The sequence below is a fragment of the Gossypium hirsutum genome, chromosome D11 (assembly GCF_007990345.1).
Source record: "Gossypium hirsutum isolate 1008001.06 chromosome D11, Gossypium_hirsutum_v2.1, whole genome shotgun sequence".
Lineage (NCBI taxonomy): Eukaryota > Viridiplantae > Streptophyta > Magnoliopsida > Malvales > Malvaceae > Gossypium > Gossypium hirsutum.
This window is the reverse complement of record NC_053447.1, coordinates 65,126,912-65,187,538: the sequence shown is the minus strand read 5'-3', so window position 1 is coordinate 65,187,538 and position 60,627 is coordinate 65,126,912. Positions and strand designations below refer to the sequence as shown.

General features: G+C 33.5%; 2 protein-coding genes and 1 pseudogene across 2 annotated transcripts; 1 reads left to right on the top strand and 2 right to left on the bottom strand.

The window, feature by feature from the left end:
• Positions 1-9,362: 9,362 nt before the first annotated feature.
• LOC121223245 (uncharacterized) lies at positions 9,363-13,114 on the top strand. The gene is made up of 2 exons (XM_041104378.1): positions 9,363-9,564; positions 11,879-13,114. The coding sequence occupies exon 2, from the start codon at positions 12,467-12,469 to the stop codon at positions 13,112-13,114; it is 648 nt and encodes a 215-aa protein (XP_040960312.1). The 5' UTR covers positions 9,363-9,564; positions 11,879-12,466.
• Positions 13,115-22,869: 9,755 nt separating this feature from the next.
• On the bottom strand, positions 22,870-29,061 carry LOC107935635 (probable disease resistance protein RF45; annotated as a pseudogene).
• Positions 29,062-45,062: 16,001 nt separating this feature from the next.
• On the bottom strand, positions 45,063-50,000 carry LOC107935632 (probable disease resistance protein At1g58602). The gene is made up of 2 exons (XM_016868254.2): positions 48,903-50,000; positions 45,063-47,053 (listed from the first exon to the last, which is right to left on the bottom strand). Exons 1-2 carry the CDS (start codon positions 49,927-49,929, stop codon positions 45,210-45,212), a joined length of 2,871 nt encoding a protein of 956 aa, XP_016723743.2. The 5' UTR covers positions 49,930-50,000; the 3' UTR covers positions 45,063-45,209.
• Positions 50,001-60,627: the final 10,627 nt, after the last annotated feature.

The following is a 60,627-nucleotide window of genomic DNA, read 5'->3' as shown; positions in this document are numbered from 1 at the left end:
AGATGCAACAAAAAACTAAAGTAGATATGCAAATACATTAATTTACATTGTCTTTACTCGTCACAAAATCAATAATCACATAATTTCTAAACTTTCTCATTTAATATTTATTTCAATATTTCATAATTTCATATAATGATATACTCAATTTTTCAGATGCGTCAGTTCTTTTTTATTATGAGGGATTTATAAATTTGAGGTTTCTTTTCATTTTAATTAAATTGTTTGGTGCTATCTTAAGTACTATTAAATTGAACGAAATTTACATTGTTAAAAAGAAAAAAAGAAAAGAAAGCATAAGCCTATAGTGCTCAACAAAGCAATCATGGATATACTAAAAAAATATTAATAAATTTTTCTCCTGTACATTCATCTTTCTTATAACAATTTAACAGATATAATATCATATTGTATATATTGTTTTTGGTACATTCATGCAACCCCTTTTAGGATGCTTACCATAAAAGAAAAAATCATATTAGTGGCTTTAGAATTTTGTTATATTATTAAATAGCTTTATAATCTTTTAGGTTCTTAATATAATACCGTTGGCTCACAAAAACAAGAGAGAACATTTTTGATAATTTAACTACAATGATGTCAGAAAAATGTAAGAAATATTGGTACAAGGAAAAAAAAAAGATTCCTTGAATTAGAGATTAATTAATTTCAATAATCCAAGCCTGAATAACTTGAATGTTAAGTGAATTGAACCCAAAATTATTCAAATTTGAAATTTTTTTGATTACTGATGCATTGACTACTGAAGGCATTTGAAGCCCTAAATCTTTGTGGATTGGTTCAAGATGAAGTAAAAATGGGCATCAAATTGATTTCCAGGTTGCTTTGGAGTCTCTTTAGCTACTTAGAAATTCCTCTTCATCTGTTTTCGGGTGTTCCGCTGCAAAAATCTTGGTGTATGTTTCGGAGTTCCTTCTCGTTGAAATATTTTGGTGCATCACAGTCTTTCTAATTCAACATGAATTTGGTTCTTGGTGGTGTCTCAATGATGATGTTTTTGAGTTCAGCTTGGTTTCTATTGCAGCAAAGGTTTGGTTTTTTGAGCGCTCACTTGTTTCAAATCAATTTTTTTCTCTTAAAGTATTCATTGAAACGAACTCGGTAACTAATCATCTGTATTATACGAATTCAGTAACTAATAATCTATATTCTATCAATTTATTAAAAAGTGGATGCTAGCCCAATATCAATCTCCTTTTTATGTGTGTTTTTCAAGAATTTCTATAATGTGCTCGACAATACTTGAAGCCATGATTTTTTTTATTAGAAAGGAGCAGTTTCATGAAGAGAATATAGAGTCAATGCTTGATTAAGGGATGTGCTTCAGACCTGCTTCTATAGGCATTACAACAAATTTTCTTATCAATGGCATCTAAAATATTGTGACTAAAAATTATTATGTTACTATTTGTTATTGGTGACACAAATTTCATTGTCATGACGATTATCACATTAGGTGTATTACTGAAAATCATATGTTTCAGGTGAAATTTCACTCGGTAGAGAAAACATGACTGATGTTTGATTAACTGCAGCTTGATGTTTGATCTGTGTAGAGACCTAGTGTGTAGCTTGATGTTCTGTTTGATCTTATTATACTGCAGCCTTATGTTTCTAGTTTTTCTATTAAGTGTGGTTCCTATCAATTTGTGGGTTTTTTTTTTCTTTTTTGTTGATCCTCTGGTATCGATTCTACTTACTTTCTTTTTAAATTTTATTAATGAATTTTATTTTTCAACCATAAAACAAATTACTAAAAGAAGTGACAATTGTCATTTACAAAATTATCTAAGAAATAACATTAGATATATCGTCGATGTATAAGTCTTAAGCACCAACAATAAATAATAATATGATACATTATCATTGAATTAAATGAAAAAATATAGAGGACCTATAAACAAATGTTAGTAATTTTATTTAAACATAATTATTATAAATAAATATTAATAACATCTCGAATTTAGGATATTGAATTTAAGTGTTTAAAGTATGGGAATTAGGGGTAGGATCTCGAATTTAGGATTTAGGGTTTTTAATATTTACTTATAATTAATTATGTTTAAATAAAGTTATTAGTATTTATTTATAAGTCCTCCACTATTTTTTATTTTATTTAATGATAAGGTGCCATATTATTATTCACCAATAATACATGAGACTTATGTACTACCAATATATCAAATATTCTTCCATTAGGTAATACGAATAATTGATAAATGTTTTAACTTTGTTTGAAAAATTCTAGGGCTATGACATGTAAATTTTGATTTAGGCTACTATAGCATGTAAATGCTCCACTTTGTTAGTGTTTTTCTACTCCATGCAATGGCTTTTAACTTGGACTTCAATGCTTCTACCAACAGCCAACTTTGTTTTTTTAAGGTTTATGTTTAAAGTTGGTAATTGCTGTTGTTAATAATATTGTCTTCAAAATTTAAATTTGTGTTTATCCTATATACATAATCACTATATCAACACTTATGTAATTCATTTAGTTATATACTTAATTGATTAAAATAATCATTACCCAATTTATCATTCAGAAAAAGAGATTGAATACAAACAAGTCTATGCTTTTATCATAGAATAGTCAGCTGCATCTTTTATTTGCAAGGATGATCCTCCCTAAATTTTTATTTTTCTAATTTAAAAATAAACAAAAATACTCAATTTGAATATAAAATAAAAACTAATTCTGAATTTATTTAACTAATTTGAAATAAGATTATTATATTTACGTGAATTTGAAATAAGATTATTATATTTACGAAAAAATTACTTGAATTAAATCAAAGTAACTCTTTTGCGAAATTGTAATATATTCAGTTACAATTTCTGAAATTAGTACTGAAAATCTCCCTACCCCCCCACTACACTCGACCCTTGCCCAGAAAGTTAGCGCGCCCCAGCGCACGGAATTCACACGCTCCCGCGCGTTTTGGCGCTCCAGCACTCACATCTTGCCCCCATGCCGCATTCCATCAGTACTGCAGCGCTCTTGTCAAGCCCTGGCGCGCACGGAGACAATCCCCGCTCAAGTTTTTTCTATGTTTTTGTGGAGTGAATATCCAAACTCAGGCTTAAAGGTATTTTGAATATTTATACTTAATATTATAACCTTAAATCTGACCTCCTAAAAGCCATTTTATTAGCCTTAGTTGTTGTTTTTTTTTCTATTTTTCTTTGAAATCAAGAGAAAGAATAGAAAAGTTGCAACAGTAGATCAAGTGAGCAACTTCAAAAATTTGTTATTTGGTTTTTATTTTCGTTAAATCCTTGTTGTTGTTGTTGTTGGACTTACTTATTGAACATACAGAAAGGAAGATGGATGCGATAATTATATTAATTCTTGGACTACACTTGGTTGAGTTTTTTTTTTTAGTTTTTTTTTGTGTCTTTTATTTTTTTTTTATCGTAGTTACTATCTCACTTAATAGAACGAATTTGGGATAAATGATATTTTTTTTAGCATTTAAATAGGGAAGTGTCCTAAGTCTTTGCTTACTTTTGGAACAATGAGTACAATGTAAGGATCCGTTTGGATTTACAACTATCATCAGTGACATAGAATCTTAGAGCATATGCCTTTTCACTAGTCTTTTTAACAATTTCTTAATATAAATACAATTTTAATAATTTTAATTTATAATATATTATTTAATATAAATATAATTCCAATCATTTTGAATTTTTATTAAAAGTATACTTATTTTAATCCAATGTTTTTAATGATTATTTTATACTTTCACTTTATTTTTATCACTACGATTGAATTAAAAAACTTCTATAATATATTATTTTTAATCTAATGTCCTTAATAGTTATTTTTTATTTTTACCTCACTACTACGATTGGGTTTGAATCCTAACACACACCCCACATTTGTTTATAACTTTCCGCTATAGTATCCAATCTCATCGCTACAGTAATTAATTTCACTACCACCATTATTTTTAACCTTAACAAAGGTAAATACACCACCCATCCAAACTAAACCTAAGTGTGGGAGAGTCATTTAGTTTGCATTATTTTTAGGTCATTATTTTATTTTATTGCTGCATGTTTTATTTCATTTTTTTTCAATTTTTGCATGATGTATAATAGTTACATTGAATTCTTAACTTTGTGGGATATTAAAATATTTTATATATGCTCGAGAAATTTGTGAATTTATTATAATGAATATTTTCAAGATCTATATTGATTCATGATATAGTTATGCACATTGATTTATGCCATTCGGTTGATTGTTTGAATAATGAATTTTTCATATGGTTTCATTGATACATATTTTTTAATTTACGTAGTCCTGCTTAATGATGTGCTTTATATAATCAGTTTTGAAATTTTCAAGAAAACAATCTTGTTTGGTACATGCTTATAATGGATAAATTAGGCAAATTTTTTTCATTATTTGAACTGTTGAGCCTATTTGTTGAGCTAATATATCATTCTGTTTCTTTAACTTAATTCATGTGCCTAATTGCTTAAATTTTAACATTTACCCTTGAAAGTGTGTACCATTGTTTTGATGCTTTTTTAAGTATTTAGTACTTATAGATTTAATTTTGAGCTTATAGTATTGAATTAAAAGGATTCATGTTTGTGCTTCATTGAATACCTTTGGTAATAAAAGCATGAGTATGATTATTCTGATAGCCAATTTAAAAAGAATTAGTAGTTAAATTGTGTAATTAGAGGTAGGTCTTGGGTTGTCATTTATTTTCAAGTTAAAAGGTTTGGTGCTTGTCTGTATGTCCACTAATGTAGTTATGATTAAAGCTAAAAGCTATTTAAGTGTAATTAATTAAGTAATTCGAGGTAGGTGCTTGGATTGTCATCTACAGTTACATTCAAAAGTAATTGTCCTAAATTTAAAGAAGTGAATAACTATTAAGTAATGAAAGAAAAAAATATAAATGCTTAATCGTGTAGATTCTTAAATATTGTGAGCTTCACTTTTATCTCATGCTTGTTTAAGGGTATTGAGTGAAGAGTTGTTGAAAAAGGATTTTGCTATTTAATGCTCAATTGAATCCAAAGATAACTAGGTGCTTAGGGTATGAGCCTAATTTTTCTTTAATATTTGACCTTAACCTTTAAAGTCCTAAGTAACCCAGGAAGCATGTTAAAATTTGATTATGTTTTCTTGATTATTCTAGTATTTCTTATACATCGTACATTGTTAGGAAGGATAATCACACACAAGCACAAAGATTTATTGATTCAAATCCTTCTATAAATTATTGATACTCTTATATTTTTTTTATTAGAATATAGAATTTCAATTGTGTTCATGGAAACATATTTGCTTGTTCCATTGGAATATAATAATATTGTTAATTGTTTATTTGAGTTATAAATATTTCTTTAGGTTGCATATGCATATGCATATGCATTTTCATTAGTTTCATACTTCTAAGTATAGGAGAATTTGATAAGCGTATAATTTTTCAATTATTTATGATATTTTTTTATTGAATTATGCTATTTAAATCATTGATTATATTATTAAGAATTATGTTTTATTTATTATGGATTTAGAGAATAATTGAATAAAAATAGAACTAAATTTATCTTTGACAAGTTTTTATAAATTGGACTTTCAATACAACAGTGCTTCAGAATTTTGATCATAACTTCACCTACATAACTTTGTCTTGAGCCCTTAATATACTGGTTCAAAGGGAATCAAAATATCTAACAAAAGTTATCTCAACTCAAGCCCAAAAAACGTTGGGAAGGTGTCTAAAATTGGCCTGAAATTTTGACACAAAAATTGTCAATAAACCTAGAAAATTTCTACTTTAATTAATTAATGACACTGTTTTTTTCATTATGTGATTTTGCTCTATAAATAGACATTATTAGGTTAGACCGACATACCTAGACATAGCCACCTTAACATTATTTTTATTTGTGTTTTATTTTCTCCATGAATTGCTAAATTTTTCACATCTAAAATGTTCTTCATCTTTCTTTGTTCTTTAGTATTCGCATGTCTTATAATTTAATTGTAAATATTTAGGTTTGTTGAATATATGACATGTATTCAATTGCTTAGAATATTTTTCTTGTCAATTAGAATTGTTAAATTAGTAATTGAATACTAAGCAACATAGGGGGTATGACAAAAATATGCATTCTATGTTGTGTGGACATCGATCTAACTTAAATAAACTATGATTGTATGTTTGTTTATTAGAATTGGATCTCTTTCATTCTTAATGCAATTGATAGATTAAATCCAAAGTGGTCCTTATGTCATTGTTTATCGATAAGGGAATTAATTAATTGCGATTGTCTTAATTATCGAGAATGTGAGAATAAATTGGTTGTTAGGCGATCATCGGGAACTATAATCAATTTATTAAAGCACACTGAAAATCATCTTTTTTTTCAATGATCAAACTCATGAATCGAACGGAAATTTTACATTTTGACCAAAGTTTCACGTTATTGATTTTCCCTCAACTTTATTGTTTTTCTATTTAGTTTGAAATTTAATTTTCTTTAGTTCTAGTTTAAATTTTAGTTTTATAAAAATCCCCCATCATCTTTATTTTTTTTATTGAAGAAATAGAATCACCAAAATGTGAATTCAACCTTTATCATTGTTGTTTGCAAATTTGCATTTGAGTAGGAATTTATTTTTTGCGGTCTCAAAAATCCTACAATATATCATTTTATTATTTTCAAAAATTTTAAAAAAAAATCAAAACTAAATTAAAAAACTTAATCACGGTGTGCTTGGCTAATGCTAGATGTATGGACCATTGAAGCAATCAGAGTTTCATCAATTCAGTTGGGGCTAAGTCTTGCATTTTTTTGGTTGTGCCGTTTGTGTATTCCTTACTCAAATTACTAGTCACAGTATTTATGTTGTGCTTGAAACCTTAGAATCTAAGTATTCTGACGGTCGGATTTTGAGATCCGGCAAGGAGAAGTTCGAACGTTCATGCACATATTTATGTAATTCAGGGCAATTTTTGGAGAACCTGACTCCTGACCACTGCTGGTGGCAATGGCGCGACGATCCGAAACAAGTTTTTGTGACTGCTGTTTCTGGGTCGCTTCAGAACAAAGAAAAATATGAAGGGAAAGAGAAGGGAGAAGAAAAAAAAAACAAGTTTTGGTTGTATTTAATTAGAACATTAATGAAAATTAAAGAAAGTTACAATTAAAAGAAAAAAAAAGGAAGTTTTGATGGTGGTACTATGGTTCAAAAACTGAAAAACAATATAAATTAATTTTAAAAAACATTTATTTTTTTCTTAATTATTTTTGAATTTTTAATTGTTTTGCTGCTATGACATATAAGATAAAATAGCGACACATCAGTAAACAACATATGTGATCACCATGTGATAATACTCTGGAATGACATTTTTATGTATTAATTACATATTTATTTTGAGTATGATCCTACTAATTTGAGCTATTTATGATTTTTTATCTTGTAGGGACTAAATTGAAGGCAAAAGGGAATTTAGGGGGAAAAAACATGAATTTGAAGATAAAATGGGCCAGCATGTGAAATAGGAAAGAAGTGGTGCCAAAAATACAAAGTGTGGAAGACTTGGGGTAAAAGTTCAAAGAAGAGATTTTATAAACACAAGACTCTATTTAAATTTTAATTATATTAGGATTATTGTTAAAATTATTATTTAGATTTAATTTCAGCTTTTATCTTTATTTATCTTTTAGAATTTAGATAGTAATAAACTAAGTTTTCTAAGTACTATAAATAGGGGATGGAGTGACACAAATTTGACTCATCTTTTCTGTAAAAGCTACCTCTCCTAAAAAGTTCTAGCTTTTGTTCCTTTCATTTATTCAATAAAATTCCATTTTTATTAAGTTTATTTCTTTTTCCCCAAAAAGCATAAGCCACTAAATTCATCTAGCCAAAGGTCGTCGAGATTCCCCAAAAAGGGTTCATGAGGCTTAGAATCCGTACTTAGTCTTCTCAACAAATATTCATGGTTTCCCCGTACTACGGGATTGACGCTTCCGTCCATGTCCCTTCAAAAGTGATCTTTTCATCTTGTGCAAAGGCGGCCGCTTTGTATGTTTTGGAAAGGTTGCACAGTCGGTTGGATAGCTTACTGTGTCAGTAGTTGTCGAGCCCAAGAGACAAAATGGCGTGGCATTCGCCATTGAGAGGTGATGATCTAGTGTAAGACAATCCCACAAAAACGACGGTTGGCTAGAGTCAGGTTCTTCTAAATCGTAAGTCTAAAATCTAAGTGGAGTTGGTGGTCATAGGTGTCCTCTTCTACTATAACTGGCTTATCTGTTTGAGAATGATCATCTAAAAGCCAAGGATTGAACCCAATGAGGATCGAGATAACCAGAGGCTGAAATCTTTACATAAAAAACTCTATTTTCTTAACTCTGTTTATTTTTACAATTTTAATTTCAATTTACGTAATCTCAATTCAACCAAACTTTTAATTTTATTTTTTTATTTTTTATTTTTTTTCCAGGTACGTTGTTTTTCTTGGGCACGACTCTGCCCAAGATCTCAAGAAACAAGAACTTGTGCAAATCCAGTCCCTGAGGGTTTGACTCTACTTTCCTTATACTATTCTTTTCATTATTTTATAGGGATAGAATATTTTTTGTGCTCTCGACGACGCATCATCATGTCAACCTTTAATCAACTAACAACCACGTCAGCAATTTTGTTAAAAAAATTATCAGTTTGACCAAAATTGAAAGAATGAGAGTTTGACCAAAATTGAAAGAATGAGAGTTTGACCAAAATTGAAAGAATGAGAGTTAAAATGTTTAAAAAAAAAGAACTAAAGTGATTAATGATGTAAACATTAGGGGATATTTTTGGCATCATGCCAAATTAAAATTGATTGAAAATTTTAAATCCAAACAAGAATATAAACTTTTTTAATCAAAATCCAAACATAAAAATTCATAGCATCATCTAACACAATTTGGTGAATGACATTCGGATGGTTTAAACCAAAAAAAAAAAAAATCCTCCCGAAAAGACCAATAGGCAAGCATGTGTACTATCCCATTGGCTGACCTATGAATGTATCGAAAACAAACCACTTTGTAATACCCAATTTCTTTCTGCCCGGGCCCATACAAAATAAAAACACAGCAGGCCCAATTACCATTTACAACCTAAACCCAAAATTCAGCCCAATACCTTTCAATAGACCCAACCCATTAGCCTAAAACACACACACACACACAAAAAAAACCCTAGTAGCCTCCAGCCTTAGCCGCACATCCCAACAGCAGCCTCACCCTCGCCGCCGCGAATGTCGCAGCATGACTCTCCCCTGCGCACGTCGCGCACACATCTGCAGCAACAAACATCAACTAAACAACAACGAGAAAGAAGGAAATAGCAAAAATAACAGCGCAACAATAATAGGAAATAATGATTTTGTTTGGATTTTATTTTTTCTTTATTTCGGTTATATAAACCGGTCGAAAATCTGTAAATGGGGGGGCGAAATATTGTATAGAGGGATATTTGAAAGAAGAAAAAGAAAAAGAATTTTGAAGGTAATCAGTGGGTTCCGTTTTTCTTTTTACTGTCTTGTTTTTTTTTCTTCTTGTTCTTAAAACAAAAACGAAACAAAGAAGAAGGGGAAAAGCTCTTACCGGCGGCAGCGCGCCGTCGAGGCGCCATCGTTGTTATGGCCGATTGGAGGTGGAGTTGAAACGGCAGAGAGGGGGAGAAAGCAGTCCTTGTGGTGGCTGCTGTTGCTGAAAAGGGAAATGATTTTAGGGTTTTAAAATGGGATTTTATAGGGTTTAAAATGGGCCATTTACACAATTGGTCCCCTTGTTTTTACAGTTTTTTTAAAATCATTTTTTTATTTCTTTTAAATTTCGCAATATGTTTTATTTCTGTTTCAAATTGATCCAAATGATGTGCAGCGTTTTGGGCAGTTTGCGTAAATTTCCCTTTCGGTCCTCTTCCTATTGCGCGTGTCTGGAATTGCTCCCTTTCTCGTTTTCTATTTTTAAATTTAACCTTTAAACTCTATTTATTTTCAAATTAATCCTTAACTTATCATTTTTTTTATATATATATTTTTGTGAAATACTGTTAAATTGTGTTATTATTACTGTATTATTGTTAGCATTTATTATTATCACGATTATTTCCATACAAATATATATGCATATATGTATCTTATTATATATATATATGAATATATATTTTAAATGGTTTTAAATACATATACATATCTTATATATTTTATTATTACTTTATTCTTCTTAGTTTTATATACATATATATACGTACCTATATTTATACTTTATAATATTCATATAGTTTTTTTTCATATTTAATAATTCAAATATATATACATTTTTTATAATATATAAATACACACTATTCAAAGTTGTTATAAATATATTTTTTGCATTTTTCTTATATATATATACACACATTTTCATAATTTATTAATATAATTTACTTATATGTTTTTATACCTATCCATATTTTATAATTTATTTTCATAACTTTCATATACATGTTTTCATATATGCATATACATATCTTTAAAATTTACTTATATATCATATTTTATTTTGTGAATACGTGTACATATAATTTAAATTAAGGTAATGGTTTCATGTTATGCATTAACATTTTAGCATATTTTTTTAGAATATATATATTTTGGTCGCGTCAAAGCATTAAAATCATCACATTTTATAAATTTTCAAAATATATGATTCTCGAGAAAGATCGTATCCTAACTTACTGGATTGCGATTTTTTTCGGTGAATTTAGAAAGCCAAATATTTGTTTTGCAATAAATTCGCAAATTTTAAATAAAAAACTTATTCTCGGGAATTCAAAATGTTGGGTCCTAACTTACTGGTCATGACATTTTCTTCTCGAAATAAGAATTTTCAAAAGCAAAAGGCAATATTCGGGTATTTTGAAGATTTAAAAACATTGTGCCCTAACTCACTGGGTGTGGTGTTTTATTTCTTTGAAATGTGAATGTCTTATTTTTTTTATTCATGAAATAAAGAGTTTTTCTTTTAAAATCTTTTCAAAATTTCGACATCAAGACATTAACAAAAATCAATTTGGTACCAATTTTAGGCGTTATGAGGGTGCTAATCCTTCCTCGTGCGTAACTGACTCCCGAACATGTTTTCTCAAATTTCGCAGACCAAATTTATTTTTAAGGTGGGCCGATCACACCTTAATAAAGGATCGGTGGCGACTCCAGTTTTTGTTTTTAAAAGTCGACGACCAAAAGATTTGTTTTCAAAAAACGGTTTCGACAGCTTGGCGACTCCGCTGGGGACATTAGAGAGTCGAGCCATAAAATTGATTATGTTTGTCTTTGTGTCAAAAATCAAAGTTTTAAAAATTCATGAGTTCCCTTCGCATTCATTGATTTTTCATCTTGGAAAGTTGACAACTTTGCATTTGCATTTTGCATTTCACCCTTAAGTGGGAGCGAGAAACTAGTCCTTCGTGAGGTTTTCACCTCCGTGCAGGGTAGTGGACCGCTTCCGGGATACATCTGTACCTATGTCTTCGTGAGATTTTCATCTCCGTGCAGCCATAGGGAAATGTATCCCCCTGAACTGAACTCGATCCACATGAGCCTATAATGGGTGAAGATCGAGGAATTTGCTGGTTCGGGTACCCTTACTCTAGAAACTAAACCGCATATAGTGAACCTCAGGAACTTACCCTAGGTAGAATTACTCTAAACCTTAGTAGATACCTGACTAGGAGTTTTTATTATTTCTTGATTGTATTGGATTTAATGTTTATACCCGATACTAACCCGTTTTGTTTTGTTTTGGTTATGATTGCATTGCATTTGCATTGTAGAAAAGAGATGTTGATTCAAGTTTGATTACTAATTTAGAAAGCCTATCATAAGAAAACGGGTTTCTTGATAAAATGGAAAATAGTACGGCAGCCTGAATATATTCCAACAAATACAAGAAGGGCGTTGGAAGAATTCGTGACTTTACTTTGGGGCCCAAGGATTCAAGATGATTGTCTAAGAGCTTTCAACATTCCAAATTTATTAAAGAAGCTAATGAGCATTACGAGGATAGGCAGACAACGGATTGCGACCAGAATCAAGCAGAAGGAGCTAGCAGTGACATCCTTTGGAAGTTCGCGAGGTTTATCTTAACATCCGGATGAAGAAGAAGAAGATGTCTTTGCTTGGAGTATGAGGGCAAAGCTGTATATATATCCGCTTCATGTAAAGAAATTTGTCCTCTATTAAAGTTTTCTAAATGGAATTGAATCAGAATTAACGTCTCTTTATGCATTCATCTCATGCATCGCATCATATGCATTAAAAACCTTTAATCGATCCTAATTAATTAAAATTATTGCTCAGTTAACCTGGAAACCAACCAACCAACCCGACACCGATACGGCACTCGAGCAAAGACAAAAGATATGGATCAGAGATTAGAGAAGCTCGAACAGTACCAGAAAGAGATGCAAGACCGACTTCAGCTACAAATGCAGGAGCGGTTAGACAAAATGAAACAAGAGATGTCTGAGAAGATGCGGGAATCTCAAGAGGATATAGTGGCAAAGTTAACCCGACTGATAACTAAGGGAAATGACAAAGGAAAGGGCCCCATGGCGGATGTCGATGAGGGAAATGATGATGAACTTTTCTATCCTCCAGGTTTCACCCCTCCACATGAGCAAACTCAAGCTGAATACCCGCGCAAATCTACTGTCACTATCATGCCTCAGCAATTTCGAGCTGGTATTTCGAACCCCCAAACTGGGCCGGGTTTTAATCTTGAAAATAATCCTATTAACTCTGCCATTCCTGACTTTGATGAAGTGGTTGAAAATGAAAGAATGAAGGAAGAGTTACCGAAACAGTTGGAAGAAAAATGTAGGTGGCTCGAAGAGAAGTTCAAGGCAATGGAAGTTACTGAAAGTTATCGAGGCATTGACGCAAAAGAGCTAAGTTTAGTGCCAGATCTAATTCTCCCTCATAAGTTTAAGATGCCTGAATTCGAGAAGTACAATGGGACAACTTGCCCAGAAGCTCATACCACCATGTTCTGCAGGCAAATGGCTTGATACGTTAACAATGACCAGCTATTGATACATTGTTTCCAGGATAGCCTTTCAGGGGCAGCATCTAAATGGTACAATCAGCTGAGCCGTACCACAATTGGTTCATAGAGGGACTTGGCACAAGCGTTCATGAAATAGTATAGTCAAGTGACAGACATGGTTCTTGACAGAATCACCCTTCAAAATATGGAGAAGAAGTCGAACGAAAGTTTCAGGCAGTATGCACAAAGGTGGAGGGAGGTCGCAGTCCAAGTTCAACCACCGCTCTTAGAGAGAGAAACAACAATGCTCTTTGTCAATACGCTGAAATCTCCATTCATTACACATATGTTAGGAAGTGCTACAAAAAGCTTTTCTGACATAGTCATGAATGGTGAAATGATCAAAAATGCTATAAGAAGTGGGAAAATTGATACAAAGGAGAGTAACAAGAGGTCAGTCTCAAATAGAAGAGAAAATGAGGTGAACAACACAGGTTACTCTAAATTAGTTACCGTGAGTCAGCCAAGAAAGGTGGTTGGTAATCAACAGAATTCATCGAGGCAAGATTCCGGCATGAAGACTGAGAAGTTTCAGTTTACACCAATCCCAGTACCGTATAAGGAACTGTATCAAAATTTGTTTGATGCACATGTTGTTTCCCCTTTTCATGTGAAGCCTCTACAACCTCCGTATCCCGAATGGTATAATGCGAACACACAATGTGAATACCATGCTGGGGTTACGGGACACTCGATTGAGAATTGCACTACCTTCAAGAAGCAAGTTGAAAGACTTATCAACATGGGTATTGTCAAGTTTGGTGACTCGTCTAGCGCAGGAAATCCGCTACCCAATCATGATTGAGGATGGAGGGACTGCAATGTATGAAGAAGTGGTGAGAAATTTGCACATCGATGCCATATATGCAGACACAATTTAAAGGGTCCTTGTTAGATATTTGCCTTAGAGGTGTTCTAAATAATGAGACTGCGGAGGAAACCCCTGAAGTATTTAGAGTCTGTTAGAGTAATGTTCAGAACACACTTGTTACTTTCAGCCTAGAAGCAATAAGGTTTTCTTTGTGAAATAGGCTCACGTCTGAACATTATTATTTTAATGAAATACATTATTGCAATCATCTTTGAGCAAATGTTCTTTCATTCTTTACGTTTTTTTCATTTTTTTTTGGATTTTTTTATACTGCCAGACCATTCATTCATATTATTCGTACATTCTTTTGTATATTCTCAGATACCTACTATGGGTCCCCAGATATCAATGTCATGAGTGACGCTGCTAGAGACTCAAAATTTCCTTTTGAGTGAGACATGTGTTTAGAGGGATCTCATGACTTTGAAGATGACATAGATTGTAGCTTATCTCCAGACTTGAGGAGGGTGATAGAATAAGAGGATAGACAGATCCTACATCACGATGAATTATTAGAAATTGTGAGCTTGGTGAATTGACATGATCACAAAGACGAGGTAGGACCTTATAGAGCTACCCCAAGAATTCAATGATGTCTTCACATGGTCATACCCAGATATGCTCGGGTTAAGCACTAGCTTATAATCTAAATAACAGCATGATGTCATAAATGGGCAGTAGGTTCAACATCGATGCTATGAACGATGCAGTAAACTTTCTTTACTGGGGCAATATCCTCCTCTTTGGCTTATCATAGCTTTACTCATTGAAGTCGAATTGTCATTTCTCTACATTTTATCCTAAGAGGAAGACCCGAAGGTTCGTCTCAAAGAATTTCACAAGAGGGAACTAGTGTTGAAAAAGATCATTCCTATACAAAAGGATTTTAGAGGAAGATAGAGGCCAAATTAGAAGGGTCCATATGTTATAAAGAAAGCCTTTTCTGGAGAAGCTTTGATCTTGAGTGAGATGGATGGTAAAAATTTACAAAGTCCTGTAAACTCAGATTCAGTTAGGAAATACTCTGCTTAAAAAAGGTGGGACCAAGGTGAAAGCCTACAAAGGGCGCTTTGAGTAAAAAAAAAAGAGACTAGGGTGAAACCCTACAAAGGGAGCCTTGAGGTAAAAAAAAGAGAGGCTAAAGTGAAAACTCGCAAAGGGCGCCTTAGACCAAAGCGGATTTGAGTTGAAAACCCGAAAAAGGGCGGCTCAAATGTTGATCAGAATGGGGTATGAAGTAATCAGAGCAGCTCAAATACTGATCAGAATGGGATATACAGTGGTCTTGCTATACCAGAATCAGCAGGAAAGGGTATGCGACATCTTGGGGCATCGATAGAGTATGATAGATCTCCTAAACACATGTTAAGCTCAAAATTGTCTTCAGAAAGTTTGTACAGAGTAGTTCAAGCTGCGATGTCTGGGGCACCTAATCCTTATACCACTTTTGCTATTCTTGGAACACTTCATTCATTGCCAAGACACGCATTCCTAAATCAATTTCTTTGTTATCCATTTTTATTATCCTTGATAATTTATTCATTTCGAGCTATGCTCAGAGCCAACTCTATTCTTATCCATGATCTTTTTGCAAGTATGTGGCATTAGAATAATGATTAATAGACTAATAAAATTTTCACAATGGAAGTTTTGCATATTACTCTAAAAGCTTCTAAATAATATAGGAACCTCAAACAGGACTATTGTTTAGAACGCACCAGGTTGGAAATCTGATAAGGAAAAGTCTAAATTCAGACTATCCCTTTGAGTTTTTGCTGTCTAAAACATCGATTGAACAATACGGCAAGATGTCCTGTTGGTGACAAAGCTTCAATGAACAAGCAAGCAATGATCACCGAATAATAAGAAGAAGTTGTTCTTGGAGAAGATTTCTTCATTTATGCATGAGCATTTGGTGCATCACCCTGGGAATGGTGTAAAAGACCAAAAAGTTTCATATCATGTATCCTTGAATTGTGATAATAGAGGATTGAGAAAAGGCCAAATCTTTTACTCTTGGGTTACAACGGGAAAAGATGGTACAAATTTTGCATCCTAGTGGATCAAACTTGGAGGTTTACAGTGGGGGGCAATCTGATCAAGTGCTTATTAGGTTCGCCAACTGAGCATAAAGGCGTTATAGTGCATTAAGCGATAGGACATTAATAAACTTGGAGTAATAATAACTCAAGCGTTAAAATATCATTTTCATGACATTCTGCATTCATTCAAATGTCATTCATACATGTCTAGTTAGGAGCATTGGATTTATTATGATCATGACATCCTAATAACTAGGCATAATTAGGTTCATAAAGTGAATTATACAGGTCATGTTTCCCAGAGAACAAATCGGTGAAATCATAAAGCCTTATCTCCTTGAGCAACAACGGAGCAGGCTGAAAAGAAAAGCAGATCTTGTCTTCATGTACTGGCGTAAAGTAGATCAAAGATACCAGATCTTGTCTTCCCATACTGGTGGCGAAGTAGATCGAAAAAACAGATCTTGTCTTCATGTACTGGCGTGAAGTAGATCAAAGATAGAAGATTTTGTCTTCCCATACTGGTGGCGAAGTAGATCAAAGAAAACAGATCTTGTCTTCATGTACTGGCGTGAAGTAGATCAAAGATAGCAGATCTTGCCTTCCCATACTGGCGGCGAAGCAGATCGAAGAAAGCAGATCTTGTCTTCATGTACTGGCGTGAAGTAGATCAAAGATACCAGATCTTGTCTTCCCATATTGGTGGCGAAGCAGATCGAAGAAAACAAATCTTGTCTTCATGTATCAGCGTGAAGTAGATCAAATACAACAGATATTGCCTCCCCATACTGGTGGTGGAGTAGATTGAAGAAAGCAGATCTTGTCTTCCCATACTAGTGGCGAAGTAGATTGAAGTTATAAGTCTTATCTCCTTGAAGTTGCAGTGGAGCAGACAGAAGCAACCAATCTTATTTCCTTGAAGTTGCAATGGAGTGGATTAAAATCAGATCTCGTCTCTCTAAAGTTGCAGTAGAGCAAATCGCGTTAAGATTTATCTTTTGGTTGTAGCAGAATAAGTTGAAGCTATAAGTCTTATCTCCCTGAAGTTACAGTGGAGTAGATTAAAGATGGCAAATTTTGTTCTTTTGAGAAGCCACAAGGTACGAATCCTATCTCTCTGACGTTGCAGTAGAGTGGATCAAAGCACTGTTTCCTGTACCTCTGAAGATGCAGTAGGAAGGAATGATGCTACTTGAATAAAAGAAGCCCTGAAGAAGTCGAGGCTTAGTAAAACCAGGCATAATTGGGTATTTTAGTCTTTGCTGTGTTCCCGTTACACGACAACGAGCAAAGAGGGGCAGCTGTAATACCCAATTTCTTTCTGCTCGAGCCCATACAAAATAAAAACACAGCAGGCCCAATTACCATTTACAACCTAAACCCAAAATTCAGCCCAATACCTTTCAATAGACCCAACCCATTAGCCTAAAACACACACACACACACAAAAAAAACCCTAGTAGCCTCCAGCCTTAGCCGCACATCCCAACAGCAGCCTCACCCTCGCCGCCGCGAATGTCGCAGCATGACTCTCCCCTGCGCACGTCGCGCACACATCTGCAGCAACAAACATCAACTAAACAACAACGAGAAAGAAGGAAATAGCAAAAATAACAGCGCAACAATAATAGGAAATAATGATTTTGTTTGGATTTTATTTTTTCTTTATTTCGGTTATATAAACCGGTCGAAAATCTGTAAATGGGGGGGCGAAATATTGTATAGAGGGATATTTGAAAGAAGAAAAAGAAAAAGAATTTTGAAGGTAATCAGTGGGTTCCGTTTTTCTTTTTACTGTCTTGTTTTTTTTTCTTCTTGTTCTTAAAACAAAAACGAAACAAAGAAGAAGGGGAAAAGCTCTTACCGGCGGCAGCGCGCCGTCGAGGCGCCATCGTTGTTATGGCCGATTGGAGGTGGAGTTGAAACGGCAGAGAGGGGGAGAAAGCAGTCCTTGTGGTGGCTGCTGTTGCTGAAAAGGGAAATGATTTTAGGGTTTTAAAATGGGATTTTATAGGGTTTAAAATGGGCCATTTACACAATTGGTCCCCTTGTTTTTACAGTTTTTTTAAAATCATTTTTTTATTTCTTTTAAATTTCGCAATATGTTTTATTTCTGTTTCAAATTGATCCAAATGATGTGCAGCGTTTTGGGCAGTTTGCGTAAATTTCCCTTTCGGTCCTCTTCCTATTGCGCGTGTCTGGAATTGCTCCCTTTCTCGTTTTCTATTTTTAAATTTAACCTTTAAACTCTATTTATTTTCAAATTAATCCTTAACTTATCATTTTTTTATATATATATTTTTGTGAAATACTGTTAAATTGTGTTATTATTACTGTATTATTGTTAGCATTTATTATTATCACGATTATTTCCATACAAATATATATGCATATATGTATTTTATTATATATATATGTGAATATATATTTTAAATGGTTTTAAATACATATACATATCTTATATATTTTATTATTACTTTATTCTTCTTAGTTTTATATACATATATATACGTACCTATATTTATACTTTATAATATTCATATAGTTTTTTTCATATTTTATAATTCAAATATATATACATTTTTTTGTTAATATATAAATACACACTATTCAAAGTTGTTATAAATATATTTTTTGCATTTTTCTTATATATATACACATTTTCATAATTTATTAATATAATTTACTTATATGTTTTTATACCTATCCATATTTTATAATTTATTTTCATAACTTTCATATACATGTTTTCATATATGCATATACATATCTTTAAAATTTACTTATATATCATATTTTATTTTGTGAATACTTGTACATATAATTTAAATTAAGGTAATGGTTTCATGTTATGCATTAACATTTTAGCATATTTTTGTAGAATATATATATTTTGGTTGCGTCAAAGCATTAAAATCATCACATTTTTTAAATTTTCAAAATATTTGGTACTCATGATTCTCGAGAAAGATCGTATCCTAACTTACTGGATTGCGATTTTTTTTCGGTGAATTTAGAAAGCCAAATATTTGTTTTGCAATAAATTCGCAAATTTTAAATAAAAAACTTATTCTCGGGAATTCAAAATGTTGGGTCCTAACTTACTGGTCATGACATTTTCTTCTCGAAATAAGAATTTTCAAAAGCAAAAGGCAATATTCGGGTATTTTGAAGATTTAAAAACATTGTGCCCTAACTCACTGGGTGTGGTGTTTTATTTCTTTGAAATGTGAATGTCTTATTTTTTTATTCATGAAATAAAGAGTTTTCTTTTAAAATCTTTTCAAATTTTCGACATCAAGACATTAACAAAAATCAATTTGGTACCAATTTTGGGCGTTATGAGGGTGCTAATCCTTCCTCGTGCGTAACTGACTCCCGAACCTGTTTTCTCAAATTTCGCAGACCAAATTTATTTTTAAGGTGGGCCGATCACACCTTAATAAAGGATCGGTGGCGACTCCAGTTTTTGTTTTTAAAAGTCGACAACCAAAAGATTTGTTTTCAAAAAACGGTTTCGACACACTTAAAAAGAAAGAGTAAAGTCCATGGGCCTTTTCATCGATTCAACCATACAAAAACAAGTCCAAAGTCTACTATTGTGTCTAGTCACAAAAGCATAACAATCACTTTCAATAACAATACAACAAAAACCATGATCTCACATAAGGGAGAGTGCTTCTATGATAGCATATGTCTCGACCAAAAGAACATAAAAGGCCCTAGTTGTGCTCACCATACAGCCCATGCGCATATTTGAGCCACGTACCACAACCACACACAGTTCCTTGTACTCCACTAGCCTCCAAGCAGCATCTGTGTTAAATTTGAGCTCATTTCTTCTAGATGCTTCCCTTTTCTCTTGGATGAGGTGAACAAGCAACACTGACGTATACAACAATGTGTGCATCCTAAGGTCCTTTTAAAGTGTCATCACACGAATCATTGCATTTTGTGGAACCATCACCTTTAAGAACTTGGTCCTTTTTCCATGATCCCCCAACTCTATTACATCATACATCTTTAGTTGTTGAGTCAATACTTTGATCTTGGTTATGATTTTTTTATCTCTAACTTCATTTAGCAGAGCAAGCAATCTTCCTTTGAAAAAATAAGCAGATCATTTGATACAATATCACATCCCAAAAATTGAGTTAGTAGAAATTGGGCTGGTGAGCCAATGGTGGCCACGTTTTGTTTTTGGGATAACATTGTGAAATTGTGACAAGTAATTTGATTTGGTGTAGTGGTTAAGTGTTTTGGTCATATGCTTGAGGTCCTATGTCTAAACCATTTCTCTTAGGTTTTATATGCTTTACCCCTATATCTAGCTAATCGCATCTAGCTTACCTTTATTTTTTGTTAGATTGTTAGAAGAATGAGTCACTAGTTCAATGGTAAAGCTTTAGTTTAACTTGTGGTCTCGTGTTTGAATCTTGTGGTGTGCAAAAAAGAAGTTATTTTTGCTTCTTATTGTTGCGTTGTCCAAGTTGTTAGAATTTCAGTTAAAGTCAAACTTGGAGGAATTCTCATGTCTCTCTCTTCCTCTCAATTGCCGTCCACTGTTTTCCTCTCCCTAGTTTTTCTCTTTTTGTTTTTTTCAGTTTCCACTTTCTTTCTTTTGAGCCAGACTATTGTTTTCTCAACAATTCTTCGTGAGATTTCAACCTTTAGTCCTTATGTTGTCGTACCTAATTTTTTATTTAATCTTTGGGAGCATTTTTGGGGTTCCTGATTTGTGGTAAGTATGGTGTTTGATTCATTATTATTGCTTGTAAGGAGGATATTTGTAAGTATGTTATTTAGAAATTGTTTAGTAAGGATTGACTGTGTTGTGACGCTCTCTTTTGTGTGGAAATCTATAAGGTGAGGTTCGTAAGTCACATGACACCCTTCCGACAGATTAGGAGTTTTCTTTTGGGGTTTGCCATTGCTATTTTGGGTAAGTAATCATTGCCTAAAGCTAATTTTCGCTTGTTGAGGTCTTTGGATGGCAGTGGTGGTAGAATTTAATGGTTTAAAATTTGATTTATTGTTGCTAAATTTTCAATTTTGATCATCATTTAGGTTCTAAGATCCTCGTTATGGAGTCTGCATCGAAAAACAATCAGGTGTGTAATGAAAAACTCAAAAAATCGCGAATGGCGCGATGCCAAAAAGTGGATTATCGACGTCACATGACCGTGTGCCAGGCCGTGTGGCAAACCATATGGCTCACACAGTCTAGGTTAATTAGGTTGTGTAGGCCACATGGGCTGGGCACGTTAGGATTTGTGGGCCACACGGGCATATGGACCCATTTTTTTGAAAATTTTTCTTAGGGCAATAAACGAAATGTGACTCAATGTTAACCACTTCGCAAGGTTTATAATGTGATACATATGGCTTTTAAATACAAAATCTGATATTTTGTCTTTGTTTGTACTACTTTTGAAACCATGATAGCATGATCTGATGTGTAAGCTTGTTGAGTTTTGTAATGGCATGTTTCTATTTTGCTATGTTCATATATGAGCATGTGAAATCTAATCATGTTATCCTGTTTATTTCTGAAACTGCTATATGACTATGCATGGAACTCCATGCCTTCTAATTTCTGTGAATTGTAGGACTGCATGTCTTACATGGTTTTCATTTAGATTTTGTATTTGCATGCCATGTCACATTGCATGGGGATGGGATGATATGATAACAAGGAAGTTCTGGTTGTTTAATGATCTACACTATCTGGTGGTTTAACCACATATCTATTCTAGCATGCTAGGCTGCAAATATAGTGGCTTGATCACATATATCTGATATGGCAATTTAACTGCATCTTTGGTGGCTTTGACCATAATTTTTCTTATGGTGATATTTGAGGTAAACGAGTTCTAGGGAACTCTAATCGGTGTGTAGCGGAGCTGGGTAGGATGTTTTTGAAAAAATCTGCATTATGTTTTTTGAAAATATTGCATTGACATTTCTTGCATGCTCAATTTTGCTTATTTGAACTTGATAGAATTCTCTATGTTATTCTGAACTGTTTGATATGTTATCTATGATACTGTTTGAGATAAGTTGCAAACTGAGCTTTATAGCTCACCCTTTTTTCTTAAATCTTTTCAAGAAAGTAGCAAACCTAAGATCGAACGGCATGTGGGAGCTCAGATTGATTCTCAGTAAATTAAATGAGAGTTCATGTTTTTAATTATTTTTTTGGACTTTTTGGACTATGCTTTATGGTTTTGTTAATTCTGTCGGATTTTGGTATTTTAATGTAAAACAACAAAATTATTCGGTCGATCAAATTAGAACTCGATTTTCAGAATTAAAATTCTGAAAATTTCCACTGTCAAACTAAATAAGTGATTAGGTGACTTTATTGTAAAGTAAGTTCTTTTGAACATAAGATTTTCTAAAAATATATGTGAGAGTTTTGTCAAAATTTTATGCTTTCGTAACAATATTGTGTTACTAAATAAAATTTTTTTAAAGGAGTTGATGTAATTCCTCAAGATCCAATCATAATGTCTAGGTCGGATTTAGGGTGCTACATATTTGGATGCAATTTTGAGCACAAAAGTCTCAATCATCAATTTATCATAAGCTAAATAACAACTAAAACTCCATAAAGATCTTGACTTTTGTTTTCTCAACCATCCTTGCAGAAAGTTTAAGCAAAGAATAAATTTAGTCCTAAGTCAGGTACAAATCTATTTTCTGAAAGTTCAACCATCCCACGGTATAATTAATATTTATGAAATTGGTGTTGTTTTTGTATTTCCTTTTATTTTGTACAAAGTACAAACTCTTTCTGTCCTCTCGATGATTGTTCTATATGTAATAGAAAATTACTTAAAAATCTTTAGATAATTGGGAACATTACAAATTTGAGAATAATTAAAAAAAAACAATAAACAAATCTGATGGGAACAACAATAGTATCCACAACATACATAGAAAATACAAGACAAATTCAAATCTCCAATTTTACACCACGTACACAATTCCACACAATATTGTCACAACTCCTTTAAATATGTTGGGTCCCATAAAGAACAGCAAAATGCATCTGTCGACCATCACCAGCGTGCTTAATAGCCTATTGAAAACATTTTCTAGGACTTTTAATTCAAATGACAAATCCTGTGGGAATATGAGACATTACCAAAAACAGAGGATAAGAACCGAAGCTAGGATCTTGCCTAAATTATTATCTGCTTTAGAAAGATTCTAAACATGCAAAATAATTGTGGATTTTTATATATAAACAAAAAGATTAAATATTTCTTAAAACAAATCTTATGAATTACCTGGCATTAATCATAATTACTAGCACTTGCAGTGCCTGCAGTGGTGGAATGTGATAGAAGGAACATGTTGGAATTTGCAGAAATCTTCTCCCCCTTCCTTCACTTTATCTTCAAATGTCTTTGGCATTGATCCAATCTTCAATTCTTGGAGGGTTGCAATGAAGCTCAATCCATCTGGAAGCTTTTTTAGCTGTCTGCATTTTTGTATCTCCAATTGCCGAAGAGAAGGCATGGCTCTTTCATCCACCTTCCAGTCCTCCAAATTTTCAAGACACGCAAGGCTTAGAGACTCAAGTTTGGGAAAACCTTCTGTAGCGCAAAACATTTCCTTTCCTATGAAAGCTCTTACATGTAGTTTAAGAGCTCTTAAGTTAGGCAGCTTCTCAAGTGTTGGAATTGGATCTTCCTCAAGCTTGCAACCTCTCAAGTGTACATAAGCAAGATTTGAAGATGAGTAGTCGTACTCTGGTAACCTTCTTATCTCCACATTTAAGTTCAACTTAGAAATGTTTTGGCAACTCGAAAGGAGGCGCACCAAATGTCTTGGATCTATTCTTCCTTCATAATAGAAAATAGACAAGGAATGAAGATATTTGCTTTGGATGATAGGTGGATTCTTGTCCAACTCTTCGGTGTTAAAATCTTCAATATTGAAGGGCCCTCGAATCTCCAACTCTGTAAGGTTTGTCATGTTGATAAGATGCTTTACATAACAATTCTTGGTGTTGAAGTTGACAAGTGTTTGGAGGTTTCCTAATGTACCCAACTTCAACTTTGTTTCAGGACTACATCTATAAGGGAGATATAGATGTCTTAGTTGCTGCATCCTCCATAACACATTAGGTACATGAATAGATTCCCAAGATCTTCTTTTAGAGATGATTCTTAAATCCAAGGTCTGCAAGCAGCTTAAGTTGCCTAGAGATGATGGCAACTTTGAAATTCGGAAGTTCAAATTCCTTAGTCTCAAGAACCTTAAATGGATGGGTTTCCCAATATCATTGGGTAACTTCCATCCTGCATCTCCTCGTCTTTCGTAATCTAAGACTCTAAGAAAATTAAAATTATTGAACATATATTTCCAAACTCCCCTAAATTTAGTAATTAGCACACAATTAACGAAAGCCACCACAAAACAAAAACGTAGATTGAAATCTTCATTGCTGTGGTTGTTGACGTAGTTTGTCACTGTCAATGGCAAAACCTTTTCCTGTTCCTTGCACGGAAAAAACTCATCGAAGAACAAAAGTGATCGAAGATGTGAACTTTTAATGCCCTGCATCGGGAAATATTTGTGTACAGAAACTCTGTGAACCCTCTCAATTGTGGATAACTGGCACGCATTTGACTGATCAGCAATATAGAGGAAATTTTCTTCTTTTGCCTTTGACAAGCAAACATCTCTCATTAGATCATGCATCTGAAAACTTCTCATCTTTAAGGTTGCAATGTCTCTTTCTCGTACTTGAATCATACATCTTTCTGCAAGCTCCATTAAATAACCTTCAGCCACATCTTCTTCTATTTGCCCTTCATCTCCTTGCTTTGATAAAACAATACTTCGGCAACCCATAATTGAATTAATCTATCCGCAGGTATCGAATTAATCTATCCACAGGTATCTCATAATCCTCCGGAAAGTGGCTTAAATAAAGAAAACATGGTCTTAAATAGGGAGGCAAATCATCATAACTTAATGACAACACATCTCTCAGTACTTCACCTTTATTGTTGTTCAAGTATGATCACATCTGCCGATACCTTCAGCCATTCAGTTAATGAAGGATACTTTGTAGCCAAAATTCCTCCCAATACAACGATGGCTAATGGAAGCCCTGCACAGTTTTTAACCATGTCCTCTCCTAACTTCTTCATTTTCAATCAATTTTATGGCCTGTATAATACCAAAACAAAGTATCAAAAAAATCAGTGATAACTTCAACACCAGAGTACGGTTTAGTAATTAATCACAACATTGAAATCTTAAACAATTTCAAATAATTAGTGAAGCAGGAAGCCATGCAAGTTACCCACAACATTACACTTTAGTAATTAGCCACAATATTATCAATAATATGTTTTATACTTAAATTTTTATTTTAAAATTAGTATTACTTTTTTAACTAATAAATTTAAATCAAATTATAATAATTTAATCTAAAATTAGTGTATTCTTTTTTACTACAAACATATTATGATTGCTCCTCGTAATATGTATTTAAAGATTTTAATATTAATGAAAGTTAATTTAGTAAATCCCATTTATGACATTGAAACAAGTAGTTTTGTAGCATTTTTATTTGTTCAAATTAGGGGTGAGCATTCGATCGAATCGAATCGAATCGAAAATTTTCGAGTTAATCGAGTTTTCGAATCTCATTTTATCATCCTAACTTTATTTAAAGTTTTTTCGAATCGAGTCGAGTGAGATGGAATTCGAATCGAATCGAATCGAATATATTTGTTCGAGTTAAATTTTAAAAAATAATTTTGGGTCCTTGTAACCACTGTCACCCATCATAATAAAATTTGTCCACCTTAATGAAATTTTTTATTAACTTTCATCACCTCATAATTTATTTATTAATTTTTTATATATTGGTTAGCTTTTTTGCTTGCTTAGTTGTTTCAATTATCTTCAGATTCTTCTCACTATGTATTTTAGAATTAAAAAATATATTAAATGTAAAAATATGATTTTTTTTAATAAAAGTTATTTTAAAAATAATATGTGAAATTGATACCAATATAAAATTTTAACACGAATATTTTATGGCATAATTAATAATTCAATTTTAATATAAATATTCAATATGACTAAACAATTCAATAATATAAATAATATAAATAATATAAAATGTGAAATTTAATTTAATAATATAAATAGTAGATATAAATAAAATTATTACTATTTATGTTTAGTGAATTTTTTTTGGATAATTTTGATTTTTTATTTGAGGGTAAAGGGTGAGAAGTAAAAGTTTAGGGGGAAAATAAAAAGTTTTGGCAAATAAAAGTTTGAGGGAAAGTAAATAGGGGGAGTAAAATTTTGGAGGAAAAATATTAAAAAAAAATTGGAGGGGGGAGGGTTTGGGGTAGATGGGAGGTGGGATGGGAAGGGAATAAAAGTTTTAGGGGAAAAGTGGGAGGGAGTAAAAATTTTGGGAGAAAATAAAAGGTTTTGAGGGGTTTTGGGAGTAAAATTTTGAGAAAAAATAAATGGGAGAGTAAAATTTTGGCGGGAAATGAATTTTGGGTAGATTGGGGGGTTTGGAGGAGAGGGGAGTAAAAGTTTTGGGGGGAAAGTGGGAAGGAGTAAAAGTTTTGAGGGAAAAGTAAAAAGGTTTAGGAGTTTGGGGTAAAAATATAAAATATTATAGTTTGATATTTGAATTATTTGAATTATTTGAGTTATTCGAATTTGAAACTCAATTCGATTCGAACTCGAAATTCGAAAAAAAATTCGAGTTGATTCGAATAACTCGATTAACTAGAATAACTCGATTCGTTTAACTCGAAATTCGAATTTTTTTCGATTTTTTCGAGTCGAATCGAGTTTTGCTCACCCCTAGTTCAAATATCAAATTTTAATCAACTTCATGAAAATTCAATAATTATACTAAAAGTTCATAATTTTTATTATATTAAATCTTATTGTTATATATGTTGCATGTGATTTTACATATTTAATATTTAATCAAAATTTTAAATTTTTTTATTTTTTATTATAGTCATTAACGTGAAATAATATTTCTTATTTGAATTATTGAATATAATTAAAATATATTAACTTATCAATTCAAATATTATAATATAAAATTTTCAAATCATAATTAAAATATCTTTAACATATTCAACATATAATATAGTTTTACTTTATGTAGTTAATGCAAAGAAATATTATTCAAAACATAACTAATTAATATAATTAACTCTAGATTAATTAAGTGATAATTAAAATACTTAAAATTGTAATGGCTCTATTTTACATTAATAAGATTAACACAATTTTTTTACATCAAAACTTTTAACTAATAATTATTATTTAAATATAATTATAACTTTGGCCTATATTTTATACTTAGATTTACATTCAAGTAATAACTTTACTTTAAAATTTGCACAACCTTTAAACTAATAATTAAAAATTAAATTATAATTATTTGTAAATATATAATTATTATAACTTCTAGTTTACTTCAACTTTTTTTTTAAATGTGAATTTAGTAATATAATAAAAGTAAAAGATATTCTCATTAATGTAAAAAATTTTATGCTTAAAGTTTCATTTAAGTAGTAACTTTATTTTAAAATTAACACAATTTTTTAACTAATAATTTTAAATTAAATTATAATTATTTTTAAAGTTATTTAGTAATATGATAGAAAATAAACAGTGTTCTCATCTTCAAATTAATTAATTGCTAACGTATGTGAACTACCATGTAGATGTCATATCAACAAAATTAACAAATATTAACTTTTCTATATATCCATTTGGGGGTAATTTGACAAAGTTCAATAACTAAAAGAGATGAAAAATTAAATGAAGGACTAAAATGACTTTTTTATAAAGTTGGTGTGTTAAATAAATCATTATGCCAATTTAGAATATACAATTTTTTTCGTCCAAAAATAGAATGTAGAGTAAATATTGCAATATATATTAAGATAGATTAATTTCACCATTATGAAATCAATAAACATATTACCTGGTGAATTTGTTGGGGGAATGGCAATCTTTTGGAATAGTTCCCAACTCTGTTCCTAGTTTAGGCACTGCAATTCATATAGGAAACCATTTTTGTCAGCATGTGAAATTATCTCCTTGTTCCGAGAGGTGAGTAAGATCTTGCTTTCCGTCTCTCTTGCCGAAAATGCTGGTTTTAAGCTATCCCAAGCCTTGGTGTCCCAAATATCATCGAGTATCACCAAACATTTGTTTTTCTCCAAGAAATCAGATAACTTCTCTGTCAACTTTTCGACCTTCTCCTTATCGGCTTCACCTAAGATGTTAAGATCTGATAGAATATCTTTCCAAACTTTTCTTTTTTGAAAATTTTTAGAAACATATGCCCAAGCCAAGTGCGTGAAATGACCAACAACTTGGCTGTGATGATATATTTTCTTGGCAAGAGTGGTCTTGCCCAGACCACCCATTCCGCATATGGAGACAACCCTACTTTCACTTTGCTCATCGAGAAGAACTGTGACCAGTTTCTTGATATGTTTATCCAATCCAACAATGTTATCATCCATAACATGAGGATAAGGCCGCCTTGACTCCAGCCTTTCAGTTGAAGAACTTGGTCCTTCTCCATCAACCCCGAACTGTGATACTTGATCTGGTGGAGCAGGCATCCCTCTTTGAGGAAACAAGCGGATCTTTTGATGCAATTTGAAAATCCACCTTTCCTTTTGGAAGCAACTTTGAGGGAAAACGTCTCGATCACATCTTCAGCATCGTAGGTCAACTCTCTGATCTTAACAACGCTGGTACGTATCACCTCATGATCAACTTTTCTTGCGTCTGCCACTTTCAAGTAGCTTTGCATCCATCTCAGTTCACTTGCTAGGTCCTCAACTTGTTCATCGACGCCCCACAAGGATGTGACTTCTTGTGTTAGCTCGCCGATTGCTTTGAGAGCAGAAGAAACAGCAGAGAAATCCATGGGAGAGCATTTTTTTTTTTGTGACCAAAGACGGTTGATATTTTGGATTTTTTGGTTTCTGGTACAATTGACTATATGGTTCAAAGTTAAAGTAAACCATACAATTCTTGCTTGTGGACAAAGGTTCAGGTGATTCCCATGGAAGGATAAGAGTACTACACAAGGGAAATTAGATTCTTATCCAATTGCTTTAGCAAGTATCCTCATTAATGGAAGCTAAAACAAGAACAACTAAATTTATTGAAACCAATCTTTTATTTTTGTTTTTATCTTTACCAATTCCTTGAAGCATGTTTAAGTAAAGCACCAAAAAACGATTATATTGCCAAAAGACAGCATTGTGCAATGTTTCGACTATAAATTCTTGCTTGTGCAATAGGTTTAAGTGATTCTCATGATGTAGCAAAGTACTATGCAATGAAAATTGGATTCTCAACCCAATGCTTAGGCGACTGATTCTGAATAAAAAGCAAAAGCTTGAGCAAAGAATAAAAGGGGAGCCAATAATATTTGATAACCAATTAAATCAGATTGCACTAATTGCCAAAATAGAGTTATTCTTTTCTCATGAAAGATACGAATAATGTACTCATTTTTTAAAAAAATTTATTTTATATTCATGTCCAAATATATGTAAAATATAAATATTAAAATAATTTAAATTTCAAAGATTAAAACTTTTTGTTTTTCCATTTGCTATTGCATGCTTGTTTGCTTAACGTTTCTGAAGTTATAATTGGTTTTGATTGCAGCATTCAAGTAAAAAGATAAACCTTTTAACTTCGGTAGAGAATGAAGTTATAATTTTAAAAGTTGTAATGAGAAGTGAAATTTAAGTAAATTGCATATATTTTATTCAAATTTGACGAGAAATATATTTGCATCTTGGAAGCAGTAATTTTATGGGCAGAATATCTGCTCTGTTCTTGTAGGATTCTTTGGACTTCACCATGTTTCATGTCTGCTTTATAGAAGAGAACAAGGTCATCGGTGACAAACAAATGCGAAATTTGTGGCCCATCTCTATACAGTTTGATGGGCTTTCATTTGTCACCTTTAATCACTTCGTCGATGAGATGTCTTAAATGCTCTATGGCAATGGCAAAAAGAAAAGGTGAAAGGGGTCGTATTTTCGAACACTTGAAATGGTTTGAACTTATTTGTAAGCACCCCATTTCAAATGGCTGGTATAGAAGTAATAAAGTTCATAATTATCCGAATGAGCACCACGTACACAATTTCACACAGTACTGTTACAACTTTTTTACATATATTTGGTCCCATAAAGAGCAGCAACAGAATAAAAAAAATGGCATGCCTTCAATACCTTAAGAGGAAATATTAAAAAATGTCAATATGATGTATAAACAAATCGGGTAAGTATTTCCTAAAACAAAGATTATGAATTACCGGCATTAATCATGAGTACTATCACTCGCAATTTTGGAATATGATAGTGTTGAAACATTTTCAAATATTTATAGTATCCCAATAACTATAAATGAATGAGTGTAATTAATCAAAAGACAAATCTTTTGGTCATTGGTCAAAAGTTATATTATTTGATTTTTTTTAAAGAATTATAATTATTCAAAAAATATTATTTGAATAGTTACAAAATTAAATGAATAATTATTATTTATTTATTCATAAAGACACCTATTGAAAGGTGTCTCTATGAAGAGACATGAAAATTCCTATAAATAGGAATGAGATTTCATTTGGAAATAGATCAACAAATTCTAATATTCTTTTTTTTTCCTTCTTTCATTTTCTAATATTATTAGATTATTCTATAAAGTATTACTGCAGAAATCTTTTGTAGAAATTGAGTTTTTTGTTATACATTGCTCAGTGCATAGTGGACTATTCTCGTCAGTGCAAAACACAAATAGTCATTGACTTCATTGTATCCTCGAGGTTAATTTGCTTGGAACTCATTTGCACACCGAAGGTAGGTGAGGGCGAATATAACCTTAAAGATAGTGGCTTGATACACGCCTTGGAGCCTGTCCTATTTCTTCTTTTACTGTTCGAGTTTCGATCGTGTGTTCGAGATTTTCCTTACCGGAGTTTTGAACTAACAGGTAGAAGGAACATGTTGGACTTTGCAGAAATCTTATCCCCCTTCCTCCACTTTATCTTAGAATGTCTTTGGCATTGATCTTCAGTTCTTGAAGGGTTGCAATGAACCTCTGTCCACCTGGAAGCTTTTTTAGTTGTCTGCAATTCTCTATCTCCCATTGCCAAAGAGAAGGCATGGCTTCTTCACTCATCTTCCACTCCTCCAGAAAGTTAAGCTCCTTAAGGCTTAGAGACTCAAGGTGGAATTTGCAGAAATCTTCTCCCCCTTCCTCCACTTTATCTTTGAATGTCTTCGGTATTAGTTTAATCTTCAGTTCTTGAAGGGTTGCAATGAACCTCCCATCTGAAAGCTTTTTTAGTTGTCTACAGTTCTCTATCTCTGATCACCGAAGACAAAGCATGGCTCCTTCACTCACTTTCCACTCCTCTAGAAAGTTCAACTCCTTAAGGCTTAGAGACTCAAGTTTAGCAAAAGTTTGTCCATAGCAAAACATTTCCTTTCCTATGAAAGCCTCTTCATGTAATTCAAGCATACTTAGGTAAGGCAGTTTCACAAGTGTTGGCATTGGATCTTCCTCAAGCTTGCACCTTCTCAACTTTATGTAAGCGAGATTTGAAGACAAGTAGTGGTACTCTGGTAACCTTCTTATCTCCTCATCTAACCTCAACTTAGAAATGTTTTTGCAACTCAAAAGGAGGTGTGCCAAATGTCTTGGATCTATTCTTCCTTCATAATTGATGATAGACAAGGAATGAAGATATGTTAAAATTTGGCCTGCAATGTAACATGGAACCAACAGCAAGCTCACAACAAGACCAGCAACAGCAAAGCAGCTTGAAGTGCGGCATTGGAGCTGAACCGAATGTAACAGTTGCTTTGTGCTTTTTGTTTCAATGTAATTTTGTTTAGTTTACTTGTGACTTATGCAAGTAAATTAGTAAGATTAGTTTATGATGTAATGGCTGATATGTCAGCCCATTTTGTGTGTTATTTAAGTTACCAATTAGTCAAATTATAGTGGGAGCAGTTAAGTGTTTAGGTAACTGTCCAATTAACTTTGTAACCTCAACATATTTCAAATTTTGAATGAAAATCAGATGATTTCCTTCAGTTACATTTTGGCCATTGTTTTATTCTGTTTTGCTTCGATTTTCTTTATTTTATTTTGCTATTTTTGTCTTTATTTTGCTGCCAATGTCAAACAAATGGTAATTAGAGCCTGTCACACCACATGGCAGCTGATGAGAAGCTGTTTAAGGATCTTGACAGAACTTTTGTCTCAAATATCAGGATTGGAGATGGAAACTTGATTAAAGCCAAAGGTAAAGGCAATGTGGTGATCAGCACTTGTTCAGGTAACAAAGTAATTTCTAATGTACTTTTTGTACCTGATATAGATCAGAACCTACTTAGTGTTGGTCAATTAGTTGAAAAATGTTACTGTTTGATCTTTAAATATGGTTCCTGCATTGTTAAAGATTCTTTTGGCCAGAAGCTATTCATACTAGCTATGACTGATAGGTGTTTTATGCTTGATGAGAATCAAATTGAAAGAAAGGCTTACACCAGTCTTACTGATAACACTGGTCTTTGGCATAGAAGACTAGGACATGCCAATTTTAGGTCACTTGATCTATTGCACAGGCTGAACTTAGTTGAAGACATGTCCAAGGTTGATGTTAGTGATACTGTTTGTGAAGTTTGTCAGCTTGGTAAGCAGACTAGATTGTTTTTCCAGCTAATAGTGTATGGAGAGCTCGAGAAAAGATTAAATTGGTCCATTCTGATATTTGTGGACCAATGAAAACTCCTTAATTGAATGACAGCAAGTATTTTATCTTGTTTATAGATGACTTGACTAGGTTCTGTTGGGTTTATTTCTTGAGGTAGAAGTTTGAAGTGTTTGAAGTATTTAACAAGTTCAAAGCTTTGGTTGAAAACCAGACTGGTTGTAAGATCAAAGCCTTAAGAACTGATAATGGCTCTGAGTATGTGTCTGACAGGTTTCAGAAGCTATGTGAGCAAACTGGAATTCATCATCAACTAACCACAGTTTATACTCCTCAACAAAATGGGGTATGTGAGAGGAAGAATAGAATTGTGCTTGATATGGCCAGATGTTTGTTGTTCCAAAGTAAGCTACCAAGTAAATTTTGGGATGAGGCAATCAATACCTCAGTGTATTTGTTCAACAAGTTGCCAACTCGTGCTGTCAAGGACAAGACTCATTTTGAAGCATCTCAAGCCAATTGTGTCACACTTGAAAGTGTTTGGTTGTGTGTGTTATGCTCACATTCTAGTTGAAAAAAGGACCAAGCTTGAAAGTAGGGCTGTTCTAGGAATATTTGTTGGCTATAACAATACTAAAAAGGGCTATATAGTGTTTAATCCCTCAACAAAGAAGATTTTGGTGAGTAGGGATGTTAGATTCGATGAGCAGAAGGTTTGGAGCTGGAATGGGAATGGTGCTGAAGCAAGCCTGATTGAAGAGGATCAGCCAGATTCTATTCTTGAACCTGCAAAAGAAGGACCAAACAATGAAGCTGTTGATGATGTTCCCGTGAGAGGCACCAGAACAATTGCTAACATTTACCAAAGGTGTAATATGGCAATAGTTGAGCCCTCTAACTATGAAGAAGCTACCAAGGACAAGCAGTAGAAGAAAGCCATGGAAGCAGAATTGGAGATGATCCATAAGAATGACACATGGGAATTGGTGAACAGACCTGATCACAAGAAGGTCATTGGTGTCAAGTGGGTGTTTAGAGCCAAATACAAAGCTGATGGCTCATTGAACAAGCACAAGGCAAGACTTGTGGTGAAAGGCTACAGTCAGCAATATGGCATTGACTTTATGGAGACATTTTCTCCGAAAGTAAGGCTAGACACGATCAAGCTTCTGTTTGCCTTGGTTGCTTTAAAAAATTAGAAGGTTCATGATGCAATCGAGCCCCATGAGTTATCAAGTGTGAACGATGTTTCCCTCGAGCTGTCTAAAGGACCTATTACCAGAGCTAGGGCTAAAAAGTTTAAAGACACAATTTCAGCTTTGGTTGATCGGGTTTGGGGTGAATCCGTGGCCAGTCTACTTGAAAACTCATGAACCAGCAAGATGAGCAAACCGTGCACTTTACTTCAAGCTCTTCCAGCTTAATTTTTAGTTCAACAAGCTCGTTTTCTTTTTTTTTAGCTCATTCATTTTGTTGAAATAATTAATTAAATTGTCTTAGTTGCTGTTGAGTTTAATTTGAGTCTTAGTTAAATATTTCTTGGTTCAGCCGAATTAATGTGTGTGATTTAAGCTAAGTAAATTTGTTGAATTTGCTAGGACAACGTACATGGACGGCAAAGAAGAAGTGGACTACAACATGCATAAAAGCCGAATTGATGTGGAGGTGAACGGCATGAAATTAAGGAATTTGTGGCTGCCGAAATTAAGGCCTTTGTGCCTTGAATTCATGGAAGAATTTAAGGAAGCATTTGACCAACATCATGCATAATTCATGGAAGAATTTAAGGAAGCATTTGGCCAACATCATGCATAATTCATGGAAGAATTTAAGGAAGCACCATGGCCAAATTTGGCTTCCAATTTTGCCCATTCGGCTACCTTTTTTTGTTTTGCCTATAAATATGTGTTAAATTTCATTGTAAAAAAATCAAGAACCTTGAATTAATGTTTTTACATTTTGTGAGTTTGTTTACAACTCTCATTGTTCTCCAAAGACTCGTTTGACTTATCAAGTAACCCTTGTGGCGTCAACCCATCTTTCTTATCCGAACTTATCACTTTGCACCAAAAGTGTGGCGTTCAAGTTATACCGAAGTTCCTATCATACTTGATAGTGGGTCGAGGTTCCATTCTATACTTCCGCAAATCCACCTTAACCAAATAGAAATCGGGGTGACACTCTCTAGTGTTGAATCATTTCTGGAGTTAAGTCCATTTTCTCCATTCCCACAAATTATCCCAAAATTAACTATCCATTTTATTCGTTTTTTTATCCCTTACTCCTATTCACGATCGGGCAATACGTGCGGCTCGACTCATCCGTAATCGGGTTAGTATCATCTGGTATCAGAGCTAGCCGAATCGGAGTAAGAATCATCATCTTTGATATTACGGTTTTGTAAAAAAAAAGTCTGGAAACCTTTCAACAAAAATTTTTTTAGAATCATATTCTACACTCTTTTATACCCCTTTGAGTGAATTTTCACGCTATCAAAAAAAAATTCGGGATTTAAAAAAAATTGTATCCAATTTATTTTTTTTTCTTTCTTTCTTCTTTTGTATTCGGTATTGAAAAAAAAAGAGTTTCAAAAAAAAGAGTTTCAAAAAAAATCGAAATTAAAAAAAAAAGTGATTGAAATTCATTTTAAGTTTTGTTTGATAGCCTACCATTTCCGACATCATTACCCACAAAGCCAAATCAATTTTGTAAGCCGACGCCAAACGGTATTGATTCGTCTATCTAGTTGGCGGAGAACTTCGAGAGGCGAAAATCGAGTGGTAAAAGGCAAGAGCGATTGGTGAGACCATTAGAGAGGAGTAAAAGCCAAATTGTGTGAATTTTCTTTGTGAGGGATTGGTGAGAATTTTGTGGTGAGGTATTTAATTTTCTGTTATTATTATTATTTTTTTAACATTTCTTCTATTAGTGTATAATCATGTCTCAAGATACCGAGCAAAACGTGGTGGGAAGACCTGAAAGGCAACCGGTAAGAAATGTCGTACCGGGAGGAGGAGGAGTTCCCGATTTAGGCCAACAAGCCCTCTTAAGAGAATTTCAACGAATGCTCCGAAACGAGCTTGAATCCATCAATGAGAGGCTAGATCGAGTGGAAGGAGGGCCAACACGAGAAGGAACCCCTCAAGGACCGAGAAGGGAGCGGGGGCGAGCAAGACTTTTTGTGGATGATCCCTTCGAGCCAAGCGAGGAGGAAAGTGACCAAGCATCGGATCAAAGCGAAAGACGCGAGGTCAAAGGAATAGGGGTCCTAGAGATTGAGGCCAAGTTGATGATGATTTAAAAAGTATTAAACTATCCATTCCTCCCTTTCATGGGAAATCTGATCCGAAAGACTATCTAGAATGGGAGAGAAAAATCGAGGTGATCTTCGAGTGTCACAACTACTCGGAGAGTAAAAAGGTGAAATTGGCGGCAATCGAGTTCTCCGATTACGCAATGGTATGGTGGGATCAACTCACAACGAGTCAAAGAAGGAACGGGGGATGGCCAATCTCATCTTGGACCGAAATGAAAGCCGTAATGCGTAAGCGATTTATACCCTCTTACTATTATCGTGAACTTTATCAAAAATTGTAGAATCTTACGCAAGGAAATCGAAGTGTGGAAGACTACTTCAAAGAAATGGAAATTGCCATGATTCGAGCAAATGTGGATGAAGATCATGAAGCAACCATGGCTCGATTCTTAGCTGATCTTAATCGTGACATAGCTAACGTGGTGGAACTTCAACACTACGTCGAAGTTGTTGATATGGTACATGTTGCCATCAAAGTCGAAAAACAATTGAAGAGAAAAGGAACTAGCCGAACTTTTCCTAGCACTAAAAATTTTCAAAGGTGGAACCAAGGCACGGGTAAGAAAGACTTCTCTAATCGCACTAAAGATCACCCTTTGTCTTCTAAGGTGAGCAAACCCGTTGGTGAAACAAGCAAAGGTAAAGAAGTTGTCATGCCGAATCGATCACGAGAAATAAAGTGTTTCAAGTGTTTAGGGAGGGGCCATATTGCAAGTCAATGCCCTAACCGAACTAACATGATATTGCGGGCTAATGGAGAGATCGAATCGGAGGAAGACGATGATGAAGAACCCGATGAAGCCGCCGAAGAAGAAGACGAACTTGAATATGCTGTTGATGGTGAAATCCTCGTCATTAAACGAAGTCTTAGTCTTCAAAGCGTTGAAAACGAACAGCAAAGGGAGAACATTTTCCATACACGTTGCCATGTCCAAGGCAAGGTGTGCAGCTTGATCGTTGTTGGCGGGAGTTGTACAAATGTGGCCAGCACCTTAATGGTTGAAAAACTCGGCTTGCCAACAACTAAGCACCCTCAACCTTACAAACTTCAATGGCTTAATGATGGAGGGGAGTTGAAGGTAACTAAGCAAGTTTTGGTGCCGTTCACTATCAGAAAATATTCCGACAAAGTTTTATGCGACGTAGTACCTATGCATGCTGGTCATATGTTATTGGGTCGTCCATGGCAATTCGACCGTAAAGCTACTCATGATGGTTTTACAAACCGCTACACTTTCAAGTTTGAAGGCAAGAATGTCACCTTAGTTTCGATGACACCGAGGCAGGTTTATGAAGACCAATTGAAGTTAAGAGAGTCTTTTGAAAAATTTCGAGAGAATGAAAAAGAGAGCGAAAAACACATTGAGAAGAAAAAAGAAAAACTTTTGAAAAGTGTGAGAGAAAATAATAAATCGATTGAACAAAACAATAGAAAAGAAAAAGAGCAAAAGAAAATGAGTGTTTATGCGAAAGAGAGTGATTTTAGAAAGTCTTATTTGATGTAGCAATCGGTTCTTGTACTTATGTACAAGGAAACTCTTTTGAATACTAACGAGTTGGATCCAAATTTGCCCTCTTCGATTGTTTCTCTTTTGCAGGAATTTGAGGACGTGTTTCCGGAAGACATTCCTAATGGGTTACCGCCCATTTGAGGAATAGAACATCAAATTGATTTCATTCCCGGAGCTTCCATTCCCAATCGTCCAGCTTATCGTACAAATCCCGAAGAGACCAAAGAATTGCAAAAACAAGTCAATGAACTTATGGAGAAGAGATATATACGAGAAAGTCTTAGTCCATGCGCAGTACCGGTTTTATTGGTGCCAAAGAAGGATGGAACATGGCGTATGTGCGTAGATTGTCGCGCGGTAAATAAGATCACTATTAAGTATCGACATCCGATACTGCGACTCGATGATATGTTGGATGAATTGAGTGGTGCTCGATTATTTTCTAAAATTGATCTAAAGAGCGGATACCACCAAATTCGGATGCGTGAGGGGGACGAGTGGAAAACCGCTTTTAAGACGAAGCATGGACTCTACGAGTGGTTGGTTATGCCATTCGGGCTTACCAATGCGCCCAGCACTTTCATGCGGTTGATGAACCATGTTCTTCGTTCTTTTATCGGAAAATTCTGCGTTGTCTATTTTGATGATATACTTATCTATAGCAAATCCTTAGATGATCATTTGTTGCATTTAAAATCTGTTTTGGATGTGCTTAGAAAAGAATCTTTGTTTGCTAATCTTAAGAAATGTACTTTTTGTACTAACAAGGTTATTTTCTTAGGCTTCATGGTCAGCTCGGAAGGACTGGAGGTCGATCAAGAAAAGGTGAAAGCCATTCGAGAATGGCCTAGACCCACGAGCATTAGCCAAGTGAGGAGCTTCCACGGATTGGCAAGCTTCTATCGACGATTTGTTCCAAATTTTAGCACCTTGGCAGCACCTTTAACTAGTGTGATCAAGAAGTCTTCTGCCTTCTATTGGAATGAGGAACAAGAAAAATCTTTCATTGCTCTTAAATCTTGTTTAACTAATGCTCCATTACTTGTGTTGCCTGATTTTGCTAAAATATATGAAGTTGAATGTGATGCATCAGGTGTCGGAATTGGAGCCGTTCTAATGCAAGATGGAAGGCCCGTGGCATACTTTAGTGAGAAGTTAAATGGAGCCGTTCTCAACTATCCGACATACGACAAAGAAATGTATGCTCTAATTCGAGCTCTCGAGACTTGGCAGCACTACTTATGGACAAAAGAGTTTGTCATACACTCGGATCATGAGGCATTGAAGCATATCAAGGGACAAGCAAAATTGAATAAACGACATGCCAAATGGGTAGAGTATTTAGAATCTTTTCCTTACATCATCAAATACAAAAAGGGTAAGGAAAACATTGTGGCTGACGCGTTATCTCGACGATATACTTTGCTATCATATTTAGATTCAAAATTGCTCGGATTTGCCTTTTTGAAGGAATTGTATAATGATGATGTTGATTTTGGTGATATTTATAAATCTTGTGAAAATAAAACTGTTGATAAGTTTTACAGGTTTGATGGATTTCTTTTTCGCGAAGGCAAGCTTTGTATTCCGCAAAGTTCAATACGGAAATTGTTGGTGATCGAGGCACATGGTGGTGGACTCATGGGCCATTTTGGGGTGGCTAAGACATTTTCAACCCTCCAAGAACATTTCTTTTGGCCTGGAATGAGAAAAAAAGTTGAACAAATTTGTAGTCACTGCATAACTTGCAAGAAGGCCAAGTTCAAGATTAATCCACATGGGCTCTACAAACCGTTGCCCATACCTGACGCACCATGGGTCGATCTTTCTATGGATTTTATCCTAGGACTTCCAAGGACTAAAACGGGGAAGGATTCTATTTTTGTTGTTGTAGATAGATTTTCCAAAATGTCACATTTTATAGCTTGTTCTAAAACTGATGATGCTGTCCATATTGCTAATTTGTTCTTTAGGGAGGTTGTACGACTTCACGGAATTTCGAAAACCATCGTATCCGATCGAGACGCAAAGTTCCTAAGTCATTTTTGGAGGTCTCTATGGGGAAAGCTAGGAACGAAACTGTTGTTTTCAACAACCTGTCATCCCCAAACGGATGGACAAACGGAGGTTGTGAATCGCGTGCTATCAACCTTATTACGAGCAATTATTCAAAAAAATCTCAAAGCGTGGGAGGAATGTTTACCGCATGTGGAATTCGCTTACAATAGATCCGTCCATTCTGCTACTAAACATTCACCATTTGAGGTTGTGTATGGATTCAATCCTCTAACTCCATTAGATTTGCTTCCTTTGCCCAGTGATCAGCTTGTTCATACCGATGCAAAGCGAAAAGCCGATTATGTGAAGCAACTTCATCAAAAGGTGAGAACCAATATTGAAGTGCGAACCGAACAATATATGCGAGCTGCAAACAAAGGAAGGAAGCAAATAGTGTTTGAACCCGGAGATTGGGTTTGGGTTCACATGAGGAAGGAAAGGTTCCCGGCCCAACGAAGGTCAAAGCTGTTGCCAAGAGGAGACGGACCCTTTCAAGTGTTGGAACGAATTAATGAGAACTCTTACAAGCTTGATCTCCCAGGTGATTACAATATTAGCGCAAGCTTTAATGTGGCTGATTTATCTCCCTTTGATGCAGGTAGCGATTTGGGGACAAATAGCCTCGAAGAGGGAGGGAATGATGCAATCGAGCCCCATGAGTTATCAAGTGCGAATGATGTTTCCCTCGAGCTGCCTAAAGGACCTATTACCAGAGCTAGGGCTAAAAAGTTTAAAGACACAATTTCAGCTTTGGTTGATCGGGTTTGGGGTGAATCCGTGGCCAGTCTACTTGAAAACTCATGGACCAGCAAGATGAGTAAACCGTGCACTTTACTTCAAGCTCTTCCAGCTTAACTTTTAGTTCAACAAGCTCGTTTTCTTTTTTTTAGCTCATTCATTTTGTTGAAATAATTAATTAAATTGTCTTAGTTGCTGTTGAGTTTAATTTGAGTCTTAGTTAAATATTTCTTGGTTCAACCGAATTAATGTGTGTGATTTAAGCTAAGTAAATTTGTTGAATTTGCTAGGACAACGTACATGGACGGCAAAGAAGAAGTGGACTACAACATGCATAAAAGCCGAATTGATGTGGAGGTGAACGGCATGAAATTAAGGAATTTGTGGCTGCCGAAATTAAGGCCTTTGTGCCTTGAATTCATGGAAGAATTTAAGGAAGCATTTGACCAACATCATGCATAATTCATGGAAGAATTTAAGGAAGCATTTGGCCAACATCATGCATAATTTATGGAACAAATTGAGGAAGCACCATGGCCGAATTTGGCTTCCAATTTCTCCCATTCGACTACCTTTTTTTGTTTTGCCTATAAATATGTGTTAAATTTCATGGTAAAAAAATCAAGAACCTTGAATTAATGTTTTTACATTTTGTGAGTTTGTTTACAACTCTCATTGTTCTCCAAAGACTCGTTTGACTTACCAAGTAACCCTTGTGGCGTCAACCCATCTTTCTTATCCGAACTTATCACTTTGCACCCAAAATGTGGCGTTCAAGTTATACCGAAGTTCCTATCATACTTTATAGTGGGTCGAGGTTCCATTCTATACTTCCACAAATCCACCTTAACCAAATAGAAATCGGGGTGACACTCTCTAGTGTTGAATCATTTTTGGAGTTAAGTCCATTTTCTCTATTCCCACAAATTATCCCAAAATTAACTATCCATTTTATTCGTTTTTTTTATCCCTTACTCCCATTCACGATCGGGCAATACATGCGGCTCGACTCATCCGTAACCGGGTTCGTATCAGTTCACCAATTAGATGTCAAGTCAGCATTTCTAAATGGTTTCCTCAAGGAAGAGATTTTCATTGAGCAACCTGATGGATTCAAAGTTGTAGGAGAAGAGGACAAGGTCTACAGGTTAAAAAAAGCCCTGTATGGCCTGAAACAGGCACCAAGGGCCTGGTATGACAGGGTTGACACATACCTGTCTAGGCTCGATTTTGAGAAAAGTATTAGTGAAGCAACACTTTATGTAAAGAGATTAGAATGTGAGACTTTGTTGATTTTTTCTCTCTATGTAGATGACTTCCTTGTGACTGGAAGCAAACATGAAGTGATCAGTGAATTCAAGGCTCAAATGGAAGAAGTGTTTGAAATGACAGACTTAGGAATCATGACATATTTCCTTGTTATGGAAGTGCATCAGTTTGATCAAGACATTTTCATTAGCCAAAATGCTTTTGTTTTGAAAATTCTCAACAAATTTTGTATGCAGAACTACAAAATAGTCAGCACACCTGTAGCTCAAGAGGAGAAGCTAACTAGCAATGGGAATCAAGAAAGAGTTGATGAGAAGTAGTATCGAAGTTTGGTAGGTTGCTTGCTTTATTTAACAGCAACTAGACCTAATATCATGTTTGGTATTAGTATTTTTTCAAGGTTTATACACTGCTGTGATGTGATTCATTTCAAAGTAGCAAAAAGCGTCCTCAGATATGTTAAAAGAACCTTGGATTATGGAGTTAAGTTTGAGAAAGGAAGGGAACTCAAGTTGGCAGGATACTCAGATAGCGATTGGGCTGGCTCTATCGATGACACGAAGAGCACCTGTGGTTACTTCTTTACACTTGGATCAAGTGTCTTTTGCTGGAGTTCAAAGAAGCAACAAACTTTTGCTCAGTCCATAACTGAACCAAAATATATTGCAGCTGCTGCAGCTATTAGTCAAGCCATTTGGCTTAGGAAGCTCTTACATGATCTCAATGAAGATCAAGCTAAACCAACTGAGATCATAGTAAACAATCAATCTGCAGTTGCCATAGCCAAGAATCCAGTCTTTCATGGTAAGACTAAACATTTTAAGATCAAATTTCATTTTGTTCGAGAGGCTAAACAGTAAAAGGAAGTCAGCCTTGTCATTTGTAGCTCAAAAGCTCAATTGACTGATATACTGACCAAGCTATTAGGAGCTACTAGATTTGAATCTTTGAGAAAGGAAATTGGTGTTTGTTGCATACAGTCTAAGGAGGAGTGTTAAACTTTGGCCTGCAATGCAACATGGAACCAACAGCAAGCTCACAACAAAACCAGCAACAGCAAAGCAGCTTAAAGTGCAGCATTGGTGCTGAACCGAATGTAACAGTTGCTTTGTGCTTTTTGTTTAAATTAATTTTGTTTAGTTTACTTGTGACTTGTGCAAGTAATTTATTAGGATTAATTTATGATGTAATGGCTGAAATGTCAGCCCATTTTGTGTGTTATTTAAGTTACCAATTAGTCAAATTATAGTGGGAGCAGTTAAGTGTTTAGGTAACTGTCCAATTAACTTTGTAACCTCAATATATTTTAAATTTTGAATGAAAATCATATGATTTCCTTCAGTTACATTTTGGCCATTGTTTCATTCTGGTTTGCTTCGATTTTCTTTGTTTTATTTTTCTGTTTTTGTCTTTGTTTTGCTGCCAATGTTCCAATAAGATATTTACTTTGGACGATGTGTGGATTCTTGCCCAACTCCTCCGTGTTAAAATCTTCAATATTGAAGGGCCCTCGAATTTCCAAGTCTCTAATATTTGTCATGTTTATAAGATCATTTATATAACAACTCTCGGTGTTGAAGTTGACAGGTGTTTGGAGGCTTCTCAATGTACCCAACTTCAATTTTGTTTAAGGACTACATCGCTCGAGGAGATATAGATGCCTTAGTTGTTGCATCCTCCATAACACGTTAGGTACTTGAATAGAGTTTGACCATTTGATTCTTAAATCCAGTGTTTGCAAGCACCTTAAGTTGCCTAGAGATGATGGCAACTTTGAACTCCTGAAGATCAAATCCCTTAGTCTCAAGAATCTTAAATGGATGAGTTTAAAAATGTCATTGGGTACCTTGCATCCTACTGCTCCTCCTCTTTCGTAATCTAGCACTCAAAGAAAATTAAAATTATTGAACATATATTTCCAAATTCCCCTCAATTTAGTAGTTGACACCCTAACACATAGAAGTCCGACAAACTTTTCCATTTCCTCCGGTAAAATCTCATCGAAGAACAAAATTGATCAAAGACGTGGACTATTAATGCATTGTATCAGAAAAAATTTGTGTACAGAAACTCTGCGAACCCTCCCAATTGTGGATAACTGGTGGGCATTTGACTGATCAGCAATATCAACGAAATTTTCTTGTTTTGCCTTCGACAAGCAAACATCTCTCATTAGATCATGCATCTGAAAACTTCTCATCTTTAAGGCTGCAGTGTCTCTTTCTCGTACTTGAATCATACATCTTTCTGCAAGCTCCAGCAAATAACCTTCAGGCACATCTTTTGCTATTTGCCCTTCATCTACTGCTTCTTACTTTGAAGAAACAATACCTTCGGCAACCCATAACTGAATCAATCTATCCGCAGGTATCTCATAATCTTTCAAAAAGTAGCTTAAATAAAGAAAACATGGTCTTAAAGAGGGAGGCAAATCATCATAACTTAATGCCAACACATCCCTTAGTACTTCACCTTTATCGTTGTTCAAGTATGAGTTCACATTTGCTGATACCTTCAGCCGTTCAGTTAATGAAGGATACTTTGTAACCAAAATTCCTCCCAATATAATGATGGCTAATGGAAGCCCTGCACAGTGTTTAATCATGTCCTATCCCAACTCTTTCATTTTCGCATCAATTTTATAGCGTGTATAATACCAAAACAAAGTATCAAAAAAATCAGTGATAACAATTTAACAATTAAACACAATATTAACATACTCAAGAATTTCAAATAATTAGTGAATTGCAGGATGCAATGCAAGTTGCCGATAAATTAACCACAATATTACCACCAATTTATGACACTTTTGTTTTTTTTTTTCATTATGTGATTTTTGCTCTATAAATAGATATTATTAAGTTATATAGGGATATACCTAGACATAGTCACCCATTAGCATTTTTTTTGTGTGTTCTATTTTCTCCATGAATTGATAAATGTTCGAAGTTTTTCTAGTTGAAGGAAATTCGAAGTTTGACTTGAAGATTTTGTCACATCTAAATGTTCTTCATCTTTCTTTGTTCTTTAGTATTCCTACATCTTCTTATTTAATTGTAAATATTTAGGTTTGTTGAATATATAACCCATATTCAATTGATTAGAATATTTGTCTTGTCAGTTAGAAGTGTCAAATCAGTAATTGTATATTAGTGATAAGCAACGTAGGTGGGTATCACAAAGATATACATTCTATGTTGTGTGGGCATACGGTCCAACTTAAATAAACTTTGATTATATATTTAAATTTGTTGGTTAGAATTGGGTCTCTTTCATTCTTGTGGGAATATGAGACATCGTCAAAAAAAAAAAACAGAAGATAAGAACTGAAACTAGGATCTCTCTAAATAATTATCTGCCTGAGAAAGAATCTAAACTTGCAAAATAGTTGTGGATTTTTATATATAAACAAAAGGGTTAAGTATTCCCTAAAACAAAGATTATGATTACCTAGCATTAATCATAATCACTACCAGAAACAGTCTTGCAATATGATAGATGGAACATGTCGGACTTTGCAGAAATCTTCTCCCCCTTCTTCCACTTTATCCTTGAATGTCTTTGGCATTGATTCAATCTTCAGTTCTTGGATTGTTGCAATGAACCTCAGTCCATCTGGAAGCTTTTTTAGTTGTCTGCATTTTTGTATCTCCAATCGCCGAAGACAAGGCATGGCTCCTTCACTCACCTTCCACTCCTCCAGAAAGTTCAGCTCCTTAAGGCTTAGAGACTCAAGTTTAGCAAAAGCTTGTCCACAACAAAACATTTCCTTTCCTATGAAAGCCTCTTCATGTAATTCAAGCATACTTAGGTAAGGCAGTTTCGCAAGTGTTGGCATTGGATCTTCCCCAAGCTTGCACCTTCTCAACTTCATGTAAGCGAGATTTGAACACAAGTAGTGGTACTCTGGTAACCTTCTAATCTCCACATCTAACCTCAACTTAGAAATGTTTTCGCAACTCAAAAGGAGATGTGCCAAATGACTTGGATCTATTCTTCCTTCCTCATTTATAATAGACAAGGAATAAAGATATTTGCTTTGGATGATAGGTGGATTCTTGTCCAACTCCTTCGTGTTAAAATCTTCAATATTGAACGGCCCTCGAATCTCCAACTCTCTAATATTTGTCATGTTGATAAGATCATTTACATGACAATTCTTGGTGTTGAAGTTGACAAGTGTTTGGAGGTTTCTCAATGTACCCAGCTTCAATTTTGTTTTACGATTACATTCCTCGGGGAGATATAGATGCCTTAGTTGCTGCATCCTCCATAACACGTTAGGTACATGAATAGAGTTTGAACATTCGCTTTCTATTCTTAAATCTAAGGATTGCAAGCACCTTAAGTTGCCTAGAGATGATGGCAACTTTGAACTCTTAAAGTCCAGACCCCTTAATCTCAAGAATCTTAAATGGATGAGTTTACCAATGTAATTGGGTAACTTGCATCCTGCTGCTCCTCCTCTTTCGTAATCTAACACTCTAAGAAAATTAAAATTATTGAACATATATTTCCAAATTCCCCTCAATTTAGTAGCTAACACAGTCCAAACAAAAAGTGCGAGAAAGGAAATAAGTGGAATGTGAAGTTCATATTGGTTCTTTATGTAGCTTTGGATTGTCAATGGCAAAAACTTAACCATTTCCTCCCTCGGTAAAAACTCATCGAAGAACAAAAGTGATCGAAGGCGTGGACTTTTAATGCACTGTATCCAAAAAAATTTGTGTGCAGAAACTCTGCGAACCCTCCCAATAGTGGATAACTGGCACGCATTTGACTGATCTGCAATATAGAGGAATTTTTGTTGTTTTGCGTTGGACAAGCAAACATCTCTCATTAGATCATGCATCTGAAAACTTCTTATCTTTAAGGTTGCAATGTCTCTTTCTCGTACTTGAATCATACATCTTTCTGCAAGCTCCAGCAAATAACCTTCAGCCACATCTTCTGCTATTTGCCCTTCATCTCCTTCTTCTTGCTTTGATGAAACAATACCTTCGGCAACCCATAACTGAATCAATCTATCCACAGGTATCTCATAATCTTCCGGAAAGTGGCTTAAATAAAGAAAACATGGTCTTAAATAGGGAGGCAAATCATCATAACTTAATGCCAACACATCTCTTAGTACTTCACCTTTATTGTTGTTCAAGTATGATTTCACATTTGCAGATACCTTCAGCCATTCAGTTAATGAAGGATACTTTGTAGCCAAAATTCCTCCCAATATAATGATGGCTAATGGAAGCCCTGCACAGTGTTTAACCATGTCCTCTCCCAACTCCTTCATTTTCGCATCAATTTTATAGCCTGTAGAATACCAAAACAAAGTTTCAAAAAAATCAGTGATAACAGTTTAATAATTAACCACAATATTAACATACTCAAGAATTTCAAATAATTAGTGAAGCAGGATGCAAAGCAAGTTGCCGATAAATTAACCACAATATTACCACCTATTTAACAATTTTAAAAGTTATTAAAAATAAATAAAATGGTTTTTGACAAGTGATTTCTTGCATGTGAGTCACTTATACACTTAGTTTATCAAATGTAAATTCTTAATACAACACCAGTTGAGCCTAATGGTTTTAGTGAAGTGAGAAATTAGAAAGTAGATGAACTGAAATATTAAGAGCATAAATTACGGATTCAAGTAATTATTTTATTTTAAAATTAGCATAATGTTTTAATTAATAATTTTAAATTAAATTAGCTCTACAAATGTGTTATGGTGTTATGATTTCTCCTCGTAATATGTATTTTGTAATGAATCATACGAATGAAAGTTAATTTAATTTAGTAAATCCCTACAATTGATTTATGACATTGAAACACCTGGTTTTATTGTATTTTTATTTGTACAAAAAAACATCAAAATTTAACCAACTTCATGAAAGTGCAATAATTATGCTAAAAGTTTACAACTTTTATTATATTAACTTCTTTTAGCATGTGATTTTATATGATTACTATTTAATCAAAATTTTAAAATATTTTATTTTTAGCTGCAGTAATTAATGTAAAATAATATTTCTTGTATGAATTATTAAATATAATTAAAATATATAAACTTATTAATTCAAATATTATAATATAAAATTTTCAAATCATGATTAAAATATTCTTAACATATTCAACATATAATATTATTTTATTTTATGTAATTAATACAAAGAAACATTATTCAAAATAAAAACTAATGAATATAATTAACTCTAATATTAATTAAGTGATTGTTAAGATGCTTAAAATTTTATTAAGTAATAACTCTATTTTTCATTAATAAAATTAACTTACCTTCTTTTTTACATCAATTTTTTAACTAATAATAATTACAATTATCACAACTTTTTTTCTATATTTTATGCTTAGAGTTACATTCAAGTAATAACTCTATTAAAGTAAAATAAATTATCTTACCTTCTAGTTTACTTCAATTTTTTTAGATGTGAATTTAGTATTATGATCAAAATAAATTAATTGCTCAATTTGTATTAGATACTACGATTATTTAAATTTATTTTTCATAAATTTAATATTTAGATACTACTCTATATAAGTTTATCAAAATAAACTACAAATATGATCAAATTTATCATAAAAAATTACAAAATTCATACAATAAATCAATTAACAAACTCTGGAAAACTTTTGGGGGGCAAGACATAAACTTGGAAACAAATTGAGAAGAATAATGACTAAACATATATTAACTTTATTGAAGTGACATATATGTGGATGTCATGTAAGCAATTAATTAGTTTTTAAATTTTTAAAAATTCAAATAAATTATAAATATTATTTTTTAAAAATTAATTATTCTTAAAATTCATAAAAAATTATAAATAATATTTTAATATTTTTAATTTAAAAAATTTAATTAATTGCTGGCGTACGTGGATTGTCATGTGTATGTCACGTCAATAAAGTTAACAAACATTAATTTTTTTATCCAGAACTAAAAAAAATAAAAATAAATAAATGAAGGGTTAAAATGAATTTTTTTTATAAAGTTGGTGAGCCAAATAAATTATTATGTCAATTTAAAATATAAAATTGTTTTAGGCAAACAAAAAAAAATAGAATGTAGAGCAAATGTTGCAATATATATTAAGATAGAATAATTTTGCGATTATGAAATCAATAAACATATTACCAGGAGAATTTGATTGGGGGAAGGCAATCTTTTGAAATAGTTTCCAGCTCTGATTGTAGTCTAGCTCCTGCAACTCATATAAGAAACCATTTTTGTCGGCGTCTGCAACTATCTCCTTGTTCCGAGAGGTGAGTAAGATCTTGCTTTTCGTCTCTCTTGCTGAAAATGCTGGTTTTAAGCTATCCCAAGCCTCGATGTTCCAAACATCATCGAGTATCACCAAACATTTATTTTCCTCAAAGAAACTGGATAACTTTTTTGCTAATTTTTCAACATTCACCTTCCTGTCTTCTTCACTTAAGATGAGAAGCTCAGATAGAATATCTTCCCAAACTTTTCTTTTTTGACAGTGTTGAGAAACATATATCCAAACCAAGTGCTTGAAATGACCAACAACTTGACTGTGGTGATATATTTTCTTGGCAAGAGTGGTCTTGCCCAGACCACCCATTCCGCATATGGAGACAACCCTACATTCACTTTGCTCATTGAGAAGAACTGTGACTAATTTCTTAACGTCATTATCCAATCCAACAATGTTATCATCCATAACATGAGGATAAGGCCGCCTTGCCTCCAGCCTTACAGTTGAAGAACTTGGTCCTTCTCCATCAACTTCGAACTTTGATACATCATACATCTGCAATTGTCGAGCCAATTCTTTGATTCTGGCTGTGATTTTCTCAATCTCTGACTTGATCTGGTGGAGCAGGCATCCCTCTTTGAGGAAACAAGCGGATCTTTTGATGCAATTTGAAAATCCACCTTTCCTTTTGGAAGCAACTTTGAGGGCAAACATCTCGATCACATCTTCAGCATCGTAGGCCAACTCTCTGATCTCAACAACGCTGGTACGTATCACCTCATGATCAACTTTTCTTGCGTCTGCCACTTTCAAGAAGCTTTGCATCCATCTCAGCTCACTTGCTAGGCCCTCAACTTGTTCATCGACGCCCCACAAGGATGTGACTTCTTGTGTTAGCTCGCCGATTGCTTTGAGGGCAGAAGAAACAGCAGAGAAATCCATGAGAGAGCAATTTTTTTTTTTTTTTTGTGACCAAAGAGAGTTGATATCTTGGAATTTTTGGTTTCAGGTACAATTGATTATATGGTTAAAAGTTAAATTAAACCATACAATTGTTGCTTGTGGACACGGGTTCAGGTGATTCCCATGGAAGGATAAGAATACTGCACAAGGGAAATTAGATTCTTATCCAATTGCTTTAGCAAGGAATCATAATTAATGGAAGCTAAAACAAGAACAACTAAATTTATTGAAAACAATCTTTTTTTAATTTTATGTTTATGTTTATCAAATCCTTGCAGCATGTTTAAGTAAAGCACCAAAAAACGATATATATTGGCAAAAGACAACATTGTGCAATGTTTGAACTATAGATTCTTGCTTGTACAATAGGTTGAAGTGATTCTGATGATGAAACAAAGTACTTTGCAATGAAAATTGGATTCTTAACCCAATGCTTAGGCGACTGATTCTGAATAAAGAATAAATTGATGTAATCAAATCCTTTTTTTTCTTTAATCATCCCTTGCTAAAAAATTGAGCAAAGAATAAAAGGGGAGCCAATAATATTTGATCACCAATTAACTCGGATTGCCAAATTAGAGCTATTGTTTTCTCATGAAATGATACCAATAATATACCCTTTTTTATTCATGTCTAAATATCTTAAAATCATTTAAACTTCAACGATTAAAATATATGTCTAAATAAGGTTTCTGAAGTTATAATTGGTTTTGATTGCAGCATTCAAGAACAAAGATAAACCTTTTAACTTCTGTAGACAATGAAGTTATAATTTTAAAAGTTGTAACGAGAAGTGAAATTTAAGTAAACTGCATATATTTTCATTCAAATTTGACGAGAAATATATCTGCAACTTGGAAGCAGTAATTTTATGGGCAGAATATCTGCTATGTTCTTGGAGGATTCTTTGGACTCCACCTTGTTTCATGTCTGCTTTATAAAAGAGAAGAAGGTCATCGATGAAAAACAAATGCGAAATTTGTGGCCCATCTCTAGACAGTTTGATGGGCTTCCATTTGTCACCTTTAACTGCTTCATCGATATCTTAAATGCTCTATGGCAATGGCAAAAAGAAAAGGTGAAAGGGGTCGTCTTTTATAGCACCTGGAATGGTTTGAACTCATTCCAAATGAGGCTTTTAGGGAGCCTCATATCATTTAAAGATTCTACAATGAAGTCCCACCACAGGATATCTTCAAATCCACCTGGAATGATTATCTTAACAATGTTTGCTAGAAAGCTAAGCAGAGTTATCAGAAGGGTGTTCAAATCGACCACAGCATATCTTCAAAACCACCTCGCAATTAAGGTAGATACCTTTATACTTGAAGAGGTAGTCGCAGGAAGGGAGCAAAGAATTTTGAATTTTTTTTATTATTTTACAATAAATGAATTATATAATATTTGTACTTGTATATAAATAATCATTATATTTGAGGATAAATGTGCAAATTTTTATTGATTATTTCTTACTTTTTTCTTATATTATTTATGTCATTAGTAATTTTACAATTTTGCTTGTCAAGAATAATTTCATTTGATTATTGGTGACTACTCAAATATATTAAATGAGAAAATCTTCTACAATTATGATAGAATTTTACTATGATACAGTTCTACTACGGAACATCTTATGGAATATGCATTCATGGACGATTCAAATACCATGTGGAGAGATAATTTTTTTATATTTATATCACATTAGTAGGATTAAATTATCACCAATTTTTTTATTGTAATTAGGATATTCATCGTCACACACAATAATAAAATTTTTGGTATAATTTTTTTATTATCTCATACATGATGATTTTAAACTCACACAAAATAAAACTTGCATGGCATTATTTTGTCATTTAAGGTGATTATAATTTACGTCATTAACTATGTGATGATATTTGCTTTTATCATTAAAAACTTTAACATAATTTTATTATTTGTGACGATTCTTATAATTAATGACAATTATGTATATAATGTAGTGATGAAACTAGTTACCATCAACTATCGATTATAAGGCGGCGTTATATATTATGTCATTTATGTTATCATTTAATCATATTAGGTGACAATATAGTATGTCACTAACAATATGACGATATCTCTCTTGTCACCTATATGTTGAAAGTTATTTCCTTAGTGATGACAATTCGACTAATAAATGAAGAATTTGTGTAATATATGTTGACTTCTATTTCATTATTGGGGATTATATGAATGATCAATGACGAAATCTTATATGATTTGGTGACACAATTAGTTGTCACCAAATACTAATTATACAATGACATTATACATTATTGTCACCATATTTTTTGTAATACATGACAAAAAATAATAATACATCATCACCCTTAACCTTTACTGACACACCTAACGTGATGATCGTCGTGATAATGATTTTTGTGCCACCAATTACAAATAGTGACAAAAACATAATATTCAATGACAACATTTCAGATGCTATCAATAAACAAATTTGTTGTAGTGTCCTAAAAATTGTTAGTAACTAAATTCAAGCAACCCCATAAATTTTGTGCTTATTTGCGTTGGAGTTCCCATAAGAAATGGTAAGAAAGAAAGACTCCATTCTTCTACAGTTAACAATATTCATGTGAGCAAACTAAAAATGATTATAAATAATTTCAACATCATTAGCATCCCTTTAGCAAATCCATATCCCCTAGAAAACCTCTAGCTTTAACTCAGTGAGAATAACCAAAACCAAGATTGTTAAACACAAAGTCAACCTTGACACCACTAATATGTGGTTCTAACAGAGCAATGATATCAAGATGGAATTCATTAACATATTCTCTAATAATCCTACAAAATATATGAATGCCACATCTATAGAATTTCTAGCCCATCTTTTAAAATTCACTTGAAGCTAAGAAAAAAACTAAAGAAATCACACTATATCTTCAAATTTCATTTCCAATGGCCTCCATGCCCATACCCACAATTTCATCTTTTACTCTATGATCATCTTCCTTCTTTTCAAGTGTCTCAACAATCGCAACCATAGCTTCTTAGAGTGATAATTTATGCAATCCCCTTATCTAAGTTATGACAATCCTCCCATTAAAACTCTTCCTTGCTTTAACTACTAATTTTGATAACGCATGGTGTGATGATTCTACTAGAGTAGTCCATCTATAAGGTAGTTTAACTCCCTCATTCTCTTCTCTATTCCTATTGTTAGGGTTCAACTCGTATGAACAACAAGATAATAAAAGTTGAAAAGAACAACACGAAAAGCCCTCAAAGAGGGAAAAACCACGGGCAAAAAAAGCTTCAGCTTTACACCAAATGAGTAAACAAACAATAGTACAATATGGCAAAAATAAACTTAAATGTAGTAAACGTGCATTACCCAAAACCATGAATACAAAGTTTAAAATCCTAACGAGCAAATCGATAAATAAAACCCTAAATATCATAGGGCACTCACAAAATGGGTATAAAATACTCTCCATAATTACCACGAAACTTTTACCAAAACTTATATGCTACTACATCTTGTCGCCCTAAAGAAAAAGCCCTTTACTGATTAGCACATCGAAACAGAGATACAATGACCCCTTTGAATAGGCTAAGATTAGAGTTCTAATCATATTAAAATATCTCTAGTATAATCAAAGTCCAATTGGGAAAAGATAGCAAAGTTTAGCTGGGAGAAGAATACGAGGCACACCCCACAAATCTCTACATTAACTCGTATATATCATGCCCCCTTCTCCATGCCCTATCACAAGCTAAACTTGAATTTTGCATAATGTCAACAAAGATTCAACCGTGCTCGAACTTGGAAACTGAAAGACACTAAGTCTTCAATTCAAAGTTCTATAAGGCATCAAGGGCCAATATTACCCGAACAGGAAAGAAAACACTAAATCTTTCCACCTTAACTATAACCCTCTACAACTAACCTTGCCTTAAATACTCTACGAACCATTTGAGTCTTGAAAACCAAATAAAGGGATGAGATTCTTCTCTAAATCAGGCACATGCCTAACATCTGACATGAATCCACCTTCAACCTGATTATGTGTGGAGAACAACGAATCACCACCATTGTCTTTGACCATATTAGCTACCTCTGCAATTATCTGAAACTATTAGAAACTGAAATTTATGGTCTGTCAAACTTCTTAATATCTAAAAATGTTGTTGTGCCACTGAATGAGGCGATCTACGGAAGTGGAACCATAGTTCTGATACCAATTTGTTAGGGTTCAACCCACTTAAACAATGAGATAATAAAAATGAAGAAGAATGAACACGAATATTTTACGTGGAAAGCCCTTAAAGAGGGAAAAGCCATGGACAAAAGAGGTTTCAATTTTTCACTGAGTAAATAAACTAGAGTACAATATAGAGAAAATACACTTAAATGTACTAACATACATTACCCAAAGCCCTGAATACAAAGCTTAAAATCTCAAAGAGCAAGCTGATAAACAAAACCCTAAATCTCATAGAGAACTCACAAAATGGGTATAAAATACTCTCTATAATTTCCATGGAACTCTCATTAAAACTCATATGTGACTATATCTTGTCGACCTCAAAGAAAAAATACTTACTTATTGGCACATCGAAATAGGGATACAATGGCCCCTTTAAATAGGCTTAGATTAGAGTTCTAATCATACTAAGATATTCTTGGTATAATCAGTGGAACACCCCTAACCCGTATCCGTCGCCGAAATAGGGTTTAAGAACATTACTAAAGTTTATAGATCAATCTCAGATATTTTATATTATTTAACATTCATATCATAAATTAATCATATCGTCCCTTATATAAGCCCTCGAAGCCAAAAACATACATTAGAAACAAGTCGGGACTAAATCGAAATCTCAGAGGATTTTTCACAAAATTCTAAAATTTTTCTAATGTAATGGGGACACACACCCGTATGGTCAAGCCGTGTGGCTCACACGGCCAAGTGACACACCCATGTCTTAGGCCGTGTGGTATTTTAAATAGGGCACATGGCCGTATCCCCAGCCCGTGTAACTCTCTGACTTACAATATATTTAAGTATAGGGGTCACACGGCCAAGCCACACGCTAGTGTGTCAGGCCGTGTGAAAATACCTGAGCATTTTGTTTTGAATTTTTAAGATGCAGGGGACACACGACCATGTCACAATCCTATGTACTAGGTCGTGTGTCACACACGGCTAAGACACTCGCCCGTGTCTCCGCCCGTGTGGACAAAATAAGGTCATTTCTAAGCTTTATTTCTCACACAATTTTGTCTTCCACCTATATCAACACTTAAACACATTTCCAATCCAATACAAGACATTTGAATTAAGCCAAAACCAAGTCATATACATGATATTTCATTACTTGTATTCATATACTCTATTTTACCTAATTGATCAAATTCATCCATGTACTTACCATCATTTGACATTTCAAACACACATCAAGCTATATTTAGATTATTTACACATCAAAACATACCAAACATAAGTCATTCAAATGGCTATTTACAACCAAAATATTTATATGCCATTAATGGCCAAGTTAACCTATACATGTATTATAACGGGAAGCTCGTTGAGCCTTGTAACGAGAAGCTTATCCGAGTAATATAATGGGAAGCTCACAAAGAGCCTATAACGGGTAGCTCCGAAGAGCACTTAACGAGAAGCACCAGATAGCCATATGACGGGAAGTTCAAGTGAGCATTAACGGGAAGCTCGCAAAGAGCCTTTAATCAAGAAGCTCGCAAAGAGCCATATAACGGGATACTATAAGAGTTGCGGTGTGCCCACAACTCATGTAGGGTCACGACCGATCGGGATACTCCGAAGAGCATTTAACAGAAAGCTCGCAAGAATACTATAACGAGAAGCTTAAGAGCGCTTATATCGGGATGCTCTTTTGAGCTATGGTAAGTCCGCAAACACTACCACTTCAGAAAATAGAATCCTGTATCCAATCGAATTTCATTCATTCAAACGGGATTTAACATTTATCAGGTACTTTCTAGATATGCAATCAGATTTCATATGCGTGGCCAATACATAATTCATATACAAATCGTTCAACCCAATTCAAACATATAATTACACAATTAAGTTACACGAACTTACCTGGACAATATTCGTAAGTTGTAATCTACTAATTCATTACTTTTTCCTTTCCTCGATCCAATTCCATATTTTGTCTATCCAGATCTATACAAGTAAATTTAACTCAATTTAATATAATTTCATACTCATTTCTATTCAATTCACATCTTAGGAAAAATTACCATTTTGCCCTTATACTTTTTAATTAATGACTATTTCCTCTCTAGGCTCGAAAAATGAAATTCATACAATTTAATCCTTATTCCAAGCCTAACCAATTTTTACATTTAACATTTACAACACATATATTTCATAAAAATAAAAAATTTTCCATGAATTTTACATCTTTATGATTTAGTCCCTAATTAAATCACAATTTCATGAAAAATTCACTTTACAAAAGTTGTTTATCTATCAACAACCTTTCATTTTCTACCATAAATTTCAAATTTTAAGCATATTCATCCATGGAAAAATTTCAATACTTTAACATCTTTATAAATTGATCCCCAAAATAGATAGATTAGGTTATTCTAATATCAAAAATGGAAAAATGACTAAAAATGGGACATGATTACTTACCTAATTAAGCTTGCTTGATTTTCTTTCTCTTTCCTAGGGTTTCCATATAAAATTTGGGGAAAATGATGAAATAAGATTATATTAGGCTACTATCATCTTTATTTATTCTAAATTCCAATTTAGTCCTTTTCTTTTTCTAATTTTTCATGGATGAATCATCAGAAATATCTACTAACTTTCTTAATGGTCTAATTACCATATAAGGACCTCAAGTTTTAAATTCCATAGCTATTTCATACTTATAGCTACTAGAACTCAACTTTTTCATTTTATGCAATTTGGTCCTTTCTATAATTAAACATGTAATCGGTAAAATTTTCTTATCAAAATTTTCATACGTCTTTCCTATCATAATTTAGACCATGCAATATTATTAAAATAAATTTTATTTTTGACTCGAATTTGTGGTCCCGAAACCACTGTTCTGATTTCACTGAAAACGGGTTGTTACAATCAGAGTCCAATTGGGAAAAGATAGTAGAGTTTAACTGGGAGAAGAATACGAGATACATCCTACACCTACTATTGGAGTCCTCTCTCAAATTTCAATCAATGGTTTCTTTTATTTCAACCATAAAGTTATTTACTTTATTTAAAGTGTTATCTACTTGTCGAGATAAAAAGCCACTTACTATTTACATTTGAATTTTGTCTATAGCACATCCATAAGCTCCTCAGTCTGACTATCTTTTGACCCCTCAATTGGGCCCATACGTTAGTTTACAATCCTCTTACTCATTTGAACACTAACAAGCCAATAAAAATGGATTTTTGATTAATCTCATTAGGCTTGACATACCGCCTCACTTGCACCTTAGGCTTGCCTTTATCTAATCTAGTGTTTTTTGTCTTTTCTATACTTGGTATGGATACGCTACTATCACAAATCCATTGAATCAATCACATCATTACCCATATCTTCCTCCAAACTAATAAGTCAAACTACGAATTTCATGCTTTAGATTTCCCACCTCCAAATTTTGCTCAATGATCTCTCATGTATTAATAGCAATGTAAGGAAGTTAAAAACAAATTAGAGTCATTGGAGTCTTTAATTGCAACATTAATTGCTTTTGCAAGCCTTTAGGTACTAGTACCTAATTCATAGAAGTCTGGTTCCTTTGGTTAAAAAGTAATCGTTGCAGCCACGAGTATCACACCTTATGTTGGAAAAATCTAGTTTGAAAATGGTTTTATTGCAATAAAAAATTAAAATTTTTAAAATTTACCCAGTTTGTGATATTTATAAAAATAAACCTTAGACTAAAATCATACATGTGTTTTCGGATAAGCGAATCTTTTATGTTTTCTAGATTTAAAAAAAACGATCTTCTCTGCTATTATCGTACCACAAATTACTTCAAGTGTGGACTCGAACCAATTGAATCAAAACACAGAACTAAAAAAAGTTTTCTTTTCTTTTTAGGGTGAAAATAAAAATTCTCTCTTCTTTTGATAGAAACTGGTGGAATTGTTCTTCTAAAAAATACATTTAACAGTTGAGAATAAATTCTCTCTATTTTTTGGTAAAGTAACAATCTCTCAAAGTTGTGTTTAATGTCCTACTGGTGTCATCTATTTATAAGAAGAGAAGGTAGAACCCTAATTGAGTTGTGGTGGTTTATTTCAAATAAAAAACAACTTCCTACTTAGAGAAAGAGTAGAGAGGATGACATACCTTAGTATTCCTTCTAAGGTTGCCACCCAATTCATGTTACATGATGAGATTTTGAGCCTCTTATATCAAGTCCAATTACAGGTACTTCTCGGACTTTTTGACTCGGTACTTTGTAATTTGATCCAAATCGATTTTGTTTTTTCTTTTTGCCAAACTAAACTTCAACATATTTATAGTAAATGATTTTCTCATCCTAATTTTACCCTCAATATTATGACAATTTTACCTTTGATAAAATTTTGAGAAAATATGTTTAATATTTCACCACAACATGTTCATTATGACCAAATGATTTATTTTCATTTTCGAGCCTTAAAATAGCTGAAAAATATAAACTCATTCTTCGATCTTTTTAGTAATCCATGTACATTTGCAAATGAATCATTTCCATTTCCATTTCCATTTTGAGAAAATCACATTCATTTCCAAATGATTCTATTTTTCCATTTTGGAGAAAACCATAATCATTTTTGGATGTTTTCCATTTGTCTATTTATATTCATTCTGTTCATTTTGATTCAATCACACAATTCATTTCTGGTTTCAACAAGCTAGTGGAGGGACCGATTGGACATATGTAATTAAGGTTAAAATGATTTATAATTAAGTTTTGGATTTTTGCGTATTAATTATAAACTCATTTAGTCACGAAGTCATTTCACTATATTATCATGATTAAGCTTTCCCTAACAACATGTCATTACGAAAACAATTGTTCAATGCTCGTCCAATGACCTTGTAATAAATGTGTTACTATCATAGGATATCATTGATCTCTTTAGGATAATATCCGCTCTCCCAATATGATCATATTTTATCTCATGGTAACCATTTCATATTTTTTTATCAAAAGTCAATCACTATCAAATAGTGATAAAGTCATTCATCATAAAAACCAACAACTCGTTGCCATATTTACTTTTCATCAACCATGTAATGCCAATAACAGGATATCATTTACTCATGTCTCGAGTTATGAATTCCACTATTGTGAATAACACTACATACTGCAGAAGTCATACACTCAACGCACCAGCTTTCAGTTCTTTATTTATTTGAACTTGGGATTTTACTTACATCAAAGTGTACAAGTCACACATATATAGTTCGTCATCCTCTCAAGATTTAGGTATGTAACACTATGAATGCCACAATTGAATAAATTCATTCACGGATTCAGGATCTATTCATCTTGGTTCATGTTTCTGTCAGTCACAATTGGGTCATGTACTACTAGTCTAGTCAGTCACATCTATGTTTCTGTCTTCTAGAAGTCATTCGTTTCGATGCCCAAGACAAAGCATCTCCCCAATTGGACTTGATAGGCAATATATTAGTCTTTCAATTGATTTACTCGTTTTTATTAGACTAATGGCCTGTTTAAGTTAATCTACTAATACAAGTTGTCTTTTCATATTACGATTTAACCACATAATACCGCTTAATATTAGTTTAACATTAGACAACCATTGAGCAACACTTGCTTCCATTTTTCTTTGTGTACAAAAATCATGTGAGAAAAATATACAAAGTATTAATGTAATTCATGAACAATTTTATTGACCAATCTGTTCGAAAAAATTACAAGTGTTCTTAGACAAAAATACTACACTTAGGGCACCAAATCTAACACCTTAGTTAGGAAGAGTGTCATACCTCTACATGTGGGGTAAGGTACTTGGGAAACAAAAGGCTTTGAGGAACTAGAAGGGGTGTGATTCCTTTTTGAGAAGGGTGTGGTACCTCTGTCTCAAATTGCTTACTGACTCTTAGGTATTGCACATTTTTCCGAAAAGGTCTAGTACCCCTAAGACAATTTGCTCATTGACTCTTGGGTACTGCTCCTTTTTCTTAGGGTACTATACATGTCCTATTGCAACCTAAAAACTTATTTTTCATTTTTAGAAAATATCCTAAAAATAATTTTTTAAAAAAATTATATGAACAAAATTGATTTAGGGATAATTTGTTTTATATCAAACTAACCATCTCTAGATGTACTAACTTCTAAAGTGCGAATACTGCTACAAAAATATGGAATTAAGGCAGTGTCTGCAAGTATACAAGTCAGGTTGTAATATAGTTACAACAAAGTAGATAAGTACTCCAAGGATCATACCTAAAGGATTGTAGTTTAGGGAAAACTACTGTCAAGCCAATTACCGAAAATAATTAATAATCTACTCGAGTTACGAATTAGTAATGTTAATATGGAAGCAAGATTATGATAATATTAATAAGCTAAATAAATTGAATTAAGCCTACATTTACTCTTAAGTTCATGTATCGGTTTCTCCTATCCCTTGTTTCGACCATGCAAGT

Coding starts and splice junctions, on each gene's coding strand:
- LOC121223245 (XM_041104378.1), top strand. CDS start 12,467: ATGGATCAGAGATTAGAGAAGCTCGAACAGTACCAGAAAGAGATGCAA.
- LOC107935632 (XM_016868254.2), bottom strand. CDS start 49,929: ATGGATTTCTCTGCTGTTTCTTCTGCCCTCAAAGCAATCGGCGAGCTA. Junction 47,054..48,902: donor CCCCCAATCAAATTCTCCTG/GTAATATGTTTA, acceptor GGTATTCTACAG/GCTATAAAATTGATGCGAAA.